Genomic DNA, 72,089 nt, shown 5'->3' with positions numbered 1-72,089 from the left:
TTACCTTCCGTTCCTGTGAGCGCGCACGCCTGTGTGCGCGCGTTCACAGGAAATCTTGGCCATCGCGAGATGACGCGTATATGCGTCGCTGAGCGCAGGGCTGCCACCTCCGGAACGCGAATCTGCGTTAGGCGGTCCGGAGGTGGTTAAGGGGGGTGGAACAGGATGATTAACACTGTTCCTGCCAACCATAACAGACCATGTTGGGTTTACATTACATAACATACATAACATTTGCAGATACCCCCTGTACTGGGGTACTGCGCCATCAACAGATGGTGTTGGCTTTAACAGTCTACTATGATCTTGATCAACCTCCCTCACCCCCTTTTATGCATATAAAACGACCTGTCCCATCTCATGATGTGTTATTTGTAAATTGTTCTTCAGAAAATAACAATTTTGGAGTAACTTTTTCTTAAAATCCTGCCATTCCTCAGTTATTTTTTCCAGAAATATAAAATATATTGCTAACTGGGGGTTACTATTCCCCTTGTTCAAGGGCATGCCAGCCAGTGCTTATTGGCAATGTCAGGTTGCTTAGGGACACACTCCCAACACCCAGATAACACCCAGTTGTCAATTTGTTCACAATTTTTCCAGAAGAATATAAGAGCAACGGCACAACATAGAGTCCTAAGGAAATACACCCTAGAATTGCTACTGTATGGTAGATGTAAGTTTTTACTAAAGCAGACATGTCAAGAGGTCCTTTCCATTGGATCTTTAAAGGGTTAAAGTCCAGACTCGAGTCAAAGTTTGATAACATTTATTTAATGGAACAGTTATACAAAAAATCTGTAATTTTTCCATCTTTTGCATAAAAAGCAATCAATATTATATTGCTTGAAAATTGACCTATCAATTCTCCCTGTCATATCTGTCAGAAACCAGATGGAGAAAGGTTGAGGTGGCAGACAGAGTTCTGGAGACCTGCAGCTGATGCATCTTAAAGAAGTCCAGTATCAAGAATTATCGATATTTCACCTGCGTTGCCATTACCTGTGAAAGGCTTAAGACATCTGTAAAAGGTCAACACCTTCGACAAATACCAAATGTGTTTGATTAAAGGCTAGAATTTGTGAAAACACTAAGAAGCCCATAACATGTCAATTTTCTAAAGTCTGCTACATGATGGCCAATCATAGAAACCTACATAGGACAACATGAAATGTTGGTATAACCTGGGCATCTCCTGTACATAATTATATATGTACAGCTGGTAAAAGTTATACATCTTCTTGTATACAGGGATATGGATCATGCTGGTATAACCTGGGTATCCTGTATATAATTATATATGTACAGCTGGTATAAGTTATATATCTTCTGTATATAGTGATATAAAGCATGCTGGTATAACCTGGACACCTCCTGTATATAATTATATATGTACAGCTGGTATAAGTTATACATCTTCTTGTATATAGTGATATGTAGAGATGGCCTTGCGGTTCTCCCGGCGGTCGTTTCGCGGCAAACTTTGCTCATTCGTGATTCGCCGAACATGCAAACATATGGCGATGTTCGCATGCGCCATATTCTTTTGCATTGCGCCGAACTTTGACCCATGACATATCCATCAGGTGGGACAGGACAGCCAATTGAGACGTTTCAGCACATGGACACACCCCCACACTATAAAAGAACCTGATCTGGCAGCCATTTTACATTCTGTGTTTTGCCAGTGTAGGGAGAGGTTGCTTTGTGGAGCAGGGACAGGCTGTTAGGGACACCAAACTCTAGCTAATAGGGCTACAAAAGTCCTTTTAAGGACTGCTATAGGTGTGCTATCGATAGGTGTGATATACTGAGGGGTGTGATATACTTATAATATACTTTCTAACATAGAAAGTATATTATAGTGCATTTGTATTGTGCAGCAGTTGTGTGTGGTTCTGCTGAGATACCGCAGCTATATAGAGGGACAAACGCTATTGGAATAACTAATTGCAACTGGTGTGATATACCTGTTGCCCCCCAAAAAACTGATTGAGGGGTGCGATATACCTGCTTCCACAATATACTGATTAAGGGGTTTGATATACCTGATTCCACAAAATACTGATTGAGGGGTGCAATATACCTGCTTCCACCAAATATGGATTCAGGGGTTCTATATACCTGCTTCCACAAAATACTGATTGAGGGGTGCGATATACCTGCTTCCACAATATACTGATTAAGGGGTTTGATATACCTGATTCCACAAAATACTGATTGAGGGGTGCAATATACCTGCTTCCACCAAATATGGATTCAGGGGTTCTATATACCTGCTTCCACAAAATACTGATTGAGGGGTGCGATATGCCTGCTTCCACAAAATACTGATTAAGGGGTTTGATATACCTGCTTCCCCAAAATACAGATTGAGGAGTGCGATATACCTGCTTCCACCAAATATTGATTCAGGTGTTCTATATACCTGCTTCCACAAAATACTGATTGAGGGGTTTGATATACCTGCTTCCACAAAATACTGATTGAGGGGTGCGATATACCTGCTTCCACCAAATATTGATTGAGGCCTGCAATACACCTGCTTCCACAAAATACTGAGTAAGGGGTTTGATATACCAGCTTCCACCGAATACTGATTGAGGCCTGCGATATACCTGCTTCCACAAATACTGCTCTTCTCTAGGGACTTTGGCACAGGGTCATTTTGAAAATGACAGGCAGAGGAAGAGGCATGCCGTTCCGCAGGGGTGGTAGGGGTCGGGCAGGTGCACCAGGCCGGAGCCTAAGTGGTAAGTTGGAGAAGGTGCGTGCGATTACCTCAAAGGGCGCATCAGAGTTGGTTGAGTGGGTTATTCAGCCTTCCGATTCTGCACCCTCCTCACCCTCTGCATCTGCACCAACCTCACTCTCTGCTGTGTGCACCCCCCAAAGACACCACCACCACCATATCCCCTCCACTCGAGTCAAAGGAATTATTTTCCCATCCATTCCCAGACCTTACCGATGCGAAGACATTCTTGGCATCGGATGAGGAAAAGGAGGTAGCAAAGGCCACCACCCAGCGGTCTGACGACAGTACCCAGATCAGCCCAAGGAGGGTGGTCCCCGCTATTGCTGCCTACTCCTGAGATCTCTAATGTCAGTGGTGGTGAAGGTGGCGATGATGAGGTGTCGTTGGACGTCACGTGGGTGCCAGCAAGAGAAGAAGAGGAGGGGAGTTCAGAGGGGGACATGGAGCAGCACATAGGGGGCAGAAGGAGGAGAAGCAGGCAGAACTTGCAGTGCACAGGAGGCAAAAAGCAAACTGCAAATGTATCTGGAGCAAGTCATCCACCATGCACTGTCACATCTTGCGCTATCAGGACGCCTGCACATAGCTCCGCATTGTGTTTTTTTTTTAACGTGTCAGTTTCTGACAATAGTGTTGCCATCTGCAGCCTGTGCTGTCAACGCATAAGTCGCGATAAGCCCAAAACTCACCTAGAGGCCTTAAGAAGGCACCTGGCCTCCCATCACAGAGCCCAGTGGGAGCAACGCCGCCAGAACCCACAAGGCCACAGTCCCGGCGCTCCACGTCCTGCCCATTTGTCCTCCACTTTACCTTTTACCATGCCGTCGTCGCATTCATCTGGCAAAAGGCAGACTTCCATGGCCCAAATGTTCCAGCGTAAAAACGGCTAGCCCGTCGGAACGGCTAGCCCGTCGGAACTGCTAGCCCGCCAACTACTGCCATATAACACCACAATGGAAAGTCCCCGGAAGGAAACATTTCTCCCAGAAGGGCATCCCAGAGCTATATGGCCACGTTCAGTGGCAATTGAATATACTGTGTTTCTCCGAAAATAAGACTGGTCTTATATATTTTTTTTGTCTGAAAAAAGGGTTAGGGCTTATTATCGGGTAGGGCTTATTGTGGCTCCATAAACAACAATCGCACATTAATGCTTGAACAAAAAATCTAGATTATCTAGTCTACATAACGATTTTTTTACTGACAGAAACCCTGGGTTACCATAATAACCATAACCCTACAGTAACTTACAATGGGTGGTGTACCGTAGTGTCAGTGGGTGCACAGTAGTACGGTATGATACCGGTACAGTACTCTGGCAGTCAATGCCACACTTCTTTCTAGTACAGTACGTACACTGCCCCTGAGCCCCTAGGCAGCAATGTGTACGGTACCAGGGAGATCCGGCGTGAGAGATGACAGGGTGCTGATTGGCAGAGGCGGGGGAGGGAGCAGGACGCGCTCACCACCAATCAGCACCTCCAGCTTCAGGCAGCAGAGAGGAGAAGGACATCCTCCTGCTGCCTCATTCATCTACGGTAGGGGTAAGTTATAACCTGATCTGAGCGGTCTAAAACGCTCAGATTAGGTGAAAGACTCCCTTTAAAGGCCGATGTGGACTCTCTGTGGAGTGAGGAACCCCTGGACTACTGGGTGTGCAGGCTTGACTTGTGGCTAGAGCTGGCACAATTTGCCATTGAACTCTTGGCTTGCCCCTCATCGAGTGTCCTGTCTGAAAAGACGTTCAGCGCAGCAGGGGAAATTGTGACCGAAAAGCGCACTCGCCTAGCTCACGACAGTGTGGACTACCTCACATTTCTAAAAATGAATGAGGCATGGATCTCAAAGGAATTTAACACCTATGACGACCACATGTAATTGAATTTCTTCATGCCAGCCCACACATATCCGCCACCACCCAAAACAAAGAATGGTCCTTGTCTTATGTATATACAGCGGCATAAAAGGCTTTTTCTGTCAGGTGAATGCCTAATTTTTGGGTTTTTTACTCCAGTGGCCTACAGTAAAATTTTTATCCAGTGATCGCCTAATGTACCTCCAGAAACATAATCACTAGTTCTTTACTGTAAGGTGAATGCATAATTTTTGGGGCCTGTACTGGCCTACAGTAACATTTTTAGCCGGTCACTCCCTATTGTACCTCCAGCCACATCATCACAAGTTCTTTTCTGTCAGGTGAGTGCCTAATTTTTGGGGCCTGTACTGGCCTACAGTAAAATTGTTATCCAGTGACCGTCTAATATACCTCCAGCAACATAATCACTTGTTCTTTTCTGTCCAGTGAATGCATAATTTTTGGGGCCTGTACTCCATTGGCCTACAGTAAGGGTACTTTCACACTAGCGACACGGGACTCCGGCAGGCTGTTCCAGCGGGTAAACAGCCTGTTGGAACCGTCCTGCCGCTAGTTCACGTGTGCCCCCAGACTGCCGCTCCGTCACCATTGACTATTATGGGTGCGGAGGCGGAGTTCTGACGGCAGCACGGCAGGGCACGCCGAGAGGCAGCCGGACTAAAAGTACTAAATGCAGTACTTTTAGCCCGGCTGCCTCTCGGCGTGCGCTGTCGTGCTGCTGCCGGAACTCCGCCCCCGCCCCCATTATGGTCAATGGGGATGGAGCGGCAGTCTGGTGAACTAGCGGCAGGACAGATCCGACAGGCTGTTCACCCGCTGGAACAGCCCGCCGGAGTCCCCTTCCGCTAGTGTGAAACTAGCCTAAAATTGTTATCCACTGACCGTCTAATATACCTCCAGCCACATAATCACTTGTTCTTTTCTGTCAGGTGAATGCATAATTTTTGGGACCTGTACTCCACTGGCCTACAGTAAAATTGTTATCCACTGACCGCCTAATATACCTCCAGCCACATAATCACTTTTTTTTTTTCTGTCAGGTGAATGCCTAATTTTTTAATTTTTCTAGGCTTCAGCAGGGCACATTTTTGAGAGTTTTCCTCTCAAAACGCATAAAAAATGGCCCCTGATTAAAATACATCATTTTTGTGGGAATTTTTGCCATTGATCCCCCTCTGGTATGTCACGGTCCATGTTGTGGGACTATTTGTGCACTTCTAGTAAGTTTTTGGTGGCTGCAAATATGATATCACTGAAACTTTGAAATATCTAGGAGGGGATTATACATGTATGTCACTGAAATAGTAAATTGCCCCTTTAATAGTATTTATAAAATCCCACATAAAACGAACAAACAATAAATTCGGATATTCTATATACATGGACTTAGGACTAATCCAACAAAGGTAGGTATTGATACTTTTTCTCGTGTTTACTCACGATACAGTTGACCTCCATGAGTAGGGTCCAAAACGATCTGTTATTCTCTCCTAAAGACAAACAAAGGTAGATAGATGTAGTGCTGTTAGTTTATGCTTTCTTGTTTATCCAGGGGAGAAGGAGTAGAAAGCAGTAAAAATAACAGTTCAGCTTTTAGGCAGTTGGGGATCTGTCCCTGATGGTCCACGCTTTCCCTGCCTAAAAGCAGAGTAATCGCTCCAAAAGGGGCAGCCCCACTTATCGGTGGCTGTGCCCTGTTGTGCTGATCCCTTCCTGATATTACCCCAAATACAAAAAAACTGCCTCAGTGAAAAAATATATTGCGTATCGATGCCAGACAGTCCTGTGTAGGGAATCAGATCTCAGTCACAGCAGAGGTAAATGTTGAAAAGAGGTGTTGAAAAAAAGAAAAGAAAAATACCAGTCCCAAGTTAAATTTAAATTGTTAAATTATAGTCCCAATGTTGGAAAAGATACTAGTCCTAATTAAAACAATTATAAATGGTCCCAACGCCTTTCCCCCATCCTAAAGATAAGGGTTCATCAGGGGACTCTTTTTTTTCGGTAGCACAATGGCGATGTAATAATATGCACGGTATAACAGCAAGTGTTGGGTTCAAATATTCCCCCCTACCTCAATGCGCCTATCATGTCGGCATCATCTATGGGATATCGCGCATGCGCCGGCGTCATACGTTCAGGACGCCGCAGCATGACGTAACGGCGCCCAGCGTGCATTGTGCAGGCGCCGATGGCCTCACATTCATTTTAGTGCACATGCGCCTGGAGATCTTTACTCAGGTATATTGACCAAGATTGGTCTGAATTACATGAAGAAGATAACTCCAAGGCATATTGCATACATAACATATAGCTTGATTTTATTTTTACATTGATTAGGGAGGTAGGTATGGGAAAATCACTGTTTGTACTGGGCTGAATTAGAAATTAAAATAAATTAAAATAAATTCAGCCCACTTTTGAACCCAATTCAAGACGTGGGTATAAACATTGGGAATAGTAAAAAGGCTCAATGTCTTAAAGACTAGAGAGTCAAAATCCTGATGTACCCCAACTTGATGATATTTAAGTGAAAGACCTATCACGGTCAGATACACAGCTTATCCAAAAGTAGACCTTGTCTATAAGCTTGACCAATTTTTTGTAAACTTAGGCGTCCCTTCATATAGATGTATTATTCACAGAAATCTAGTGAAAGACAATATCTCATTCAGCCCCAGTGGATGTACTGTTTTTAACCTGAGCATCCATTCTGTTTCTTTTTGAAGTACTATTGTGTTAATGTCACCACCCCTAACAGAAGGGCATACCGTTTCAACAACGCAAAATTTCAGAGAGCTGGGGTTCGCTGCATGTTTCTCTTGGACGTGTCGGGCAATCGGGGTGTCCCTTTTGTGTCTTATATCACCTATAGTCAGGTCCATAAATATTGGGACATCAACACAATTCTACAATGTATTTGAAATGAAACGAACAAGATGTGCTTTACCTGCAGATGGTCAGCTTTAATTTGAGGGTATTTACATCCAAATCAGGTGAACGGTGTAGGAATTACAACAGTTTGCATATGTCTCTAAGGGATCTACCTCTTCTGAAGGTGATGGCCGGATGATCTGGTATAATGTCTCTGATATCTGGGTCCATTTTTAAAAGGTCCCAGTATTTTGATAAGACACCCGTATTTTTCTATGACGGTCATCAAATGTGCCTATAATGCGAGTAAATTGGTTTTTCTTTTATTCCCCGTATGTGGACACAACATCCTTCTGCATATGAACTTCACCCTCACCTACTGTGTCCTTCTCCCATACCATATAGATTGTAAGCCCTCACGGGCAGGGCCCTCTCTCCTTCGGTACCAGTCTGTAACTCGTCTTGTTTATGCTTAGTGCAATTGTCTGTATTATGTATGTATACCCCTTTTCATATGTACACCGCTATGGAATGAACGGCACTTTAACCCCTTCCCGACCCATGACGTACTACTACGTCATGGAAACCACTGAGTTCCCGCAATTTGACGTAATAGTACGTCATGGTGATCGGGCGGGCACCGGAGCTGCCCGCCTTATCCCTTATCCCGCAGTTCCCAAAATGTGGTCACTTTTTTGAGTTTCTACTGTAGGGGTGCATCACGGAGGCTTCAAATGGGACATGGCATCTAAAAACCAGTTCAGCTAAATCTGCCTTCCAAAAACCATATGGCGTTCCTTTCCTACTGCGCCCTGCCGTGTGCCCGTACAGCAGTTTAGGATCACATGTGGGGTGTTTCTGTAAACTGAATAATCAGGGTAATAAATATTGAGTTTTATTTGGCTGTTAACCCTTGCTTTGCTACTGGAAAAAATTTATTAAAATGTAAAATCGGCCAAAAAAGTGAAATTCAGAAATTTCATCTCCATTTTCCATTAATTCTTTTGGAACACCTAGAGGGTTTACAAAGTTTGTAAAATCTGTTTTGTATACCTTGAGGGGTGTAGTTTCTAAAATGGGGTCATTTTTGGGTGGTTTCTGTTATGTAAGCCTCACAAAGTGACTTCAGACCTGAACTGGTCGTTAAAAAGTGGGTTTTGGAAATTTTCCGAAATATTTCAAGATTTGCTTCCAAACTTCTAAGCCTTCTAACGTCCCCAAAAAAATAAAATGTCATTTTAAAAATGATCCAAACATGAAGTAGACATATGGGAAATGTAAAGTAATAACTATTATCACTATCTATTATAAAAGTAGAAAAATAGAAATTTGAAAATTTGGGAATTTTTTCAACATTTTTGGTAAATTTGGGATTTTTTTACAAATAAAGGTGAAATATATTGACTCAAGTTTCTGACTATCATGAAGTACAATGTGTCACGAGAAAACATTCTCAGAATGGCTTGGATAAGTAAAAGTGTTCCAAAGCTACTACCACATAAAGTGACACATGTCAGATTTGCAAAAAATGGCCTGGGCAGGAAGGTGAAAACAGGCCCGGGGTTGAAGGGGTTAATTATGAATAATAATAATAATAATATCTAGTTTTGGATCTAGGAGAGTGACCCTTAGGGCATTTTTGAAGGCATTATGAAGTACTTTAGGATAACCTCTTTGTGTAAATCTGCCCCGTAATTCTCTAGCCTGACGGTGGAAGTCATCTCCTCTTGTACAATTTCTACGTACTCGTAAGTATTGCCCCTTAGGTATACCACATCTAAGACTTAGGGAGTGATGACTATCCCATCTGAGGAGACTATTTGTCGCAGTAGGTTTTCTATATGCTTGAGTACATATCTGGCCATGTTCAAGGTGGATATCAAGATCAAGAAAGGCCATATGTTGTTCATTAATTTCTGAGGTAAAATGCATCCCAATATCATTTGTATTTATCTCCTCTATAAATTCCAGGAATTATTTCCTGGGACCGCTCCACAGGATAAAAACATCATCTATGAAGCGACCCCAGAAACGGATGAAAAATGTCCTCTTGCTGTCTTCCGTGAACACCAAGGTGTCCTCCCACCAGCCCAGGAACAGATTTGCATATGTAGGTGCATAGGCACTGCCCATAGCAGTGCCCCTGAGATGGTGGAGGTACCCGGAGTTGAAGAGGAAATAGTTATTTTTGAGAACATACTCAAGAAGTCGTAAAATATGAGATCGTTGTGAGGGATGCAATGTGTACCTCTAGTTTTTAGAAAATATTGTATCGCTTTGAGTCCTTTGTCCTGAGGGATATTGCTATAAAGGGCCTCCACGTCAATAGAGGCAAGTAAGGTGTTGTCCTCCACCGTCAGGCCATCCAATTTTTTTATTAAGTCAGAGGTATCCCTGATGTACGAAGGGAGAGCAGTAACAAAATCTCTCAGGACCTTATCAATAATAATAATGATGTCATCGGATTCAAGTGCAATCATGGCCTTGACTTCCGACTTGCTTAGGTTTGCTCCCTGATCAGGTTGTGTCCCAACTTCTCAATCTCCTTTGTGACAATTTCCAGGAACAAATCTATGGTGTTACTTTCTTGGGGTGAAGGGATTTTTTCCTTTTGGGTTTCAGTTTCGCAAAAGGTCCCAAACCCCTGTCCCTCTCACCCTCATCTAATAACTCTGCCAATATCCTCGTGCCTGGAAGATCCTCTAGCGGGATCCCTAATTTGATACTCTCAGTGATACTCTCATTATTTTTGTAGAATTTATACCATTTTAGTTTCCGGCAGAATAGGTGAATATCTTTAACCCATCAAAATGCATTATATTTAGTCGTCTGAAACGCCCGGCTGATGTTCGTCCATCACTAGCGATATGGACCATGCTGGTATAACCTGGGTATCTCTTGTATATAATTATATATGTGCAGCTGGTATACGTTATATATCTTCTGTATATAGTGATATGGACCATGCTGGTATAACCTGGGAATCTCCTGTATATAATTATATATGTACAGCTGGTATAAGTTATACATCTTCTTGTATATAGTGATATGGACCATGCTGGTATAACCTGGGTATCTCCTGTATATAATTATATATGTACAACTGGTATAAGTTATACATCTTCTTGTATATAGTGATATGGAGCATGCTGGTATAACCTGGGAATGTTATGGAATATAATTATATATGTACAACTGGTATAAGTTATACATCTTCTTGTATACAGGGATATGGAGCATGCTGGTATAACCTGGGTATCTCCTGTATATAATTATATATGTACAGCTGGTATAAGTTATATTTCTTGTATATAGTGATATGGACCATGCTGGTATAACCTGGGAATCCCCTGTATATAATTATACATGTACAGCTGGTATAAGTTATACATCTTCTTGTATATAGTGATATGGAGCATGCTGGTATAACCTGGGAATCCCCTGTATATAATTCTATATGTACAGCTGGTATAAGTTATATTTCTTGTATATAGTGATATGGACCATGCTGGTATAACCTGGGAATTCCCTGTATATAATTATACATGTACAGCTGGTATAAGTTATACATCTTCTTGTATACAGTGATATGGACCATGCTGGTATAACCTGGGTATCTCCTGTATATAATTATATATGTACAACTGGTATAAGTTATACATCTTCTTGTATACAGGGATATGGAGCATGCTGGTATAACCTGGGAATGTTATGGAATATAATTAAATGTGTAATTTTCAAAATTGTGAATTTAGATTTTTTTTTTTGCAGAAAGCTGAGCATTTAATCTCCGTTCAGAAGGATTGTTCTTGGTTTTAACGAATAGGCAGCTGAAGAAGATTTGAGATTCGAGGGTCGGTCGTCAGCATGCCTGCCCTGTACTTCAGATTATTAAGATTTATGTTAATAAAAGGTTTACTGTGCTATCATTATTAGCAGCTGGTGGAGATTAGACAGGAACAGCAGGTGAAAGAATTCCCATTGGTGGCTGAGTAAAGCAGCTGGCACAACTGTACCCACTGCGCAGACTGGCACACAGCGGAGGCACTATGCCAGGCAGCACAAGGCCAGGTGGCAGCTACTGTATCCATTGTGGTCTCAAGACATGCATCCTCTATATAATACACTTACTAACAGTAATACCTGCTTCTTACTTCGGCTCTGATTAAACACTTAGGGTACTTTCACACTTGCGGCAGAGGATTCCGGCAGGCAGTTTTCCGTCGCCGGAACTGCCTACCGGATCCGGCAATCCAGGCGCAAACTGATGGCATTTGTCAGACGGATCCGGATGCGGATCCGTCTGACAAATGCATTGCAATACCGGATCCGTCTCTCTGGAGTCATACGGAAGAACGGATCACGTATTAATTATTTTTTGCATTTTTAAAGATCTGCGCATACGTAGACCGAAAAGCCGGATCCGTTTTGCTGGAACAATGTAAATGAATGCCGGCATTCCTCCAAGTGTTCAGTATCTTTGGCCGAAGATAAAACTGCAGCATGCTGCGGTATTTTCTCCGTCCAAAAAACGTAAAAGGGACTGAACTGTTGCATCCTGAACGGATTGCTCTCCATTCAGAATCCATTAGGATAAAACTGATCATTTTTTCCGGTATTGAGCTCCTAGGACGGAACTCAATACCTGAAAACAAAAACGCTAGTGTGAAAGTAACCTTAGATGCATTGTCTTTGGGGAGTCTATGGTAGGCTAAAATTCCTTTTGTGTTCCTCGAGAGACTCGGTTACTTTTCTGTCATGTCTTATACCAGGGGTAGGCAACCTCCGGCTCCCAGCTGTTGTGAAACTACAACTCCCAGTATGCATACTTGCTCTGCTCTTCTAAGAACTTACATAGAAATGAATGGAGCATGCTGGGAATTGTAGTTTCACAACAGCTGGAGTGCCGGAGGTTGCTTATCCCTGTCTTATACTGTAGCTCTGTTTGTTCAGATTGGCTGCATAAACCCACCCGGAAGTCAGTACGGATTAGGAATTATGGGTAACCGGTAAGAAAAGGAAGATTACAAGACATGGGCCTACTGTACCACATGGAGAGCCTCAAGATGGCCATCTAACCACTGTACCCCCACCGGCATGCCGCAACCAACAACCACCTCTATGGACCCCAACCTTTCAAATATATATTGACGGCCAGTCCAGTTACCTTACAGTAGAGCATTTCATAAAAAAAATATGCAGGTCAACTAGTTAAAGCAGCATAATATAGTGAATCAAATAATTGCTACTCGCAGTTTCTTAGATATGACGTTTCAGAGAACACGCTACCTTCGTCATGCGTGACTGAAGGGGGTGTGCCCTCCAAAATGTCACGCCTGAGAAGGAGAGGGGAGAACAATCATAAATGTCTTTGGTGAGAATGCCTCTTTAAGCCAATGAATGCGATATACAATGTACACATGCCGAGTGGTTTCTTCATTCTCCTCCTTCTCCTGAAACGGAGAGGAGCCAAAGTTATTTCAGAGGCATATACAATACACTGGATAAGACCTGTAAACTGGAAAGGTACATGTGCTTGTTATTAGCAAACAGTACTTCTCTAAACCCCACTTCTTCAGGCACCTAATACATCTATAATGTCAGCCTGTTTAATAGCGAAAATTGGGATGACAGAAACCCTTTAAGCCACATTTATTAAGCCATTGTGGAGTGACATAAACTCTGTGTATAATATTAAATTGAACTAAAACTTGATTTAAGTTGTGAGACACTAGTTTTAGACTAGAGAATCTATTCTCCCAATGATCTGCTTGTATAGTTGAACATTCAGCTCCCCAGGGCCTCTGTCCAGGAGAGCATATATTATTAAATAGTGTTTTAACTAATAATTTATAAAGTTGAGCAATCTTGACCTTGTGGCCTACACTCCCCATTAGTTGATTTAAAGGTGTAGAAACATCTAACTTTAACAAAAATGTATCTTTAATACTGTGCAATGCCGAGCGTAACTGAAAATACCTAAACCAGGATAAATTACTTATATTCTCTCTTTGTGCTAAGTCAAAAAATGAAGTATTTCCCCATTCCTCACTACCTGTGCAACATAAAGAATATAATTTTTTTGCCAATAATAATCCCCTACCAATTGTAAATAATAATTGTGCCATGAGGGAGTACATCCCAAAGAGCCCTTTATCCCCATCCAGCCTCTAATAGTACACCAAGACTTACTAAACAATTTCCCAGCCTCTCTATAGTCCTGTTGTATAGTAGATAGCTGTCCGGATTCCAATAGAGTAAACATATTATTATGAGGAGATCTATTCACCAGGGTCCTACATAGTGGGCTATTCTTCCATTCACAATAAAGCTATAACTGTGCAGCTATAAAGTAACCCTTAAAATATGGACGGTTAAGCCATCCCGTTTCTATTGATTTATAAAGGAAATCCACTTTAAGTGTTACCCGCTTTCTTCCCCAAATTAGATCATTAATAATTCTCTCCGTTAGTTTAAAAAATGTATCCTCAATCCATATTGGGGAGTTCCTCAGGATGTATAGGAACTGAGGTAGAATCACCATCCTTAATTAGGGATATTCTATCAGCTCTAGATAGAGGCAGTCTCAGTCTCTCACGTTGCAATTTTGGATCTGGTTTTACTTATCAAGGGAATCAAATTAAGGTGCAAATAATCTTCAATCTTAGGGGATATCGTCAAACCCAAGTATTCAATGGAATCAGAAGTCTTCAAGATGTTCAGGGAGGCCTCATTGAAAGGCTGGAGTCTATCTATGGGCATGAGAGTCGTTTTTGACCAATTAATATCAAGACCTGAAACTTCACCAAAAGAATTAACTATCTGAATAATTATTGGGAGTGTAGTATTAGTATTATGTATAAAAAATAATACATCATCTGCATATAAGGAAATACGATCCTCCCTCCCCAATATCCCAAACCTTTAAATAACTGAATTTTGCCTTACCCTAGCTACAAGGGGTTTGATATATATATATATCAAATAATAATGGGGAAAGAGGGCATCCTTGATGAGTACCTCTATCTAATAAAAAACTATTTGTCAAACCTCCATTAATATTTAAACTAGCCTTGGGGGACTTATACAAAAGTTTAACCATATTTATGAACTTGAGTTTAAATCCCATCTTTCGCAAAAACCTCCAGAGTAATCTCTACTCCACCCTATCAAAGGCCTTAGAGGCATCAAGCGACAGGATGGAGCGAGAGACCCCCCCCAGAGGTTTGAATATTAGCATACAGGCGATGCAGATTATAATGCGCACCCTTATTAGGAAAAAAATCCCCTCTGATCAACATGTATAATTGATGTAATGACCTTGGCTAATCTCGTGGCCAGAGCCCTTGCAAAAATCTTCACATCGGTGTTCAATAAGGAGATTGGCCTATATGACTCTACATCTAAGGGATCCTTGCCTTTTTTTTAAAATGAATATTATAACAGCTTCTGTCATTGATTCCAGGAGGGTACCGTCCTCCAAAGATTCAGTGAATACTTCCAATAAACAGGGGAGAATATCCTCCTTATATTTACGATAAAATTCATATGGAAATCCATCTGAACCAGGGGAGGGGTTTCCCGAACAAGCCTTTATTGCAGCGTCTAGCTCCTGCAAGGAAAGTTCATGATCAAGGAGTTCTCTTTGAGTGTCCGTTAGGACTGGTAGAGAGATGGAATGAAAATATGCATCCATCATTTCATCTGAAATATTCTTAGCTGATTTATATAAATCCACAAAATAGGTAACAAAAATTCTTGATCTTCTATGATTAAACCTTCAGGCAAATTAATAGTTACTATCTCTTTTTTTTGGTCCCGATTCAAGATCACCCTAGCCAACAATTTCCCAGGGCGTCCTGATTTGGCAAAATATTTTTGTCCCTTGAAAAAAAGTCTATGCTGAGCCTTATCCAGAAGAAAGTCAGAATAGGCCTGGCTTGCGTTCTCCATAACTTCCCTATTTTCTTCTGTTTTATTCCTGGAAAATTCCTTGGTGACATCTACCACTAGTTCTTTTAATTCCCTTTCTTTCGTACCATAGCCCTTTCTTAGGAAAAGAGAAATGTAGCAGCTCTCACCTGCCCTTCCTTTGGTTGTGAGCACGGATGGCCCGTGTCAGGTGCGGGCAGCAAATACAAAAAGAAGTTGAGAGAAATCCAGCTCCACTTGGATAAAGGAATGTGCGTTTATTCAGCTTGCGGTTAAAAACTCATCCATGAAATACAAACATTAGCAGTCTTGTCTACGCGTTTCGGGCTACCAGAGACATTTCCAGCCCTTCTTCATGACACAGAAAGACATTAAAAGTGAGACCTTTTAAAGGGGAGGGTGCACCTGTGTTCACTGATTGTTTCCACAGGCCTGTAACCGCCCCCAGGAAAAGGTGCCACACCTTCAGTTAACTCTTCTCATGAAAATTAAATGAAAGAAAAAACAAAAATATAACCATATGTATGCATAGAGAAAATAAATGTATAATAACTATGCAAAAAACTATGCCATACAAGGGTATACATATAAAGAGGATACATGGGGTATGAGCCGGATATGTAGCAATGTTTTAGCAGACTATGGTGGAATGTAATGGAAGTCAGATCACCAGAAAATTAATTACTATAACATTCCACAGATGTATTTGCTGCACACATATGATAAAATCCAAAACCTTTTCCTCAACTGTAAACAACAGAATTTTTCCAATGAAAGCGTATCTCAACTGCAATACAACCCACGCTGTCTATTTGATCACTTGCACAAAATGCAAATTGCAATACGTGGGCTGCACTATTAATGCAATAAAATCTAGGATACGCAAACACATCTCTGATGTGCCCCACCATGGCAGTCGCAATGTGTCTGCAGCTAGTCTGCATTTTGCTGTCTGCCATGGTGGGGACACATCAGATATGGTAGTACATAGGTATAGAAAAAGTTTTTCTGCCTAAGCGTGGAGGAGACTATAGAAGAAAATTATTAAACAGAGAATCCTTTTGGATTTTTTCACTGAACACACGTCAACCTGAGGGGCTCAATAAACGTCTAGATCTGATTCTGCAGCAATAATCCACATACTAACAATTTTGGTATGTGAATTTCTCTCTCTCCTGAGAATGTTATAGTAATAAATTTTCTGGTGATCTGACTTCCATTACATTCCACCATAGTCTGCTAAAACATTGCTACATATCCGGCTCATACCCCATGTATCCTCTTTATATGTATACCCTTGTATGGCATAGTTTTTTGCATAGTTATTATACATTTATTTTCTCTATGCATACATATGGTTATATTTTTGTTTTTTCTTTCATTTAATTTTCATGAGAAGAGTTAACTGAAGGTGTGGCACCTTTTCCTGGGGGCGGTTACAGGCCTGTGGAAACAATCAGTGAACACAGGTGCACCCTCCCCTTTGAAAGGTCTCACTTTTAATGTCTTTCCTTGTCATGAAGAAGGGCTGGAAATGTCTCTGGTAGCCCGAAACGCGTAGACAAGACTGCTAATTTTTGTATTTCATGGATGAGTTTTTAACCGCAAGCTGAATAAACGCACATTCCTTTATCCAAGTGGAGCTGGATTTCTCTCAACTTCTTTTTGTATAGCCCTTTCTTAGGTTAGAGATTTTACTAACAAATAAAAGCCTTAAAGGCATCCCATACCCGTTGGATTTTTGCTGACTTATAGTTGATGCCTCAAAAACTAACAATCTCCTGTTCTATCATTTTATGATTCTCCATTATGGAGATCCAATGGGATTTAATCTAAATGGGGGTCTTACCCAATATTTATTAACCATCATGGATACTTCAAGAGTAACTGGTACATTGTCGGATAAGGCCCTGACCTCGTATTTCATCCGTTTTATACATCTAAGATAATTTTTATTTATCAAAGCCAGGTCTATCCTAGACATAGAATTTCCATCTTTACTGACACACGAATATGCTTTTTCAGCATATGTACCCCCATATGTCAACAAAGCCTGATTCCAGGCAAAATCGTGCCAACGAGGACCCTTGTACAGGAGTATAGATGTCTCCCCCATTGAAATTCTATTAATTCCTGGATTCATGACACAACTAAAGTCCCCATTAACTATTGATGGACATTCAGGCCATTGATTCATAAAGATTAACAAACAATTAAGTACTGTACATATAAATAAAAGGGTGGCAGAATATAAATAAAAGCCAAAATACATAGTGTTCCATCGAGCTTTCCATAAAGAAACACAAATCTACCTTGCTTATCGATAGAGGATGCCTGACAGACAAAATCAATCTGTTTATGAACTAGCACTGTCACTCCTCTGAAATAACTAGAGAAAGTGGAGTGATAAGTCTGCTTGGTCCATCCCCTACCGATCCGCCTGACTGTCTCCTCAGTGAGATTGGTCTCCACTAGGCAGACAAACGGCTGGTAGGTGTCTCTGTACCAGATCAAAAACCGCCTGTCTTTTTAATTTATCCCCCAGACCCCGAACATTCCAAGTTAAGATTTTAGTTGACATCAGCCCAGTCAATCAAATCCCAAAAAAGATTACTATTCAACTTCGCAACTACCCATCCCCTCCTCTAAAGAGACACACCGCAATCTATCCCATACACCCCCCCAACCCTCTTGATCCGCCACATTACTGCACCAGATCTTTTGACCAAGACCACTCCTCCCCCTCTCCCCCACCCACACCACTACCGCGCAAAAAAAAAGAGCCATTTGGAGGCGAGTGCCTATTTATTATTCCGGTCAAGCCATTCTGTCACAAGACCCGGGGAATAAAAAAAAAGTTTCCCCATTAAAAATTATCTGCAGTTTTGCTGGGTAGACAAATGAATACTTAATGTCCCATTCTTGAAGCCGTTTTGTCACTGTAGTAAACGTACGTCTCTTTCCTTGGATCTCTTTAGAAAAATCAGAAAAAAAGGACACTTTGCTTCCATTGTACAGTCGTGGCCAAAAGTTTTGAGAATGACACAAATATTAGTTTTCACAAAGTTTGCTGCTAAACTGCTTTTAGATCTTTGTTTCAGTTGTTTCTGTGATGTAGTGAAATATAATTACATGCACTTTATACGTTTCAAATGCTTTTATCGACAATTACATGACATTTATGCAAAGAGTCAGTATTTGCAGTGTTGGCCCTTCTTTTTCAGGACTTCTGCAATTCGACTGGGCATGCTCTCAATCAACTTCTGGGCCAATTCCTGACTGATAGCAACCCATTCTTTCATAATCACTTCTTGGAGTTTGTCAGAATTAGTGGGTTTTTGTTTGTCCACCTGCCTCTTGAGGATTGACCACAAGTTCTCAATGGGATTAAGATCTGTGGAGTTTCCAGGCCATGGACCCAAAATGTCAACGTTTTGGTCCCTGAGCCATAGAAACATAGAAACATAGAATGTGTCGGCAGATAAGAACCATTTGGCCCATCTAGTCTGCCCAATATACTGAATACTATGGATAGCCCCCGGCCCTATCTTATATGAAGGATGGCCTTATGCCTATCCCATGCATGCTTAAACCCCTTCACTGTATTTGCAGCTACCACTTCTGCAGGAAGGCTATTCCATGCATCCACTACTCTCTCAGTAAAGTAATACTTCCGGATATTACTTTTAAACCTTTGCCCCTCTAATTTAAAACTGTGTCCTCTTGTGGTAGTTTTTCTTCTTTTAAATATGCTCTCTTCCTTTACCGAGTTGATTCCCTTTATGTATTTAAAAGTTTCTATCATATCCCCTCTTAGCCACTTAGTTATCACTTTTGCCTTATGGCACGGTGCTCCATTGTGCTGGAAAATACATTGTTATTCACCAAACTGTTGTTGGATTGTTGGAAGAAGTTGCCTTTGGAGGGTGTTTTGGTACCATTCTTTATTCATGGCTGTGTTTTTGGGCAAAATTGTGAGTTCGCCCACTCCCTTGGATGAGAAGCAACCCCACACATGAATGGTCTCAGGATGCTTTACTGTTGGCATGACACAGGACTGATGGTAGCGCTCACCTTTTCTTCTCCGGACAAGCCTTTTTCCAGATGCCCCAAACAATCGGAAAGAGGCTTCATCGGAGAATATGACTTTGCCCCAGTCCTCAGCAGTCCATTCACCATACTTTCTGCAGAAGATCAATCTGTCCCTGATGTTTTTTTTTAAAAGAAGTGGCTTCTTTGCTGCCCTTCTTGACACCAGGCCATCTTCCAAAAGTCTTCGCCTCACTGTGAGTGCAGATGCGCTCACACCTGCCTGCTGCCATTCCTGAGCAAGCTCTGCACTGGTGGCACTCCGATCCCGCAGCTGAATCCTCTTTAGGAGACGATCCTGGCGCTTGCTGGACTTTCTTGTACGCCCTGAAGCCTTCTTAACAAGAATTGAACCTCTTTCCTTGAAGTTCTTGATGATCCTATAAATTGTTGATTGAGGTGCAATATTAGTAGCCACAATATCCTTGCCTGTGAAGCCATTTTTATGCAACGCAATGATGGCTGCACGCGTTTCTTTGCAGGTCACCATGTTTAACAATGGAAGAACAATGATTTCAAGCATCACCCTCCTTTTAACATGTCAAGTCTGCCATTTTAACCCAATCAGCCTGACATAATAATCTCCAGCCTTGTGCTCGTCAACATTCTCACCTGAGTTAACAAGACGATTACTGAAATGATCTCAGCAGGTCCTTTAATGACAGCAATGAAATGCAGTAGAAAGTTTTTTTTGGGATTAAGTTAATTTTCATGGCAAAGAAGGACTATGCAATTCATCTGATCACTCTTCATAACATTCTGGAATATATGCAAATTGCTATTATAAAAACTTAAGCAGCAACTATTTCCAATATTTATGTAATTCTCAAAACTTTTGGCCACGACTGTATACAATAGGAGGGCACTCCCTGGCACTTCTCAAGATCATATCCCTATCCCATGAGACCAAAATTTTCACCAGAAATACCCGTGGCTTACTTCCCGGGATAGGTTTTCCCCCTGGAACCCGGTGCGCTCTTTCCACCAGGAATAAAGGTGAAAAATATTCCTTTCCAAATTTCTCAAGAATTAAGGACTGTATCATTTCGGCTGAACTTTTTCCTTCTATGCCTTCAGGTAAACCTATAATTCTCACATTGCATCGCCTGGCCCTTTCTTCCAGATCCACAATTTTTTTTTAAGGAAATTAGTGTTGGTACTCAGGGTGGAGATTTCATTTTTAAATATTTTAGCTTCCTTCTCCAAGACTCCCACAGATTTTTCTATGGTGGTAACTCTCCCGTATCTTGGAGATATAATCCCTTATCAACATCAAGTCTGTCTGGATTGCTCCAAGCTGCATGGAAATATCTTGAATTAACTCTCCATTTTTTTTTTACCGACACTAAAATTTCTTTCAGTGGGGTGGATTCAATAGTGGACAAGTCGTTTATAGCCTCTCCCGCCATCCCCTCCTCCTGAAACAAATCACCCAATTCTTCCATTCTGCTTCCAGCATCTTTTTTAACATTAGAGTCAGATATCCATTTTTGACCTGCCACTGCTCTTGTCATTACATTAGGGGACTTCAAAAACGGATCAATTTTAGCTGAATCTGGATGCTTCTGACCAGTTTTTGAGAGATCCACCGATCGCCTATTTTGCTTAGGGGTCATTTCTTTTTCTTTTTTTCCCCCTTTCCTTCCCCTTCTCTTCTCTTTTTTCTTTCTTCTTTTTTTCCCCTTTCTTCCCTTTTTCTTTTATGTCTCTCTCTCTCTTCCCTTTTTCCTCCTTTTCAGCAAAAGTCCAATACCAATGCGATTTTTATAATATTCAGCGGGGTTTCTATACTTGTTGGATTACACCATATTTATTCTTAGGAAAAACAACATGAAAAAAAGAAAAACAAAATGCACAAAAAAGTACAAAACAATGCCACTATGGGCAGGTCTCACCAGTCTTCTTATCTGGGATGGAGGAGAGTTAATTCAATACGGCAGCAGGGGGAGTCCAGCAACAGAAGAAGCAACGCCACAGGAGGAGAAGTTATAACATCAGGGGTAGGAGCAGAGGATAATTGTCAGCAGGCGAGCGACGGGAAAGAGGAGTACAACACACAAAAAGGTAATAAATTACAGTGAAAGATATGGAAAAGCCCAGGAGACTTTCAACCTCCTCCTTTTAAGACCAGTGGTAGGGAATGCAGGGAGGAAGCCAAACACCTTGTTCAAACAAGCGCACTGGCTGGGAGATCATGCTTCAAGACACTTCACCCCCACAGGAACTCGTCAAATCACGCAGGCATACAGCGTTCCATGCTTCAGACGGCAAGCGGGACTAAGCGCGGCTTGGAGGCCGAGGGGAGAGGAGGAGGGGCGCGACACAACCAACTACGTCATCATGTCCACCTGTGTTTCAGGGAGGTGCACACCTGTGAACACTTTGGCAACACGCTCCCGGCAGTTCTCAAAGAGATCAGGTGACCCTAAGGACCCATACTCCAGTTCAAGAACTAGGGAGGTGTACGTGCTGTACTGATACTGCCCTATCTCAGATTTCAGTCGGTCAATCTTTTGTTGTCCTCCCCCATCTGTTGAATATAGTGACTCCAATTCTTTCCGCAGCTTCTGCTCATACTTGACATCCTCCCACCAGTCCGCCATGTTTTCATAAAAATCCACTCTCTCTAGCTGATCTTCAAGAAGAGAGTGGATTTAGCTCTGGACATAAGGATCATCCAAGAGACTGGAGTTGAGTTTCCATAAGCCTCTCCCCACATCAGAGCACTTGGTGGCTCCCAAACAGAAAGACAAGGCCACGTGGTCAGAATAAGGGACAACTTTTTCCATCCTCTCACTAATATTTTCAGAAGGACTCACCATCTGACTGCTTCTGCCAGCACAAGAATAGGTAAACTTTGGCTTTCTGCCACCACACACAAACACATCGGACAGGCCAGCCTGAAGAATCATCCTGTTCAGGACCTTAGAGTCTCTAGTAAGGTGTCTGCCAGTAGGTCTGTCACTTGGTGTCATAACAGCATTAAAGTCCCCCACCATAACCACAGGAACATATGTGAACAGGTATGGCTTTATCTCATTAAAAAGGTCAATCCTCTCAGTCACTGTCTGTGGACCTTAGATATTGATGAGCCGGAGCCTTTTACCTTGGATAGTAACCTCCAGGACTAGACATCTTCCCATCAAAACCTCTGTTAATCTATGTATGGTCACATCACTGGTGTTAAACAATATGGGGACCCCAGCATATGGTTCCATAGCCAGTATCCAGAAGGAAGGACCAGACCCTCATTCTCTCTCTGCCTCTCGTACAAGTCTCAAAGTATTTAGATGGGTCTCCTGCAAGAAGAAGACATCGGCATCCAAATACTTCTGATGTTCATACACAGCATGCTTGTTCTCCTTACTTTCATGCTATTCACATTACTTGAGATGACTAAGGTAAAAATCAGCCATTAGAGTAAGACAAAGTATAAAAAACATAGAGACTGACCCCATCATCATAAATCAGAGTCTGAGCACTCCCGCTGACCACCACCAGTTTCCATGTCTGAATCATACTATTGCTCAACTTTAATGGGCCTCTTTTTTGAGGGAGGATCATCATTTGGGTCCCCATCATACTCAGCCATCAAATGCTTTAACTCACTCTCCATTTCTGCCTCTGTGTCTGACTCAGACAAGACATTGAATCTATTGGCGGTCATTGTCCCATCTGGTCTACTGTCCACTTTCACCTTGGCTTTTGGATAGTTGTCCACTTTCCCTCAGGCTTACGGCTGGACTTATCTTTCTTCTTTCTTTGAGAATGCTTATTCTCCCAAGTGGTGGACACTGGATCAGAAGAAGAGACAGCCTCTGAGTCTACACCCTGTGTGACCACTTCCATGTTCCCCTCATTGATTTTTGACTGGGGTTGGGTTTGTACTGGATCACTGTGTGGTACGTCCTGTTGAAACTGTGTCCCTGTCGGTACTGACCCTGATATCAACTAGTGTTGGGCGCGAATATTCGAATCGCAAATATTAATCGCGAATATCGGCACTTCGAGAATTTGCAAATATTTAGAATATAATAATATACGTCAGGTCCATAAATATTGGGACATCTACACAATTCTAACATTTTGGGCTCTATACACCACCACAATGGATTTGAAATGGAATGAACAAGATGTGCTTTAACTGCAGACTGTCAGCTTTAATTTAAGGGTATTTATATCCAAATCAAGTGAACGGTGTAGGAATTACAACAGTTTGCATATGTGCCTCCCACTTGTTAAGGGACCAAAAGTAATGGGACTATTGGGTTCTCAGCTGTTCCATGGCCAAGTGTGTGTTATTCCCTTATTATCCCAATTACAATGAGCAGATAAAAGGTCCAGAGTTCATTTCAAATGTGCTATTTGCATTTGGAATCTGTTGCTGTCAACTCTCAAGATGAGATCCAAAATGCTGTCACTGTCAGTGAAGCAAGCCATCATTAGGCTGAAAAAACAAAACAAACCCATCAGAGAGATAGCAAAAACATTAGGCATGGCCAAAACAACTGCTTGGAACATTCTTAAAAAGAAGGAATGCACTGGTGAGCTCAGCAACACCAAAAGACACTGAAGACCATGGAAAACAACTGTGGTGGATGACCAAAGAATTCTTTCCCTGGTGAAGAAAACACCCTTCACAACAGTTGGCCAGATCAAGAACAGTCTCCAGGAGGTAGGTTTATGTGTGTCAAAGTCAACAATCAGGAGAAAACTTCACCAGAGTGAATACAGAGGGTTCACCACAAGATGTAAACCATTGGTGAGCCTTAAAAACAGAAAGGCCAGATTAGAGTTTGCCAAACGACATCTAAAAAAGCCTTCACTGTTCTGGAACAACATCCTATGGACATATGAGACCAAGATCAACTTGTAGCAAAGTGATCGGAAGAGAAGAGTATGGAGAAGGAAAGGAACTGCTCATGATCCTAAGCATACCACCTCATCAGTGAAGCATGGTGGTGGTAAGTGTCATGGCGTGGGCATGTATGGCTGCCAAAAGAACTGGTTCTCTTGTATTTATTGAGGATGTGACTACTGACAAAAGCAGCAGGATGAATTCTGAAGTGTTTCGGGCAATATGATCTGCTCATATTCAGTCAAATGCTTCAGAACTCATTGGACAGCACTTCACAGTGCAGATGGACAATGACCCAAAGCATACTGCAAAAGCAACCAAAGAGTTTTTTAAGGGAAAAAAATTGGAATGTTATGCAATGGCCAAGTCAATCACCTGACCAGAATCTGATTGAGAATGCATTTCACTTGCTGAAGACAAAACTGAAGGGAAAATGCCCCAAGAACAAGCAGGGACTGAAGACAGTTGCAGTAGAGGCCTGGCAGAGCATCACCAGGGATGAAACCCAGCGTCTGGTAATGTCTATGCGTTCCAGACTTCAGGCTGTATTGACTGCAAAGGATTTGCAACCAAGTATTAAAAAGTGAAAGTTTGATTTATGATTATTATTATTCTGTCCCATTACTTTTGGTCCCTTAACAAGTGGGAGGCACATATGCAAACTGTTGTAATTCCTACACCGTTCACCTGATTTGGATGTAAATACCCTCAAACTAAAGCTGACAGTCTGCAGGTAAAGCACATCTTGTTCGTTTCATTTCAAATGCACTGTGGTGGTGTATAGAGCCAAAAATGTTAGAATTGTGTCGATGTCCCAATATTTATGGACCTGACTGTATATTCGTATTTTTGAATATTCTAGATTTTTTTTCATCTGAACCCAATGAGAAGGCTGCAATATCTTTGTCTGAGCTTAGCAACATCCCTAGCAACCAATAGCCTACCCCTTACTAAATAAGAACCTGCCCGGCAGCCATTTTCTACATTTTTTTTAAAGTTCTGAGAGAGAGACAGAAGTGTCATTGCTGTGCTCTGTGCTTTCCACTTATTACATTAGATAGATAGTTAGATAGCTTATATATATATAATACAGATAGTTAGTGGGAGATAGTCAGTGTAGGTTATATCCTGATATAGTGTAGCTGTTGCAGTGCAGGGTGTTAGGTAGTGCTATCCATACATACATGCTACAGACATAGTGCTGTGATGTCACAACAATACATAGTGCACCAATCAGTAATATGTAGTGAGACCTGCTAAAATGTGAAGTTTCACGTATTGAGCCAAAATATTTGCATCATTAGTGCCGATTAGCGCAATCATGAATATACTGGAGCACTCTCCTCTACATATAGAGCCATTTTTAACATTCTGCAGTGCCAACCATTTTCTCCAGTCTCAGGAAACTTTTAGCAGCTTGAAAAATGTAGCAAAAGTGACCCATGTCTGTATTGCGTGCGCATTACGCGAATATTACATTGCTGATTTTCGCAATCAAGAAAATAATCGTGAATTCTAGAATTCATAAATATATGACGAATATTCTACAAAATATTTGCGAAATATCGAGAATTCGAATATTGCCCCTGCCGCTCATCACTAATATCAAAGCGTCCTCTTCTAGGCCATCTGTCCCTGCTAGTAAGTCATCATCTGGAAAGTCTTTGCAGATGTTATGCCAGACGTCAGGACAGTCCGTGTGGGGATGACCAATCTTACCACACAAATTACATCGAATGACCTGGCAATTTGCACTTAAATGACCAACTTCTCCACACAGGTTGTACTTCACCATGGTGCACGCACTGGCCAAGTGACCAGTTTTCCCACACTTAAAGCACTTTCTAGGCTGACCTGCATAGAAACATACACCCTTCTCCTGGCCAATGAAGAAAGAATTGGGCAGATGTTGGGTTATATTTTAGTGCTGATGAAGCTTCACCGAGACCCTCCAACCCCCAGTCCAGATACCGTCTTCATCCTTGGTCTTAGTGAGTTCTGACATAAGGTCACGATTAGAGTTGAGCGAACACCTGGATGTTCGGGTTCGAGAAGTTCGGCCGAACTTCCCGGAAATGTTCGGGTTCGGGATCCGAACCCGACCCGAACTTCGTCCCCAACCCGAACCCCATTGAAGTCAATGGGGACCCGAACTTTTCGGCACTAAAAAGGCTGTAAAACAGCCCAGGAAAGAGCTAGAGGGCTGCAAAAGGCAGCAACATGTAGGTAAATCCCCTGCAAACAAATGTGGATAGGGAAATGAATTAAAATAAAAATTAAAAAAATAAAAATGAACCAATATCAATTGGACAGAGGTCCCATAGCAGAGAATCTGGCTTCACGTCAGCAGAGAATCAGTCTCTTCATGCCATAGCAAAGAATCTGGCTTCATGTCAGCAGAGAATCAGTCTCTTCATGCCATAGCAGAGAATCTGGCTTCATTTCAGCGCAGAATCAGTCTTCATGTCATAGCAGAGAATCAGGCTTCACGTCACCCACCACTGGAACAGGCCACTGTCACACATTTAGGCCCAGGCACCCAGACAGAGGAGAGAGGTCCCGTAACAGAGAATCGGGCCTTATGTCAGCACAGAATCTGTCTTCATGTCATAGCAGAGAATCAGGCATCACGTCACCCACCACTGGAACAGGCCACTGTCACACATTTAGGCCCAGGCACCCAGGCAGAGGAGAGAGGTCCCGTAACAGAGAATCAGGCCTTATGTCAGCGCAGAATCAGTCTTCATGTCATAGCAGAGAATCAGGCTTCACGTCACCCACCACTGGAACAGGCCACTGTCACATATTTAGGCCCAGGCACCCAGGCAGAGGAGAGACGTCCCGTAACAGAGAATCAGGCCTTATGTCAGCGCAGAATCAGTCTTCATGTCATAGCAGAGAATCAGGCTTCACGTCACCCACCACTGGAACAGGCCACTGTCACATATTTAGGCCCAGGCACCCAGGCAGAGGAGAGAGGTCCCGTAACAGAGAATCTGGCCTTATGTCAGCACAGAATCAGTCTTCATGTCATAGCAGAGAATCAGGCTTCACGTCACTCACCACTGGAACAGGCCACTGTCACATATTTAGGCCCAGGCACCCAGGCAGAGGAGAGAGGTCCCGTAACAGAGAATCAGGCCTTATGTCAGCACAGAATCTGTCTTCATGTCATAGCAGAGAATCAGGCTTCACGTCACCCACCACTGGAACAGGCCACTGTCACATATTTAGGCCCAGGCACCCATGCAGAGGAGAGAGGTCCCGTAACAGAGAATCAGGCCTTATGTCAGCGCAGAATCTGTCTTCATGTCATAGCAGAGAATCAGGCTTCACGTCACCCACCACTGGAACAGGCCACTGTCACATATTTAGGCCCAGGCACCCAGGCAGAGGAGAGAGGTCCCGTAACAGAGAATCAGGCCTTATGTCAGCGCAGAATCTGTCTTCATGTCATAGCAGAGAATCAGGCTTCACGTCACCCACCACTGGAACAGGCCACTGTCACATATTTAGGCCCAGGCACCCAGGCAGAGGAGAGAGGTCCCGTAACAGAGAATCTGGCCTTATGTCAGCACAGAATCAGTCTTCATGTCATAGCAGAGAATCAGGCTTCACGTCACCCACCACTGGAACAGGCCACTGTCACATATTTAGGCCCAGGCACCCAGGCAGAGGAGAGAGGTCCCGTAACAGAGAATCTGGCCTTATGTCAGCGCAGAATCAGTCTTCATGTCATAGCAGAGAATCAGGCTTCACGTCACCCACCACTGGAACAGGCCACTGTCACATATTTAGGCCCAGGCACCCAGGCAGAGGAGAGAGGTCCCGTAACAGAGAATCTGGCCTTATGTCAGCGCAGAATCAGTCTTCATGTCATAGCAGAGAATCAGGCTTCACGTCACCCACCACTGGAACAGGCCACTGTCACATATTTAGGCCCCGGCACCCAGACAGAGGAGAGAGGTCCCGTAACAGAGAATCTGGCCTTATGTCAGCACAGAATCAGTCTTCATGTCATAGCAGAGAATCAGGCTTCACGTCACCCACCACTGGAACAGGCCACTGTCACACATTTAGGCCCCGGCACCCAGACAGAGGAGAGGTTCATTCAACTTTGGCTTGCCCCGCAATATAATGGTAAAATGAAAATAAAAATAGGATTGAATGAGGAAGTGCCCTGGAGTAGAATAATATATTGTTAAGGGGAGGTAGTTAATATCTAATCTGCACAAGGGATGGACAGGTCCTGTGGGATCCATGCCTGGTTCATTTTTATGAACGTCAGCTTGTCCACATTGGCTGTAGACAGGCGGCTGCGTTTGTCTGTAATGACGCCCCCTGCCGTGCTGAATACACGTTCAGACAAAACGCTGGCCGCCGGGCAGGCCAGCACCTCCAAGGCATAAAAGGCTAGCTCTGGCCACGTGGACAATTTGGAGACCCAGAAGTTGAATGGGGCCGTACCATCAGTCAGTACGTGGAGGGGTGTGCACAGGTACTGTTCCACCATGTTAGTGAAATGTTGCCTCCTGCTAACACGTTCCGTATCAGGTGGTGGTGCAGTTAGCTGTGGCGTGTTGACAAAACTTTTCCACATCTCTGCCATGCTAACCCTGCCCTCAGAGGAGCTGGCCGTGACACAGCTGCGTTGGCGACCTCTTGCTCCTCCTCTGCCTTCGCCTTGGGCTTCCACTGGTTCCCCTGTGACATTTGGGAATGCTCTCAGTAGCGCGTCTACCAACGTGCGCTTGTACTCGCGCATCTTCCTATCACGCTCCAGTGTAGGAAGTAAGGTGGGCACATTGTCTTTGTACCGGGGATCCAGCAGGGTGGCAACCCAGTAGTCCGCACAAGTTAAAATGTGGGCAACTCTGCTGTCGTTGCGCAGGCACTGCAGCATGTAGTCGCTCATGTGTGCCAGGCTGCCCAGAGGTAAGGACAAGCTGTCCTCTGTGGGAGGCGTATCGTCATCGTCCTGTGTTTCCCCCCAGCCACGCACCAGTGATGGGCCCGAGCTGCTTTGGGTGCCACCCCGCTGTGAACATGCTTCATCCTCATCCTCCTCCACCTCCTCCTCATCCTCGTCCTCCTCGTCCTCCAGTAGTGGGCCCTGTCTGGCCACATTTGTACCTGGCCTCTGGTGTTGCAAAAAACCTCCCTCTGAGTCACTTCGAAGAGACTGGCCTGAAAGTGCTAAAAATGACCCCTCTTCCTCCTGGGCCACCTCCTCTTCCATCATCGCCCTAAGTGTTTTCTCAAGGAGACATAGAAGTGGTATTGTAACGCTGATAATGGCGTCATCGCCACTGGCCATGTTGGTGGAGTACTCGAAACAGCGCAACAGGGCACACAGGTCTCGCATGGAGGCCCAGTCATTGGTGGTGAAGTGGGTCTGATCCGCAGTGCGACTAACCCGTGCGTGCTGCAGCTGAAACTCCACTATGGCCTGCTGCTGCTCGCACAGTCTGTCCAGCATATGCAAGGTGGAGTTCCACCTGGTGGGCACGTCGCATATGAGGTGGTGAGCGGGAAGGCCGAAGTTACGCTGTAGCGCAGACAGGCGAGCAGCGGCAGGGTGTGAACGCCGGAAGCACGAACAGACGGCCTGCACTTTATGCAGCAGCTCTGACATGTCGGGGTAGTTGCGAATGAACTTCTGCACCACAAAATTCAGCACATGCGCCAGGCAAGGGATGTGCGTCAAACCGGCTAGTCCCAGAGCTGCAACGAGATTTCGCCCATTATCGCACACCACCAGGCCGGGCTTGAGGCTCACCGGCAGCAACCACTCGTCGGTCTGTTGTTCTATACCCCCCCCACAACTCCTGTGCGGTGTGGGGCCTGTCCCCCAAACATATGAGTTTCAGAACGGCCTGCTGACGTTTACCCCGGGCTGTGCTGAAGTTGGTGGTGAAGGTGTGTGGCTGACTGGATGAGCAGGTGGAAGAAGAGGAGGAGGAAGCTGAGTAGGAGGAGGAGGAGACAGGAGGCAAAGAATGTTGCCATGCGATCCTTGGTGGCGGAAGGACATGCGCCAAACAGCTCTCCGCCTGGGGCCCAGCCGGCACTACATTTACCCAGTGTGCAGTTAGGGAGATATAGCGTCCCTGGCCGTGCTTACTGGTCCACGTATCTGTGGTTAGGTGGACCTTGCCACAGATGGCGTTGCGCAGTGCACACTTGATTTTATCGGACACTTGTTTGTGCAGGGAAGGCACGGCTCTCTTGGAGAAGTAGTGGCGGCTGGGAACAACATACTGTGGGACAGCAAGCGACATGAGCTGTTTGAAGCTGTGTGTGTCCACCAGCCTAAATGACAGCATTTCATAGGCCAGTAGTTTAGAAATGCTGCCATTCAGGGCCAGGGATCGAGGGTGGCTAGGTGGGAATTTACGCTTTCTCTCAAATGTTTGTGAGATGGAGAGCTGAATGCTGCCGTGTGACATGGTTGAGATGCTTGGTGACGCAGGTGGTGGTGTTGGTGGTACATCCCATGTTTGCTGGGCGGCAGGTGCCAATGTTCCTCCAGAGGCGGAGGAAGAGGCCGAGGCGGCAGCAGAAGAGGCTGAGGCGGCGGCAGCAGCAGAAGAGGCCGAGGCGGAAGCAGCAGAAGAGGTAGCAGGGGGAGCCTGAGTGACTTCCTTGTTTTTAAGGTGTTTACTCCACTGCAGTTCATGCTTTGCATGCAGGTGCCTGGTCATGCAGGTTGTGCTAAGGTTCAGAACGTTAATGCCTCGCTTCAGGCTCTGATGGCACAGCGTGCAAACCACTCGGGTCTTGTCATCAGCACATTGTTTAAAGAAGTGCCATGCCAGGGAACTCCTTGAAGCTGCCTTTGGGGTGCTCGGTCCCAGATGGCGGCGGTCAGTAGCAGGTGGAGTCTCTTGGCGGCGGGTGTTCTGATTTTGCCCACTGCTCCCTCTTTTGCTACGCTGTTGGCTCGGTCTCACCACTGCCTCTTCCTCTGAACTGTGAAAGTCAGTGGCACGACCTTCATTCCATGTGGGGTCTAGGACCTCATCGTCCCCTGCATCGTCTTCCACCCAGTCTTGATCCCTGACCTCCTGTTCAGTCTGCACACTGCAGAAAGACGCAGCAGTTGGCACCTGTGTTTCGTCATCATCAGAGACGTGCTGAGGTGGTATTCCCATGTCCTCATCATCAGGAAACATAAGTGGTTGTGCGTTAGTGCATTCTATCTCTTCCACCCCTGGGGAAGGGCTAGGTGGATGCCCTTGGGAAACCCTGGCAGCAGAGTCTTCAAACAGCATAAGAGACTGCTGCATAACTTGTGGCTCAGACAGTTTCCCTGATATGCATGGGGGTGATGTGACAGACCGATGGGCTTGGTTTTCATGCGCCATCTGTGCGCTTTCTGCAGAAGACTGGGTGGGAGATAATGTGAACGTGCTGGATCCACTGTCGGCCACCCAATTGACTAATGCCTGTACCTGCTCAGGCCTTACCATCCTTAGAACGGCATTGGGCCCCACCAAATATCGCTGTAAATTCTGCTGGCTACTAGGACCAGAGGTAGTTGGTTCACTAGGACGTGTGGCTGTGGCAGAACGACCACGTCCTCTCCCAGCACCAGAGGGTCCACTAACACCACCACGACCATGTCCACGTCCGCGTCCGCGTCCCTTATTGGATGTTTTCCTCATTGTTCCCGTTCACCACAATTTTGAGAATGGCAAATTTGGGAATAGTTTTTCAACCCAGAACAAAAACTGTGCTTTTACGGTCACTACAAATAACTTGACCAGCTAAAACAGTACAGATTTGGTTGAATAGAAATGTCAGGTCTATTTTTTAGGCGCTGGGTGACAGGCTCAACTTGCCCCTGATGTAGTATATGGCCAAAAAATAACCACACTATTGATGGTTAAATGCACTTGGGTGACACAGGCTCAGCCTGCACCAGATGTAGTATATGGCCAAAAAATAACCAGACTGTTGATGGTTAAATGCACTTCGGTGACACAGGCTCAGCCTGCAGCTGATGTAGTATATGGCCAAAAAATAACCAGACTGTTGATGGTTAAATGCACTTCGGTGACACAGGCTCAGCCTGCAGCTGATGTAGGATATAGCACAAAATAACCACACTATTGATGGTTAAATGCACTTGGTGATAGCTTGTGCTGGCGCACCACAAGCCACAAAATGGCCGCCGATCACCCCAGAAAAAGTGATATAAAAATGCTCTGGGCAGCCTAAAAAAAGTGAGCAATTCGATATTAGCACTTCAATGATCCACAGCTGGAGATCGATCACAGAATGAAGTCTTTTGGAGGAGTTAATCTGCCTAATCTCGCCCTAACGTCGCAGCTGCAACCTCTCCCTATGCTTGAATCAGCAGAGTGACGTGCAGCGCTACGTGACCCAAGCTTATATAGAGGCTGGGTCACATGCTGCACTGGCCAATCACAGCCATGCCAATAGTAGGCAAGGCTGTGATGGCCTCTTGGGGCAAGTAGTATGACGCTTGTTGATTGGCTGCTTTGCAGCCTTTAAAAAAGCGCCAAGAAAGCGCCGAACACCGAACCCGAACTTTTACGAAAATGTTCGGGTTCGGGTCCGTGTCACGGACACCCCAAAATTCGGTACGAACCCGAACTATACAGTTCGGGTTCGCTCATCCCTAGTCACGATGTCTCCTCAGCCAAATTACAATGTCCTGGTGGGGAACCGACTCATTCCAGAAAATGATGGTGACATTAATGGTATCTGGCTTAGAAATGGGGATAAAACAGAATTTATTCCAGCCCTCTTCTTCTCTGAACCTGGTGAAGCTAGCCCAGAAGCGGTCCAAGTCAGACATGAGCTTGAAACTGATGTCATAGCCCTGCCTGTCCAGGAGGTTTATCACGGCCAGGATGTTGGATGGCAGGAAACCCATTAGCTTACATAGCATCTCTCTGATGACATACCTCCTATCGGGCAGCTCTTCTTTGGCACCTCTATGCCTGAATCTGACCACGTTCCTCCTCTTAAAAGCCTGGCCGGAATAACCGGTGTTTGATATAAATTATGGTGAGCCACGGCTCCAGGCATTCCCAGAGGAGGTGTGACCAGGTCCACTATCTGCCGTCCTTGTGAGCCCTGTGTAGGCTGCTGACCACCTGTCCTAGGGGGTTCTTGTGCTGTCTGCGTAACTAATGGGGGGAACTCCTGTGCATTAGACTGGACTGCTCCCTCCCCACCATCAGTGTCATCAGCATTCACAGAGGGAACCACAGACTGGCCTGATTCCCCAGATGATCCCAGATCCCATACAGACTGTGGTGCACTCTCCCCTGACGCAGCATTATAGTAACGCTACCAAACCACAGGGAAACACGTGAGGCTCACGGTGGGCCAATGAGTGCAATAGTTCATGTACTCACGGTTAGCAGATGCCTCCCTTGTCCGGCGTACAGTGGATGGGAAGACATCACGAAATCCTCCGGGCACTCTCGGTTGCAGGGAACACCAGCCAGATGTTGGTTGAGGTGCCCTTGATAGTAATGGGTGTTAGGTGCTTTTGCAGCTGGGTCCCTGGTTCGTGACGCCAGCACCGTTAGGTACAAAGGTTGAGAGTAGTAGTAGTAAGAACGAGGAATCGGTTGTTGTAAACCAGTTGAACATTTGCTGAAGATCAATAGTCTCTGGATAGTTGGTACAGTTCATCAATGGAAAGCTTTTTGTAAAGCATAAGTAATAATAAGTTCACTTGTAATCCTATTATCAGGTAGTGGCAGTTGTCAATGAAGGAGTTGTCCCTTTTATTTAACGCCACAGCATATAGAGAGGGCGTTTTTGACTGCAGATACTGTGGGCAGCTCATAGGTAAAATCCCTCATGTCTTCTGCCGGCATTGTAGTTTCTCCTAAAGGGGGGAGGGGGGATTATTCCTTTAGCACTGTGTATGCCTGTTTGAGTATTTGTTTTCTCCTTTATCCCACCCCCCCCTTTTCCCCTGGTTCAGATTTATGGTCTCTCCTGTCCCTCCCCCTAGAATTAATAAATAGGAGGACTTATCACAGCTCTGTCTCTTTTCACCGGCACCTTCAACAGGAATTTTCCCACCCTCCCGCCCCTTTTATTGTTTTCTCTATGATGTTTTGTCTTACATATCTTTCTGTTACAGTTGTCATGGTTTAAGTCACAGCTGGAGGTCGGTGGAAATAAATTACTAAGACCGGAGGAGAAGGCGGACTTGCCCACTGTGGTTTCCGTGGGGCATATCGCTTCTCATACTCCTGGAAGTGGTTTCTGGTGATAAGAGTTTTGGTGTTTTGGGCAAAAAAAGAGATTAAAAAAAGATAAATAAAGCTGTGACCGATCCTCACTCCACAAAACATGTGCCTCTGTCGTTATTTGGTTTGGGTGGGGAAGACATGTGTTAGCGGTTGTTTTTTTTTAGTTATCTGAAGTCTAAAGTAGACACTTTACAGGCAAGGATCCTGGTGGTAATCCTAAGTTCACTCTATAGTACTCTGGTACTAAAGTATGCTGATATATATAGTTATTATGAGCTATCCATTAAGGGTGTTTCCCTCGAGGCAGCCAAACACACCTGCTTCATTATTTGTAGGATACTCTTCTAAATAGGTTTAGATTTTTCCACTATGACCCGGAAGGCTTGTGTAGTGGATAAGGACAATTCTGCGCACTAATTATCCATATGTGTCCTGGCATTTGGAAAGTTTCTCTCAGGCACTTGTGCTAATGAGGTCCATGAGCTAAGTTTAGCTGTTACCCTCGCTATGCTCTCTGCATCTTTGTTCATGGACTCACTGTCTGGTGCTTGGTTGCTCTGGTAGTCTTCTCCAGGCTTGCTCAGGGCCCAGAGGAAAGGAAAACAGCTACATGTTGATTTAGGCCTGTTTCTCTCCTTCATGAACTTGCTTCTCCTCTCACCAACTACTAACTCCAACATAACATTCTGCTCTCTCTCTCTGCTCTAAGCTAGACACACCCCACTATATATTATGTGGTGCCAGCACCACCTCGGGGCGAATGGACGTACATGACATTGCCAGCCAGATAATAGGAAATACCATACATTGCAAATAAGGATGTTTAACCACCTCAGCCCCCATAGCTTAAACACCCTGAAAGACCAGGCCACTTTTTACACTTCTGACCTACACTACTTTCACCGTTTATTGCTCGGTCATGCAACTTACCACCCAAATGAATTTTACCTCCTTTTCTTCTCACTAATAGAGCTTTCATTTGGTGGTATTTCATTGCTGCTGACATTTTTACTTTTTTTGTTATTAATCGAAATTTAACGATTTTTTTTGCAAAAAAATGACATTTTTCACTTTCAGTTGTAAAATTTTGCAAAAAAAAACGACATCCATATATAAATTTTGCTCTAAATTTATTGTTCTACATGTCTTTTATAAAAAAAAATGTTTGGGTAAAAAAAAAATGGTTTGGGTAAAAGTTATAGCGTTTACAAACTATGGTACAAAAATGTGAATTTCCGCTTTTTGAAGCAGCTCTGACTTTCTGAGCACCTGTCATGTTTCCTGAGGTTCTACAATGGCCAGACAGTACAAACACCCCACAAATGACCCCATTTCGGAAAGTAGACACCCCAAGGTATTCGCTGATGGGCATAGTGAGTTCATAGAACTTTTTATTTTTTGTCACAAGTTAGCGGAAAATGATGATTTTTTTTTTCTTTTTTTTTTCTTACAAAGTCTCATATTCCACTAACTTGTGACAAAAAATAAAAACTTCCATGAACTCACTATGCCCATCACGAAATACCTTGGGGTGTCTTCTTTCCAAAATGGGGTCACTTGTGGGGTAGTTATACTGCCCTGGCATTCTAGGGGCCCAAATGTGTGGTAAGGAGTTTCAAATCAAATTCTGTAAAAAATGGCCGGTGAAATCCGAAAGGTGCTCTTTGGAATGTGGGCCCCTTTGCCCACCTAGGCTGCAAAAAAGTGTCACACATGTGGTATCTCCGTATTCAGGAGAAGTTGGGGAATGTGTTTTGGGGTGTCATTTTACATATACCCATGCTGGGTGAGAGAAATATCTTGGCAAAAGACAACTTTGTATAAAAAAATGGGAAAAGTTGTCTTTTGCCAAGATATATCTCTCACCCAGCATGGGTATATGTAAAATGACACCCCAAAACACATTCCCCAACTTCTCCTGAATACGGAGATACCAGATGTGTGACACTTTTTTGCAGCCTAGGTGGGCAAAGGGGCCCATATTCCAAAGAGCACCTTTCGGATTTCACAGGTCATTTTTTACAGAATTTGATTTCAAACTCCTTACTACACATTTGGGCCCCTAGAATGCCAGGGCAGTATAACTACCCCACAAGTGACCCCATTTAGGAAAGAAGACACCCCAAGGTATTCGCTGATGGGCATAGTGAGTTCATGGAAGTTTTTATTTTTTGTCACAAGTTAGTGGAATATGAGACTTTGTAAGAAAAAAAAAAAAAATCATCATTTTCCACTAACTTGTGACAAAAAATAAAAAATTCTAGGAACTCGCCATGCCCCTCACGGAATACCTTGGGGTGTATTCTTTCCAAAATGGGGTCACTTGTGGGGTAGTTATACTGCCCTGGCATTCTAGGGGCCCAAATGTGTGGTAAGGAGTTTGAAATCAAATTCTGTAAAAAATGGCCGGTGAAATCCGAAAGGTGCTCTTTGGAATGTGGGCCCCTTTGCCTACCTAGGCTGCAAAAAAGTGTCACACATCTGGTATCTCCGTATTCAGGAGAAGTTGGGGAATGTGTTTTGGGGTGTCATTTTACATATACCCATGCTGGGTAAGATAAATATCTTGGTCAAATGCCAACTTTGTATAAAAAAAATGGGAAAAGTTGTCTTTTGCCAAGATATTTCTCTCACCCAGCATGGGTATATGTAAAATGACACCCCAAAACACATTCCCCAACTTCTCCTGAGTACGGAGATACCACATGTGTGACACTTTTTTGCAGCCTAGGTGGGCAAAGGGGCCCATATTCCAAAGAGCACCTTTCGGATTTCACCGGTCATTTTTTACACATTTTGATTTCAAACTTCTTACCACACATTTGGGCCCCTAGAATGCCAGGGCAGTATAACTACCCCACAAGTGACCCCATTTTGGAAAGAAGACACCCCAAGGTATTTCGTGATGGGCATAGTGAGTTCATGGAAGTTTTTATTTTTTGTCACAAGTTAGTGGAATATGAGACTTTGTAAGGAAAAAAAAAAAAAAAAAAAATCATCATTTTCCGCTAACTTGTGACAAAAAATATAAAATTCTAGGAACTCGCCATGCCCCTCTCGGAATACCTTGGGGTGTCTTCTTTCCAAAATGGGGTCACTTGTGGGGTAGTTATACTGCCCTGGCATTTTCTAGGGGCCCTAATGTGTGGTAAGTAGGTAAATGACCTGTGAAATCCTAAAGGTGCTCTTTGGAATGTGGGCCCCTTTGCCCACCTAGGCTGCAAAAAAGTGTCACACATGTGGTATCTCCGTATTCAGGAGAAGTTGGGGAATGTGTTTTGGGGTGTCATTTTACATATACCCATGCTGGGTGAGAGAAATATCTTGGCAAAAGACAACTTTGTATAAAAAAATGGGAAAAGTTGTCTTTTGCCAAGATATATCTCTCACCCAGCATGGGTATATGTAAAATGACACCCCAAAACACATTCCCCAACTTCTCCTGAATACGGAGATACCAGATGTGTGACACTTTTTTGCAGCCTAGGTGGGCAAAGGGGCCCATATTCCAAAGAGCACCTTTCGGATTTCACAGGTCATTTTTTACAGAATTTGATTTCAAACTCCTTACCACACATTTGGGCCCCTAGAATGCCAGGGCAGTATAACTACCCCACAAGTGACCCCATTTAGGAAAGAAGACACCCCAAGGTATTCACTGATGGGCATAGTGAGTTCATGGAAGTTTTTATTTTTTGTCACAAGTTAGTGGAATATGAGACTTTGTAAGAAAAAAAAAAAAATCATCATTTTCCACTAACTTGTGACAAAAAATAAAAAATTCTAGGAACTCGCCATGCCCCTCACGGAATACCTTGGGGTGTATTCTTTCCAAAATGGGGTCACTTGTGGGGTAGTTATACTGCCCTGGCATTCTAGGGGCCCAAATGTGTGCTAAGGAGTTTGAAATCAAATTCTGTAAAAAATGGCCGGTGAAATCCGAAAGGTGCTCTTTGGAATGTGGGCCCCTTTGCCTACCTAGGCTGCAAAAAAGTGTCACACATCTGGTATCTCCGTATTCAGGAGAAGTTGGGGAATGTGTTTTGGGGTGTCATTTTACATATACCCATGCTGGGTAAGATAAATATCTTGGTCAAATGCCAACTTTGTATAAAAAAAATGGGAAAAGTTGTCTTTTGCCAAGATATTTCTCTCACCCAGCATGGGTATATGTAAAATGACACCCCAAAACACATTCCCCAACTTCTCCTGAGTACGGAGATACCACATGTGTGACACTTTTTTGCAGCCTAGGTGGGCAAAGGGGCCCATATTCCAAAGAGCACCTCTCGGATTTCACCGGTCATTTTTTACACATTTTGATTTCAAACTTCTTACCACACATTTGGGCCCCTAGAATGCCAGGGCAGTATAACTACCCCACAAGTGACCCCATTTTGGAAAGAAGACACCCCAAGGTATTTCGTGATGGGCATAGTGAGTTCATGGAAGTTTTTATTTTTTGTCACAAGTTAGTGGAATATGAGACTTTGTAAGGAAAAAAAAATAAATAAAAAATCATCATTTTCCGCTAACTTGTGACAAAAAATATAAACATCTAGGAACTCGCCATGCCCCTCTCGGAATACCTTGGGGTGTCTTCTTTCCAAAATGGGGTCACTTGTGGGGTAGTTATACTGCCCTGGCATTTTCTAGGGGCCCTAATATGGGGTAAGTAGGTAAATGACCTGTGAAATCCTAAAGGTGCTCTTTGGAATGTGGGCCCCTTTGCCCACCTAGGCTGCAAAAAAGTGTCACACATGTGGTATCGCCGTATTCAGGAGAAGTTGGGCAATGTGTTTTGGGGTGTCTTTTTACATATACTCATGCTGGGTGAGAGAAATATCTCGGCAAAAGACAACTTTTCCCATTTTTTTATACAAAGTTGGCATTTGACCAAGATATTTATCTCACCCAGCATGGGTATATGTAAAATGACACCCCAAAACACATTGCCCAACTTCTCCTGAGTACGGCGATACCACATGTGTGACACTTTTTTGCAGCCTAGATGCGCAAAGGGGCCCACATTCATTTTATGAGGGCATTTTTAGACATTTGGATCCCAGACTTCTTCTCACGCTTTAGGGCCCCTAGAATGCCAGGGCAGTATAAATACCCCACATGTGACCCCATTTTGGAAAGAAGACACCCCAAGGTATTCAATGAGGGGCATGGCGAGTTCATAGAAATTAATTTTTTTTGGCACAAGTTAGCAGAAATTGATATTTATTAATTTTTTCTCACAAAGTCTCCCTTTCCGCTAACTTGGGACAAAAATTTCAATCTTTCATGGACTCAATATGCCCCTCACGGAATACCTTGGGGTGTCTTCTTTCCGAAATGGGGTCACATGTGGGGTATTTATACTGCCCTGGCATTCTAGGGGCCCTAAAGCGTGAGAAGAAGTCTGGAATATAAATGTCTAAAAAAATTTACGCATTTGGATTCCGTGAGGGGTATGGTGAGTTCATGTGAGATTTTATTTTTTGACACAAGTTAGTGGAATATGAGACTTTGTAAGAAAAAAAATAATAATTTCCGCTAACTTGGGCCAAAAAAATGTCTGAATGAAGCCTTATAGGGGGGTGATCAATGACAGGGGGGTGATCAATGACAGGGGGGTGATCAGAGAGTCTATATGGGGTGATCACCCCCCTGTCATTGATCACCCCCCTATAAGGCTCCATTCAGACGTCCGTATGCGTTTTGCGGATCCAATCCATCTATCATTGGATCCGTAAAAATCATGCGGACGTCTAAATGGAGCTTTACAGGGGGGTGATCAATGACAGGGGGGTAATCAATGACAGGGGGGTGATCAGGGAGTCTATATGGGGTGATCACCACAGTCATTGATCACGCCCCTGTAAGGCTCCATTCAGACGTCCGTATGCGTTTTGCGGATCCGATCCATCTATCAGTGGATCCGTAAAAATCATGCGGCCGTCTGAATGGAGCTTTACAGGGGTGTGATCAATGACAGGGGGGTAATCAATGACAGGGGGCTGATCAGGGAGTCTATATCGGGTGATCACCACAGTCATTGATCACGCCCCTGTAAGGCTCCATTCAGACGTCCGTATGCGTTTTGCGGATCCGATCCATCTATCAGTGGATCCGTAAAAATCATGCGGACGTCTAAATGGAGCTTTACAGGGGGGTGATCAATGACAGGAGGGTAATCAATGACAGGGGGGTGATCAGGGAGTCTATATGGGGTGATCACCACAGTCATTGATCACGCCCCTGTAAGGCTCCATTCAGACGTCCGTATGCGTTTTGCGGATCCGATCCATCTATCAGTGGATCCGTAAAATCATGCGGACGTCTGAATGGAGCTTTACAGGGGGGTGATCAATGACAGGGGGGTAATCAATGACAGGGGGGTGATCAGGGAGTCTATATGGGGTGATCACCACCGTCATTGATCATGCCCCTGTAAGGCTCCATTCAGAGGTCCGTATGCGTTTTGCGGATTCGATCCATCTATCAGTGGATCCGTAAAAATCATGCGGACGTCTGAATGGAGCTTTACAGGGGGGTGATCAATGACAGGGGGGTAATCAATGACAGGGGGGTGATCAGGGAGTCTATATGGGGTGATCAGGGGTGATCAGGGGCTAATAAGGGGTTAATAAGTGACAGGGGGGGTGTAGTGTAGTGGTGCTTGGTGCTACATATTGCTGAGCTATCTGTGTCCTCTGGTGGTCGATCCAAACAAAGGGGACCACCAGAGGACCAGGTAGCAGGTATATTAGACGCTGTTATCAAAACAGCGTCTAATATACCTGTTAGGGGTTAAAAAAATCACATCTCCAGCCTGCCAGCGAACGATCGCCGCTGGCAGGCTGGAGATCCACTCGCTTACCTTCTGATCCTGTGAACGCGCGCGCCTGTGTGCGCGCGTTCACAGGAAATCTCGCTTCTCGCGAGAGGACGCGCCGGCGCGTCCAGGCGGAATCAATCAACCACCTCCAGGACGCGTCGCTGCGTACGGCGGTCCGGAGGTGGTTAAAGTGTCCCATTTACACACTGATGTGGGACGCTGCATTATCACACACACAGAGTCAGCAGTATTATCACAGACTGAATCAGCAATATCAGACACATGAATGTCTTCACAGTCCTCAGCAGTACCACCCTGTATAGCAGAGCCCTGAGGGTCCGGCTCATTAATGGCAGTCTCATGTGCTGCTGCACCGCTACCTTCTGGTAGGAGTCGACAGTCCATCTGCACAGTGCTACCCCCTGACGCTTGTGGTGACTGCACTGCTACTATAGGGTTACCTTCAGGTAGGAGTCTACTGTCCTCCTGTAGAGTACTGGATGATGGGATTTGTAGTGCCGTGGTAGGGACTTCTGCAGGTGCTTGCTGTGCTGGACACTTGTTTCCCCTCTATACAAAGTTCCTTCTTTAAAGGAGAAACTTTCTGGCTGCAGTAATGGTCTTAAATGGGACTGCCAGACGCCATTTTGGAAAAAGTCTAAACGCTGTTGGTTCCTGAATGTTTCTCCAACTGGTCCAAACAAACTGAAAAAAATTGCATGGTGTTAAACAGGCAGGCTGTACTCAAACCTATATGCAGTTGTGCATATATATACAGGGGAGCAAATCCTGCACTTGTGGCCCGTTGCTAATGGCAATCTCCAGCAAAAATTCATACAGTGTAGGATGCCCACAGCGGACCACAAGTACCAAAATAAACATCCTACACAAGATAGCAATTATGTGGACGTGATAACCAATATAACAATGTAATAATAGCAAAGACAGGTGCACTCTGCGGTCTTACTAAACCCTCAAACTGATGTTAAAATTGAGAGATTAGCCAACACATCCTACTGTGGAGGACATGTCTGAGCCCAAGCACCGCGCCAAGGTTTCTCAAGTAGCTCGGGACCTAACACTCACCTACCTGTGCCGTATGGGCAATACCAGGGGCCAGTGGGCGAATTACAGGAGCGTGAGGTCCGACTCACAGACAACTCACCAGTTACCTCCAGCATGTAACCATGCTAGCAATGGGAAGACGGAGAAGTCTGCGCGTCCCACTCAAGACTGGATGATATGGGCCAGGCCTCACAGGTGCACCTACTGTAAATGTAGCCTGTGGATGGAAAACAGGCTCATTTAAATTGGAGTTTATACACCTCCAGGTATCTCTATATACAAACTAAAAAAAATGGCGTGGTGTTAAACAGGCAGGCTGTACTCAAACCTATATGCAGTTGTACATATATATACAGGGGAGCAAATCCTGCACTTGTGGCCCGTTGCTAATGGCGATCCCCAGCAAAAATGCATACAGTGGAGGATGCCCGCAGCGGACCACAAGTACCACAATAAACATCCTACACAAGATAGCAATTATGTGGACGTGATAACCAATATAACAATGTAATAATAGCAAAGACAGGTGCACTCTGCGGTCTTACTAAACCCTCAAACTGATGTTAAAATTTAGAGATTAGCCAACACATCCTACTATGGAGGACATGTCTGAGCCCGAGCACCGCGCCAAGGTTTCTCAAGTAGCTCGGGTCCTAACACTCACCTACCTGTGCCGTATGGGCAATACCAGGGGCCAGTGGGCGAATTACAAGAGGTGTATAAACTCCAATTTAAATGAGCCTGTTTTCCATCCACAGGCTACATTTAGGTGCACCTGTGAAGCCTGGGCCATATCAGCCAGTCTTGAGTGGGACTCGCAGAGTCCTCCCATTTCTAGCATGGTTACATGCTGGAGGTAATCTGGTGAGTTGTGCAGCCAGCCAGTAGCGCAGGGGCAACACGTGAGGTGCTTGGTGGACCGATGAGGGGCCAAATAATAACACACAGTTTACTCACGGTTAGCAGAAAGCCTCCCTGGGCTGGCAGCACAGTGTTGAGGTGGACAGCACGAGATCCTCTGGGGCACGTTCTGTAGTAGGAAAGCATCAGCCAAGATAGTGCTTGAGGTGCCGCTCTTTTTTTTTATGGGTGCTTAGGGTGCTTGTTGCGGCTGAGTCCCTTGATGGTATTTGTCGTGACGCCAGTACCGTTAATGGTGGTACAACCAATAGTAGTAATAATGAGGTAGACAGTGGTAAGATACAACTCACAACTTTTACTGATGTTGGTTCCAGTTGCAGTAGGTACATCAAACAAAGTGCAGTCTTTGGTTAGTACTAGAGTTAATCTGTGAATCCACTGTTTATGCTCAGTCCTATACCTTGTCCTTTCCCTCAAAGCTAAATATTGGGACAGGTAGCTAATCTGTTTCCCAGAGTTATGGTGTGGCGGCCAGAAGCCCTAAAGTCCTCCACCATGCGCAAAGGTGTCTGTGGCCCTAAATAACGGCTATTATCACCGATGAATCTTTCTGGTGCTTGGGTCTGTTCCAGGGAGGCAAACTCTCTCCTACTGGTCAGGGATGCAAGTCTATAGTCCGGTCACAGAAGGAAAACACTCTTCTGCGCCTCACACCTTGGTACTACCACATAGCGAAGTTGGCTCCACTCACTAATCTGTGGTGTGAAGTCCCACTAATCTTATCTGTCTCACTAGGCCTGACCTAAGTATTTATAGAACCTAAGTGTTATCCCCATCTAGTTGTGGGATGTATAAATTACACCTAATCTGCCCAGTAACAGGGATTTTGCAGATAAGTTAGTACAAAATTACATAGCAGAGCATAATACAATTCTTAGGGAAAAAAGTGCTTTTAAGCAGTGCCCACACACATGTAGTGGGACGCTGCAGTTGTCTGTAAGTCGGACCTCACGCTCCTGTAGTTCGCCCACTGGCCCCTGGTATTGCCCATTATTATATTCTCCAACTGGTCCCAGTTGTTCCAACACAGAGTCCATTTCTCGTATGATGTCAGCAAGCTGTATGGCCAGGGAGCTCCTGGCGGTCAGGGTTTGCTGCCTTCAGCTTGTACATACAGTCTTTCTGCTTCTGAAGCTGCAGTTTTTCTTTATTCAGAGTCTTCATTCTCTGTACCAGTGCTGGGATCTCATCAGCCAGGCAGAGCTCAGGTGCGCGCTCTCCCCCTCTAGCAGACTGTCCATTGCGGGGTATTGCAGGCTTTGGACTTGCTGCGGCTGCAGTTGCAGTGTCCCACTCGTGTACATGGGTACTGCAAAGTTGTTATATTATATGTTATATCATGCTATATTCCACCCTTATGTAAAATCCCTGTTAACAGGCTGATAGGTGTAATTCACACATTCCACCACTAGATGGGGATAGCACCACAGTATATACAGTCAGGTCCATAAATATTGGGACATCCACACAATTCTAACATTTTTGGCTCTATACACCACCACAATGGATTTGAAATAAAACTAACAAGATGTGCTTTAACTGCAGACTGTCAGTTTTAATTTGAGGGTATTTACATCCAAATCAGATGAACAGTGTAGGAATTACAACAGGTTGCATATGTGCCTCCCACTTGTTGAGGGATCAAAAGTAATGGGACAGAATAATAATCATAAATCAAACTTTCACTTTTTAATACTTTGTTGCAAATCCTTTGCAGTCAATTACAGCCTGAAGTCTGGAACGCATAGACATCACCAGACGCTGGGTTTCATCCCTGGTGATGCTCTGACAGGCCTCTACTGCAACTGTCTTCAGTTCCTGCTTGTTCTTGGGGCATTTTCCCTTCAGCTTTGTCTTCAGCAAGTGAAATGCATGCTCAGTCGGATTCAGGTCAGATGATTGACTTGGCAATTGCATAACATTCCACTTCTTTCCCTTAAAAAAACTCTTCTATTGCTTTTGCAGTATGCTTTGGGTCATTGTCTATCTGCACTGTGAAGTGCCGTCCAATGAGTTCTGAAGCATTTGGCTGAATATGAGCAGATAATATTGCCCGAACACAGTTCCATTGGCTGCCATACATGCCCACGCCATGACACTACCACCACCATGCTTCACTGATGAGGTGATATGCTTAGGATCATGAGCAGTTCCTTTCCTTTTCGATACTCTTCTCTTCCCATCACTCTGGTACAAGTTGGTCTTGGTCTCATCTGTCCATAGGATGTTGTTCCAGAACTGTGAAGGCTTTTTTAGATGTCGTTTGGCAAACTCTAATCTGGCCTTCCTGTTTTTGAGGCTCACCAATGGTTTACATCTTGTGGTGAACCCTCTGTATTCACTCTGGTGAAGTCTTCTCTTGATTGTTGACTTTGACACACATACACCTACCTCCTGGAGAGTGTTCTTGATCTGGCCAACTGTTGTGAAGGTTGTTTTCTTCACCAGGGAAAGAGTTCTTCAGTCATCCACCACAGTTGTTTTCCGTGGTCTTCCAGGTCTTTTGGTGTTGCTTCTTTTTAAGAATGTTCCAAACAGTTGTTTTGACAACGCCTAATGTTTTTGCTATCTCTCTGATGGGTTTGTTTAGTTTTTTGAGCCTAATAATGGCTTGCTTCACTGATAGTGACAGCTCTTTGGATCTCATCTTGAGAGTTGACAGCAACAGATTCCAAATGCAAAAAGCACACTTGAAATGAACTCTGGACCTTTTATCTGCTCATTGTAATTGGGATAATGAGGGAATAACACACACCTGGCCATGGAAGAGCTGAGAAGCCAATTGTTCCATTACTTTTGGTCCCTTAACAAGTGGGAGGCACATATGCAAACTGTTCTAATTACTACACCGTTCACCTGATTTGGATGTAAATACCCTCAAATTAAAGCGGACAGTCTGCAGTTAAAGCACATCTTGTTTGTTAAATCCATTGTGGTGATGTATAGAGCCACAAATGTTAGAATTCTGTTGATGTCCCAATATTTATAGACCTGACTGTATAGTTCAGGTCAGGCCTAGTTAGGGTAGTTAGAGAGTGGGGAGGTTAAGGAGTAGTAGGAGTGAGCAAAGTCACAAAGGAGGACATAAGGATTTTCTTAGGCTTTCAGGCACCTTTGTATACAGGTGAAGGATGTATAGCTTCTGGCAACTTCACCATTATTTACTACAAGTACAGAGAGTTCATCTGTTTGTTACACTGAAGTAGAACAGTAATGGTCAGAAGCCACTGTTTACTGAGGTCGGAATCAGGCAAGGAGCTGCAAATCGGAAAAGCACATATCTCTCTACACAGCCTGAAGTTCTAGCCACCCATACAGCCTGTTACCTGGATTTACAGCATACCACCCTCAACCTGCATATAAGACTGTTTATTGTCGGATGTTAATTGCTGTTAAAAGCCCTGCGTACAGTAAAGTTCCTGGTTGGAGTTCACTATTGTCTTCTTCCTCATTTCCACACCAACTACCCACATCATTTTGCACCACCAAGGTGCTGGTGTCACGATTTTACTCACTTCAGGGGTCCAGCTGCACAAGCACGCTGAAATCCAGATACCATCAAGGGCACCTCAATCACCACCTGGCCGGTGTCCCTTGTAATAGAGTGTGCCCCGGAGAATCTGGTGATGTTCTCCCCTTTACTGCAACCCGGCCCAGGGAGCATCAAAACTGTGAGTAAAGAACTAGCTGCCACTATTCCTCAGTCCACCGTCACCTCACAAGTTGTACCCCTGTGGCCTGTGTGTTGCAAGTAAAAATTGGCGTCACGAACAGGATTAGGACATTGTATAACTGTGTGCCATATCGCTATTACCTTGTAAGAATGGGCCCCATTTGTTTTGTTGTTTTTGTTGGGCCAAAGAACTGTTCAAAATACTTAAAAAGTGCCTGAATGTGCTGTGCCAATAGTCTACTCTAAAATCGCAGAGTTAAAACTGGAGAAATCGCTGACTTATGTGTCACATGCCCTGCTTGCTGTGAGGCCTTCTTGTTTAAGTTACTGCGCCATTATTGTGAAGTTGGTGGGAGAAGTTGAGTGCCACCCCTATAGGCAAAATAACTTGGACGACCCCTTATGCCTCCATTGTAGTGATCCGGGAAGGCCGACCCTGTATGCAAAACACCACGCCGCCTCTCCTGTCTGTCAGACGCACTGGAGGGCGAGGAGGGACGCGCAAGAGGGGAGCGTGACGTGCTCAAAAAAGCGCAAGACTTGGCGTGTAACCGAGCAGGAGAAAAAAAGAAAAAGGGGAAAATACCATCCATTCTCCACGGAATCTTTATATAACTGTGCTCCAAACTACCCGCAAACCTGAGCACCTTTCAAGTACTCAAAGTAGCTTTATTGGAAGAAAATTAACCCTTGCCGGGACTGTTTTATACACAAGTTGCCCTACTAAGCACCTTATTTGGCCGGCACCACTATTCTTAAAGGGCCATGCACCCACCAAAATAATGGTTGGCCCATAGCAAAGTAACATCACAAGTGTGTAAAGTCGTACTTAATTTATCCTTGATTGAACAATTGCCATTACTATGTCGGTACAGGAAGGTAATGTGCAGCCTGACCTCAACAGGTCCCCCGCAGTAGCCGCAGCCGGTCCTAACGCATCGCCAGCCTCTGCAGCACCAAATAAGAAGCCTTTAACAATGCCTTACTACTTTGGGGCACCATGGTTCTTACGATACTCTGGGGAAGCTCACACTTTAAGAGACTGTAAAGAAAAAATTATTGGGGGGCGGAGCTAGCGCCAGTGCTAAATGGCTGCATCCTGGTTTCAACCTGCTGCGGGGACGGCATTCTTAAGCTAACAGATCACAAAATGGTCAAATATGGTGGACCTAAACACGGGGATCCCACCCCACAAGCTAAAGTGTCCCCCGTTGTGTCAGAGATGACCAAATTCTTAAAGAAACAACATGCAGCCGGACCGAACAAGGATCCTAAGATGGCCGCGACTGTCAGCAGCACCGCGTGCTCCCGCGCTTCAGGCCAATCTGACTGTGAAGATGACTCCGGAGAGGCTGGTGAGTCACAGAACCTCCCGATCTCCCGTCACTTTATTAAGCAAGCCCTGGAAGAGGCTTTACACCCTATTTACTCCAAGCTGCAGGAGGTGGCACATGAAGTCCAACAGATAGGCCACAGGGTGGACTTACTAGAAACCACGCAAACTGCTACCTTAGACCACAGCGCAGCGGTCTCACAATCCCTCTCAATATGTCAAACACATATAAATCAGCTTTATACATCCCTGGAAGACCAGGAGAATCGTGGCAGGCGAAACAACCTCTGTTTCAGGGGGATCCCTGAATCGGTCTCAGCAGCTGACATTCCATCCGCTATCATGAAGATAGTTGCCTCCTTACTTGGGGACTTTGATCCTTCTATGCTAATTATTGAAAGGGCACATCGAGCACTACGCCCGGGTCCTAAAGAAAATGATCCACTAATGGACATTATTAGCCTTTTCCTGAATTTTCAGGATAAGGAAGCAATTCTAAAAAGCAATTCTAAAAGCGGCCAGAACTGCGCCATCCATCCTCTTGGACGAGGTCCCTATCCAGGTCTATTAGGACCTATCTCCATCCACCCTACAAAAGAGAAGAACCTTACGACCTCTCACATCTCTCCTTAAAGAGAAACAGATTCCCTACAGATGGTCCTTCCCATTTGGACTTTCATTTATTGTCTCCGATAAAAGGATTAACATCTCCTCTTTTTCGGATCTCCCAGAGGCTTTCAACGCGCTGGAAACTGCTCCGTTGGATATACTAGACTGGGATAAAGTCCAGGACATCTCATCCTTACCATCTCTTCCAGTCCTTCAACCCTGGGAACTTTCTACCACTCCAAAGAAACAAAGGTCTAAGAAGAACAAGGACTCTGCAACTCCTAAGAAGCCGCATACTACTTATGACGGTTCCTGAATTATCCTTATCTAAATCAGTATTCAACCTCCTCAGGATTCTCTAACCTGATCTGACTTTGCCTCTGTCCACCTCCTCTATGTATCAATGCTGGGTAAACAGTGGGCAATATTTTTCTATCCTTCTCTCTTTTCCCTGCTATCCCCAGCATCTCTTTTTTTCCTAACTGCTCCTTTCCACCTATGTCCACTTACTATTATTTTGCTTTTCCTATTGTCTCCTTTTCCAATCCCCATTATGTGATATGTTATCTTCTGTGATTACATTTCCCCACTCTATTGCAGGTTTCATGTGAATTATCATTCACTTTCCCCCTTATAGTCTCTTGTTAACAATTGTGCAACCATTCATTATGGTACTAACCTCTTCAATAAGGTTATCAGTTTTAGTTATTTTCCTCTTTAGTTATAATGTTGGGCTCTCCATAATTGCCACAATACCTGTACTCAGCTTTATCTTCCGCCATTATCCAGACAAGTTATGGCAGATTTAAAAGTAGTATCCTACAATGTAAAGGGTCTAAGGTCTCCCTCTAAACGCTGCCAAATATTCTCCCTTCTATGGAAGGAAAAATGCTCAGTAGTATTCCTTCAAGAAACCCACTATAAACATAACAACTACCCTAACCTTTCCTTTTCTAAATTCCCGACATGGTATCACTGTGGTGCTAATGGTGCAGCTTCTAGGGGAGTCAGCATTGGGTTTCGCAGAGGCATCCCCTTCACATATCTAAATCATATCCAAGACCCAGAGGGTCGTTACATTATCCTGAAAGGCCACGTAGGCCAGACGCTCTACACTTTTGTTAATGCCTATGCACCCAATGCTGACCAACCTCGTTGGATTGCTGAACTTCTCTCCTTGGTAGAGATACACAGGGAGGGCATCCTTATCTTAGCAGGTGATCTAAATTTAGCCCTTAACCCTCTGATTGATACCTCCTCAAAGAAGTCTGCCCTATCATCTAGGGCAATCCGTGCTACTCTGGCTAGATTGTTTAATCTAGGGCTTGTTGATATATGGAGATGCTTGAATCCTAATGTCATTGATTATTCTTTTTATTCTTCAGCTAACAATTCTTATAGCAGAATTGACTATATACTTTTGTCGAAGGAGCATCTACAACTCTGATCCTTAGCCCGAATAGGGGCTATGACGCTTTCCGACCACTCACCCATCTTCTGCGCCCTCCGCCATCCCTCGGGATCGGGTAAGACGTCCTGCTGGAGGTTCAATGAGTCCATTTTGGGTAATGATCTGCACAAAAACCGTGTATCTTCTCTCCTGAAAGAATACTTCACCATCAATCAAACCCCCTCCACCTCCCTCCTCTCACGGATTAACTCTTTGGAAAAAAAAACACAAAATATCTCTACTTCAGCTCCATTAAATTAAAGAATCTGCTCAATGAACGTTCTGCTAAGTTTTACTTATCTTCCCATCAAAAATTTTTCGCCCATGGAGACAAAGCCACAAAATATCAAATGCAAATGTAGAAAACTTGCAAATTATGTACAGAGCATTACTGCCCCTTCTGGTTCTACATTATTTAGATCAGAAGATATCGCAGAACAATTTAAACTCTACTACGAATCCCTCTACAATCTCCCCTCTCCCTCTCTTCCAGACCCTCGTTATGACAAAGAGCACAATATCTCCTCCTTCCTCAAATCATTAAATCTCCCAGCTCTTTCACCCTCACAACAAGATTCGCTTGCCGCTACTTTTACCTTGTCAGACTTACTGGAGGCGCTCAAATCTTCCCCTACAGGGAAATGCCCAGGTCCTGACGGCCTACCATTGTCTTACTACCGATCCTTTTCAGACACACTCCTACCTCATTTTCTCCCGGTATGTAACAGAGCCCTTCTTAACACTCCGGTCTCAGCTGACATGACTAGAGCCACTATAACAATCATCCCCAAACCTGGTAAAGACCCATCATTCTGCTCTAACTATCATCCTATCTCTTTACTAAACACTGATCTTAAACTATTGGACAAAATGTTAGCTAATAGGTTACAGCAGTTCCTCCCCTCCTTAATTCACCCGGATCAGGTAGGATTTGTGAAGGGGAGAGAGGGGAAAGATAACGTAATGAAAATTTTAAATGCTTTATACTTTTCATCCCACAAGGCGGTCCCACTAGTTATGCTTGGCACAGATGCCGAAAAAGCTTTTGACAGAATTGACTGGTCATATATTAACCTTACTCTTACTAGGTTTAATATCCCGGAGCAATTCTCTAACGCAGTTACGGCTATGTATCACTCTTCTTCGGCATCTGTGTCAGTTTATGACATTTTATCTCCCTGCTTCCGCATTAAAAATGGCACTAGACAGGGCTTCCCCCTCTCTCCCCTCATCTTTGTACTGGTCATGGAAACGTTATTGCAAGCCTTAAGACAACAAAAAAATATTACAGGTCTCTGTGTTGGGGACCGAGAAATTAAACTGGCAGCTTTTGCCGATGCCCTTCTGATCCTCACAACAAACCCAAAAAAATCCCTCCCAGCTATCCTATCTTTACTAGACCTTTTTGGTTCCCTCTCCAATTTTAAAGTCAATCCTGCTAAATCCCAACTCCTCCACAGGGGGTTCTCCCTGACAGCTCTTAAGTCTCTACAATCTCTATCTCCATTTAACTGGTCCACACAACAGCTAACTTATTTAGGCGTGAAACTCTCCCCTAACACCGCAGACTTATACAAACTCAACTACCTACCACTCCTACACTCTATGATCTCCCAGATGGACTCTTTGGACCTCTCATACCTCTCCTGGTTTGGCAGGAAAAACATGGTATCTGCGTTGATTCTACCCAGATTGACTTACTTAATGCAATTCCTCCCAATCAAAATTCCAAAATCCTTCTTTATTACTTTCAATAAAGCAATCCGTAGGTTCATCTGGAAAGGACGGCGTCCTAGAATCTCCTTCGACACTCTTACCAAGCCTAAACAGCTGGGTGGAATTGGCCTTCCTGACCCAGAAATGTACATGAGAGCCATACATCTAGCCAGAGTAGTGGACTGGATCAGATCTCCTCCACATAAAGCTTGGGTCCACATGGAAAAAACCTTCCTTCCCTCTTCTCCCCGAGCTTTCTTATTATCTGGTAAACCCCTCCCATTACCTCAGCAAGTCCCGAATCCCATGATACGGAGTACATTATCAGTCTGGGACTGGTTCTCCTCACATAATAAACTATTAACAACTCCCTCACCTCTCCTCACTTTAAGAGACATAATAGAGCTAGCCCCTACGGCTTTGAAAGAGATATGTCCTCCCTCAATTAGGCTCTCAACTATACCTTTATCAGAATTACTAAACAATGAAGGCTGTGTTAGACCCCTGTCAAACCTCATTGAAGGCTTGGGGAACTCCACTATTCTTACCTTCCTACAGGGTTTCCTCAACTCCGAAGTCACATCTCTTTTTAAGACGTCTCCCTTACAGCCCCTGTCCTCCTGGTTTGACACAACACTTGGTGCAAAACAACCCCCCAAAAGAGTCATCTCAATTCTATATGGCCACCTGAAAACACCCATATCTCTCATTAAGCCAGCAATAATTGGAATCTGGGAGAAAGATTTGGGCCGTTCTTTGTCTCCTACGGAGATTTCAATGGTTTTTTCGACCCCTCACAATTTTTTTTAGGTGTATTCGTATTCAAGAAAATGGCTATAAAAGTCTGATGAGATGGTATAAGACCCCAGAGTCAATCTCCCTTTACTTTCCAAGTAGCTCTGACTTATGTTGGAGATGCAAAACTTCTAAAGGCTCTTTCTTTCACATCTGGTGGAAGTGTCAAATCATTAATGACAGGTGGCGTAATATAGTAAGAAACTGCAACCAAATTTGCCAAACTACACTCTCCTGCACCCCTGACCTAACCCTCCTCAGCTTGGGCCTTAGAGTTCTAAACAAATGGCGTAGATCTCTATATCTTATGCTGGTAGCTGCCGCCAGACTTCTGGTAGCATCCTCCTGGCTTTCCCCAGAAGTCCCAGACGTAGCTAAATGGATCCAAAAAGTAGACCAGATCTACAGATTAGAAGAGCTCTCTCATTGGGAGCTCCATTCTCGGTCTTCTTTCCTGGCTATTTGGTCCCCTTGGAAAAAATACAGAGGATTCCTCTGACCCTCCCTCAGCACCCTTATGTACTACCATGTCTTTAGCGTTTTACCCACTTTAACAGGACGTATCTGTGGCTAAATGGCTTACATCGCATTAACCCCTTAAGGACACAGCCTTTTTACACCTTAGGACCAGGCCATTTTTTGAAAATCTGACCAGAGTCCCTTTAAGTGCTGATAACTTTAAAACGCTTTGACTTATCCAGGCCGTTCTGAGAATGTTTTTTCGTCACATATTGTACTTCATGACACTGGTAAAATGGAGTCAAAAAAAAAAATTTTTTTTGCGCCAAAAAATACCTAATTTAACAAAAATTTGGAAAAATTTGCAAATTTCAAAGTTTCAGTTTCTCTACTTCTGTAATACATAGTAATACCCCCAAAAATTGTGATGACTTTACATTCCCCATATGTCTACTTCATGTTTGAATTGTTTTGGGAATGATATTTTATTTTTTGGGGATGTTATAAGGCTTAGAAGTTTAGAAGCAAATCTTGAAATTTTTCAGAAATTTACAAAAACTCAATTTTTAGGACCAGTTCAGATCTCAAGTCACTTTGTGAGGCTTACATTATAGAAACCACCCAAAAATGACCCCATCTAAGAAACTACACCCCTCAAGGTATTCAAAACTGATTTTGCATACGTTGTTAACCCTTTAGGTGTTGCACAAGAGTTATTGGCAAATGGGGAGGAAATTTGAGAATTTCATTTTTTTGTCTAATTTTTCATTTTAACCCATTTTTTCCACTAACAAACCAAGGGTTAACAGCCAAACAAGACTGTATCTTTATTGCCCTGACTCTGCCGTTTACAGAAACACCCAATATGTGGCCGTAAACTACTGTACGGCCACACAGCGGGGCGTAGAGGGAAAGGTGCGCCGTATGGTTTTTGGAGGGCTGATTTTTATGGACTGGTTTATTTACACCATGTCCCATTTGAAGCCCCCTGATGCACCCCTAGAGGAGAAACTCCCTAAAAGTGACCCCATCTAAGAAACTACACCCCTCAAGGTATTCAAAACTGATTTTACATACGTCGTTAACCCTTTAGGTGTTGCACAAGAGTTATTGGCAAATGGCGATGAAATTTGAGAATTTCATTTTTTTGCCTAATTTTCCATTTTAACCCATTTTTTCCACTAACAAAGCAAGGGTTAACAGCCAAACAAGACTGTATCTTTATTGCCCTGACTCTGCTGTTTACAGAAACACCCCATATGTGGCCGTAAACTACTGTACGGGCACACAGCGGGGCGTAGAGTGAAAGGTGCGCCGTTTGGTTTTTGGAGGGCTGATTTTGCTGGACAGTTTTTTTGGCACCATGTCCCATTTGAAGCCCCCCTGATGCACCCCTAGATTATAAACTCCATAAAAGTGACCCCATCTAAGAAACTACACCCCTCAAGGTATTCAAAACTGATTTTACAAACTTTGTTAACCCTTTAGGTGTTGCACAAGATTTAATGGAAAATAGAGATACAATTTCAAAATTTCACTTTTTTGGCAGATTTTCCATTTTAATATTTTTTTTCCAGTTACAAAGCAAGGGTTAACAGCCAAACAAAACTCATTATTTATGGCCCTAATTCTGTAGTTTACAGAAACACCCCATATGTGTTTGTAAACCGCTGTACGGGCCCACGGCAGGGCGCAGAAGGAAAGGAACACCATATGGTTTTTGGAAGGCAGGTTTTGCTGGACTGTTTTTTTTTACACCATGTCCCATTTGAAGCCCCCCTGATGCACCCCTAGAGTAGAAACTCCAAAAAAGTGACCCCATTTTAGAAACTACGGGATAGGGTGGCAGTTTTGTTGGTACTAGTTTAGGGTACATATGATTTTTGGTTGCTCTATATTACACTTTTTGTGCGGCAAGGTAACAAGAAATAGCTTTTTTGGCACCGTTTTTTTTTTTGCTATTTACAACATTCATCTGACAGGTTAGATCATGTGGTAATTTTATAGAGCAGGTTGTCACGGACGCGGCGATACCTAATATGTATACAATTTTTTTTATTTATGTAAGTTTTACACAATGATTTCATTTTTAAAACCAAAAAAATGTTTTAGTGTCTCCATAGTCTAAGAGCCATAGTTTTTTCAGTTTTTGGGCGATTATCTTAAGTAGGGTCTCATTTTTTGCGGGATGAGATGACGGTTTGATTGGCATCTATTTTGGGGTGCATATGACTTTTTGATTGCTTGCTATTACACTTTTTGTGACGTAAGATGACAAAAAATGGCTTTTTTTACACCGTTTTTATTTTTATTTTTTTACGGTGGTCATCTGAGGGGTTAGATCATGTGATATTTTTATAGAGCCGGGCGATACGGACGCGGCGATACCTAATATGTATACTTTTTTTTTATTTATGTAAGTTTTACACAATGATTTCATTTTTGAAACAAAAAAAATGATGTTTTAGTGTCTCCATAGTCTAAGAGCCATAGTTTTTTCAGTTTTTGGGCGATTATCTTGGGTAGGGTATGATTTTTGCGGGATGAGATGACGGTTTGATTGTTACAATTTTGGCGTACATGCGACTTTTTTGATCACTTTTATTACCTTTTTTGGGAAGTAAGGTGGGCAAAATTTCAATTTCATCATAGTTTTTTATTTTTTATTTTTATGGTGTTCACCGTTCGGGTAAAGTAACATGACCGTTTTATAGATCAGGTCGTTACGGACGCGGCGATACCAAACATGTGTAGGGAATTTTATTTTTTTCATTTTTTATCAGTGATAAATGTGTTTTTTGATTTTTACTTTTTTTTCACTTTTATTCACTTTTTTTTGACCCAGACCCACTTGGTTCTTGAAGATCCAGTGGGTCTGATGTCTTTATAATACAGTACAGTACAATATATATTGTACTGCACTGTATTTTACTTACACTGAACAGATCTATGCCTTTCAGCACAGATCTGTTCAGCACCATGGACAGCAGGACGCCTGAGAGGCGTCCTGTTGCCATGGGAACCTTCCCCGTCTGCTCAGAACTTCGCAGACGGGGAAGGGTAAGGAGGGGATCTCTCGGGGGGCTGTCTGGGGGCTCTCTCCCTCTCCATCGGGGGGCTGCAAAGGCACAGCAGCCCCCCGATGGGAGAGGGAGGGAGCTCCCTGCGCTGTTAACCTTTTCCATACAGCGGTCCGTACGGACCGCTGTATGGAAAGGGTTAAACGGCTGACATCGCATCGCAGATGTCAGCCGTTTATACCAGGGTGCCAGCAATGTGCTGGCACCCTGGTATACCCACTGAACACCAATGAATTTTCAAGGGGAGGCGGGCGGGGGATCGCGATCCCGCCTGCCGCACCACCCGCCTCCCGCACCGCCCACACCGCCCGCAACCCTCCCCCTGCACCTCCCGCCACCATAAAAATCATTCGGGGGTGCAGGGGGGGGTGAATAAAACTTTTTTTAGGCATATAAAGTTTCTGATCCCCGCGGTCAGGGACCGCGGGGACCAGAAACTGCAGAAATCGCAGGTCTGAATTGACCTGCGGTTTGCCGCGATCGCCGACATGGGGGGGTCACGGGACCCCCCCGCGCATTTAGCCTAGGTGCCTGCTCAATGATTTGAGCAGGCACCGGGTTCCGATCACTGCCGGCCGGGCGGCAGTGATCGGAACAACACATGACGTACCGGTACGTCATGTGTCCTTAAGTACCAGGACATCATGACGTACCGGTACGTCATGTGTCCTTAAGAGGTTAATCATGCCCTTTTGTTCTCTCTCCATTTTTTGTATACTGTTGTACTGTTTTGTAATATTACATTATGACATGTTTATTTCATCTCTGGGACTCACCTTAGGCTCAAATCACCAAAGCTACCTTTTTTGTAATTCAATGTGTCGCCATAACTGATTTATCACTGTCTCCACATTGACCAACCGCATTGTTTTCATATTTGATATAATGTGACTTTTACATAATTGTGAATATTCTCAAAACAATAAAAATTGTTAATAATAATAATAATAAAATAAAAAAATCTTGCTGTATTCAGATTGTACCCTGTGTCAGTAGAGCAACAAATGTAAATTCTTATTGCGCAATTGGAAGGAGCTGTCCTTAGAGAAGTGAAATCCTGGCCAAGCTCAGAGTGGAAAACGCTGGAACAGACATTTGAGCGACTCTACCCCACCTTTGAACCCAAGACTGTGTCAGAGGTCAAGATGAGATTCTTTAGCAAGAAACAGCAATCTGGTGAGTCACTCAGAGACTTTGCATTATCATTACAAGAAGCCCTCAGAGCTGTTGTATAAGTAGATCCCCGTGAGGCAGAAAACCAAGATAAGACACTTACTTACTTGCCGCACACGTAACGCCGATAGGTGCCCGGGCGGCGGCTCTCTCAGGCTCAGCGACGCCTATTGGCGTCATCTAGTGTGATCGCGAAGTAAACAAGTTGAACTACAGCCTGCCAGCGCTGATCATTTGCTGACAGGCTGTAGATGCAATTTTTTTAACATCAGAAAGGTATATTAGACGCTGTTTTGTTAACAGCGTCTGATATACCTGCTACCTGGTCCTCTGGTGGTCCCTTTTGCTTGGATCGACCACCAGAGGACACAGGCAGCTCTGTAAGTAGCACCAAGCACCACACTACACTACATGCACACCCCCCGTCACTTATTAACCCCTTATTAACCCCTGATCACCCCATATAGACTCCCTGATCACCCCCCTGTCATTGATCACCCCCCTGTAAGGCTCCATTCAGACGTCCGTATGTGTTTTGCGGATCCGCGGATCCACGGATCCACAAAACACGGACACCGGCAATGTGCTTTCCGCATTTTGCGGATCCGCACATTGCCAGAACTATATAGAAAATGACTTTTCTTGTCCGCAATTGCGGACAAGAATAGGACATGTTCTATATTTTTGCGGAACGGAAGTGCGGACCCGAAAGTGCAGATCCGCAATTCCGGATACGAGTGGGACAAAGTCTGTCCCCATAGAAATTAATGGGTCCGCAATTCCGCTCCGCAAAATGCGGAACAGAATTGCGGACGTGTGAATGGGGCCTAAGGGTCCCTTATCACCGCCAGTTAGTTAGCTACTTGTTAGGTAGTTAGCGCCCAGCCCATCGCACCGCAGTCACTGATTAGTCGCTGATTAGCGTCATCGCTGTCGCTAATCAGCACTAGTACTATATAGTATCTGTAAGTGATCAAGACTGATCGCAATCAGATCTATATCAGTACATTAGGGTCACCTTAGGCTCTACAAAAAACGCAGTGTTCGCCCGATCAGGCCTGATCTTGTGCGCACACTTGCGTTCAGTCCGCCCCACCGCAGTAAAAGAATTTTTTTTTCTTCTGATCACTGCAAAAACACCGTAAAATCGCTGCGGTGCTATAAAGATCACTTCCCTTACGTCCTACCAGCAGCACAGATGGGGTTAACTGCCCCTGTGGACTGGTAGGACCGGCGGAATTTTAATGAGCCCAAGAACCAATAAACAATCTTCAGCTCCCTGAAAGGGAGGAGATCACCCCCCAGCCCACCATGTTTTTTTCTGTCCTCTGGACAGGTGGACTGGCGTGTCGCTCCCCCTCAGGGAGCTGAAGAGTGCTTAGGGGCTCTTTTCCTCCTTAAGCTTAGCTCACCTTTTCTATGGATCTCAGTGCCTTTATTTTAGGCCTGATTACGGCGATTTCTGTCTGGGGTACCGTCGGGGAGGGAGGTGTCCCCTCCCCTCTTCTTTCATCTCTGTATACGGTGCTCCGTCCCTCCGTTACCGCATGTGTGCGGCGCTATGGGCGCCGCCATTTTCCGGAAGTGACGCACTCTAGGTGCGCTATGTCACTTCCGGTTTTCCGGAGCGATGCGGTGAGGTTTAAAAACTCACCATTTCTTTAAGCTAGCCCCCTATAAAGACATCCTGGACTCAGGACTAATCTGGGGAGACATTTTAAAATAAGTAGAGCCAGTATAGGCTCTGATTTTTCTTTGGGCTAATTACGTTTCAGGACCCGCCCAGTGGGCGGGGCTTCCTCCTTTTAAGCGCCCAGAGCCCATCAGTCTGTGCTCTGGTTGCGTCGCTTTCACAAGTTAGCTCCAGAGCTCCCTGTGCTTTGTGATATTCTTGCAGTATTGCTTTGCTTGGGTTTTGTTGTTCCTCTTCTTTCAGCTCTATTTCTTCTAGTGCTGGTGGGCCCCCTTAAGGTCTGGTTTTCTCCACCTCCTGGTATTGTAGGTGTTATGACCTGTTTTATTTCTTTCCATTTCAGACTATGGCTTCTCCTAATGAACTGGATCAGCGGAAGGCTGGGGCCAAGAGGAAGCATTTGGCATGTTACGAATGTAACACACCCTTAGATGACAGCTGTCCTTACTCCAGATGTGAGAGTTGTCGCACAGCATCCACGGAACCCACGATGCAGGAAATGTTCCAGTGGACAAAGACATACGTGGATGATTCCATTAAGGGAGTAGTTCGGCTGCTTAATGAGAGGCTACCAGGTCCCTCTCAGACTCCCATGGAGGTGGTCGCACCGGTCAAAAGACCTACCCCCTGTTCTGTGGAGTCTTCTTCTTCTGAGGAAGAAGAATCTACTTCTTGCTTTTTCCCTCCAGAAAAGACGCAGAAGTTACTCAAGTCCATCAGGTCGGGGGACCAGGATGTTGACATGGGGGAGTCCTCCGATCCCGCCGGTCGGACACAGCGTGTCTTTAGAGCGGATGAGACCCTCCTCTCTGTGATGCGCACAGAGTGGAAAAAGCCTGAGAAGGGTCCAGTGCTCACCAGAAAATTCTGACTCATGTACCCGATGGCTAAACCCTTGGTGGAATCGTGGGGTTCCGTTCCCAAGGTGGACATGGCTATAGCCAAGTTGTCCCGGCGCACTCTAGTCCCTGCAGACGATGGGTCTATTCTGCAGGACCCTCTAGACCGGAGGGCAGAGTGCACCCTTAGGAGGAGTTACGCGGCGGCCGCTGCCTCCGCATCAACTTCAATTGCGGCCACAGAGGTAGCCGCCTATCTACGCTCCAAGCTTAATCAAATCCAGACGGACGTGGATCAGAGCGTATCAAGAGACGACATCCTGGCAGCCTTCAAGTCAGCCAATCTGGCTATGGACTTTCTAGTCGACTCCTCCCAGATGCAGCTGAAGCTGGCCGCCAAGACTATGGCCCTAGTTTTAGCTGCCCGCAGACCACTTTGGCTGAAACCGTGGATCGCGGCTAACGCATCCAAGTTTAACCTTTGTGGGCTCCCCTTCGAACCGGATAGGCTATTCGGGTCCGAATTTGACAAGATAATGGAGGGGCTCTCCGATAAAAAGGGGAAGAGCCTCCCCCAGCAGCCCTTTCGGGGACGCCCCAGGCAGGAGAAGAAAGGCGGAGGTCGTCCAGGGCAGCAGTCTAGGCGCAGAGATTGGGGGGGACCGTCTCGTAAATATTCGAGACGCTCCCGCAAACCCACCAGGGAGGCAAAACCCTCCTGACTATGGGCCTCTTCGAGGCTCTTGGATAAGCCCTGCTGCCCCTGCAGTATCTCCTCTAGATTTTCCCGTACCCCTCCCCCAGATTCCCGTGGGGGGTCGTCTTACCCATTTCAAAGACTCTTGGAGCCGGTTGATTGCAGATCCCTGGGTCCAGGACATAGTTTCCGTCGGGTACCGGGTAGATCTTATCTCTCTCCCCCCAGAGAGATTCATCGCCACACGAAACTTCGGGTCTGCCAAACAAGTGGTCCTAGAATCTTACATTCAGGACTATATTTCCAAGGGAGCCCTAGAGGAGGTGCCGGCAGGGGAGAGGGGCCTAGGGATTTATTCACCAGTGTTCCTGGTTCCCAAAAAGACGGGAGATCTCCGGATGATCATCGACTTGAGATTTCTCAATCGATTTATAAGGAAAACAAGGTTTCGCATGGAAACCATAAGGTCAGTCAGCCATATCCTCAACCCTGGGGACGTCATGGCTACTCTGGACCTCAAGGATGCGTATCTTCACATTCCGATCCATTCCGCGTCCCGGAAACTCCTCAGGATCGCGGTCCAGATTTCAGGGGTTCGCAGGCACTTTCAGTTCGCCGCGCTTCCCTTCGGAATCTCTTCTGCCCCCCTTATCTTCACCAAGGTGGTGGTGTCGGTGGTGGCAGCTTTGAGACTCCAAGGACTGACTATTATTCCTTATCTGGACGATTGGCTTTTCATAGCCTCTTCAGTCCCGATCCTTACCCACCATCTTCAGGTCGCAATCTCTTTTCTCTTCCGCCTAGGCTGGATTATCAACTGGCAGAAGTCGAATGTGAGCCCATCGACTTCAATCCATTACTTAGGATTCATGGTCGACTCTGTGGAGATGTCCCTCCGGTTGACTCTAGAAAGGAGAGCGCGGATTCAGGACCTGGCAAAGGTCCTTTATGTCCCTCGTCGAGTCTCTATCCGGACTCTCATGAAGATGCTGGGGCTCATGTCTGCGGCTGCGGATGCAGTCCCTTGGGCGCTATGGCACCTCTGTCCTCTTCAGTCGGAGGTCTTACACCTATGGAACGGCAGCCCTGCGGGGCTAGATTCCCTGTGCTCCCTGTCCGGTCAAACCCGGAATTCCCTCAGATGGTGGTTTCAGCTACCACCAGGGAAGTCTATGACCCAACCAGCTTGGCTCATATTGACTACAGACGCGTCCCTTGTAGGCTGGGGCGCTCACCTGGACGGATCCCCAACTCAGGGATCTTGGTCTCCTCTGGAGCGGCGTCTTTCCTCCAATCTTCGCGAGATGCGAGCTATCCGGCTAGCCCTCCTTCACTTTGCCCCTCTGATCCGGGGCAAAGCAGTGAAAGTCCAGTCAGACAATATGACTGCAGTTCTCTATATAAACAAACAGGGAGGCACAAGATCATTGCCCCTTCTGTCAGAGATCGGGGTGATTCTTCGGTGGGCAGAGACGAACCTTTCCCATCTATCTGCCGTTCATATTCGAGGCTCCCTCAATATGATAGCGGACCGCTTAAGTCGAGGATTACCGACCATGGAGTGGTCTCTGCATCCGGAGATCTTCAGGCAGCTAATTCACAGATGGGGTATGCCAGAAGTGGATCTCATGGCAACCAGGTTCAACGCCAAGGTGCTGAGGTTCTGTTCCCTCTACAGGGAAGACAACCCCCTGGCGATAGATGCTCTGTCAATACCGTGGAGGTTCAGGCTGGCTTACATCTTCCCTCCGTTTTCCATGATACCGAGGGTATTGATGAAAATCCGTCAGGATCAGGCCTCGGTAATAGCCATCATACCGTTTTGGCCAAGAAGATCCTGGTTTACCCAGCTCATTCAGATGAGTCGGGGACAATACTGGAGACTCCCCCCGGAGCAGACCCTGGTGTCGTGGGACACTCACCTCTGCCCAGATCTGCACAGGTTCAACCTGACAGCCTGGAGGTTGATCAGTCCCTTCCCAACATAGAAGGGCTTTCCGAGTCGGTCCTGAGAACTTTGTCGCATTCCCGAGCAGAGTCTACAAAGAAGGCCTACTCCAGGATCATGAGAATCTTCGTGGCATGGTGTGATTCCAGACAGGTGGCGTCCGCAGATCCGCCCCTTCCTGCGATACTTCAATTTCTTCAAGATGGATTAGATAGAGGCCTATCTCCAGCTACCTTGAAGGTACAGGTTTATGCCATCTCGGCCTGTCTCAACAGGCCACATTCTCGGGACCCACTCATTAAACGCTTCCTGAAGGGAGCTGAAAGACTAAAGCCTACTATACTGAAACCTATCCCCCAGTGGGACCTTTCAGTAGTGCTCAGGGGGCTAGCATCTCCCCCCTTCGAGCCCTTGGAGGAGGTAAATTTCAAATTTTTGACTCTAAAGATGGTCTTTTTTCTGGCTATAGCTTCAGCCAAAAGAATTTCTGAATTGCAGGCTTTCTCTGCAATTCACCCGTACATTATTTTCCTACAGGATAGAGTACTCCTGAAGTTTTTACCCTACTTCAGGCCTAAGGTGCCTACTTTCCAGAATATCAATCAGGTAATCTCTTTACCAGTTTTGTTTACAGCCTCCTCCTCTGATACTCCAGCTAGAGACCCGCTGGATATTTCAAGATGCCTCCAGATCTATGTGGATAGATCTAGAGAGTTCAGGATAGATGAGAATCTCCTTATCCTGTTTGCCGGTAAGTCTAAAGGCCGTAAAGCGTCTAAAGCCACCATTAGTCGCTGGATCAAGGAGGCCATTATGGAAGCTTTCGTCTCCCAATCCTTAGATCCTCCTGAGTTTGTGAGAGCCCATTCTACTAGGGCGGTCTCCACCTCGGTTGCGGAGAGAAGACTCCTCCCCTTAGAGTTGATCTGTAAGGCGGCCTCCTGGAGCTCTGAGTCAACCTTCATCTCCCATTATAGGATAGATGCTAGGATGGCAGAGTTTTCGGCTTTTGGGCAGACTGTTCTTAGTTCTGCCAGGCATGAGGACCCTCCCTAGGGGATTCTTCTTGCTATCTCCCCATCTGTGCTGCTGGTAGGACATAAGGGAATCGTTCATTTCTAACGATAATTTGTTTTCCCTTAGTCCTAACAGCAGCACACAAATATCCCACCCTAGATACATTATGCTTGTTAAAAACACGGTGGGCTGGGGGGTGATCTCCTCCCTTTCAGGGAGCTGAAGATCATTTATTGGTTCTTGGGCTCATTAAAATTCCGCCGGTCCTACCAGTCCACAGGGGCAGTTAACCCCATCTGTGCTGCTGTTAGGACTAAGGGAAAACAAATTATCGTTAGAAATTAACGATTTTGAGCTTTTTGGATCTTTATTAGCGATTGAATTATTATTTTTTTTGCACATTTTTTGGCAGAGATTTTTCCATCCACATTGATCGATGCGAATGAAGAAATCTGTGCCGTTCATTTTTTCATTCAGCCCAGAGGCTGAACGAAAAAAAAATATCTTATTACCCGTATGCTCAATTTAAGGCCTCATGCACACGACCGTGCCGTTTTTTTGCGGTCCGCAAACCGCGGATCCGCAAAAAACGGAAGGCGCCCGTGTTGACTTCCGCAATTTGCAGAACGGAGCGGGCGCCGGCAATATAAATGCCTATTCTTGTCCGCAAAGCGCGGACAAGAATAGGACATGTTATATTTTTTTAGCGGGGCCGCGGAACGGAGCCACGGATGCGGACAGCACACGGAGTGCTGTCCACATCTTTTGCAGCCCCATTGAAATGAATGGGTTTGCATCCGAGCCGCCAAAACGGCGGCTCGGATGCGGACCCAAACAACGGTCGTGTGCATGAGGCCTAAGGAGAATAGCAGAAACTCCTAATGCTGGCCATACATGTAATGATTGCGGAGACCCTCAAATGCCAGGGCAGTACAAACACCCCACAAATGACCCCATTTTGGAAAGAAGACACCCCAAGGTATTCGCTGAGGGGCATATTGAGTCCATGAAAGATTGAACTTTTTGTCACAAGTTAGCGGAAAGGGAGACTTTGTGCGAAAAAACAAAAAAAAATCAATTTCCGCTTACTTGTGCCAAAAAAAAAATCTTCTATTAACTCGCCATGCCCCTCCCAGAATAACTTGGGGTGTCTTCTTTCCAAAATGGGGTCACATGTGGGGTATTTATACTGCCCTGGCATTTTAGGGGCCCTAAAGCGTGAGAAGAAGTCTGGAATCCAAATGCCTAAAAATGCCCTCCTAAAAGGTACTCGTTGGACTTTTGGCCCCTTTGCGCATCTTGTCTGCAAAAAAGTGTCACTCATGTGGTATCGCCGTACTCAGGAGAAGTAAGGCAATGTGTTTTGGGGTGTATTTTTACATATACCCATGCTGGGTGAGAGAAATATCTCTGTAAATTGACAAATTGTATAAAAAAATGGAAAAAGTTGTCATGATATTTCTCACACACAGGGTATATGTAAAAATACACCCCAAAACACATTGCCCTACTTCTTCTGAGTACGGCGATACCACATGTGTGACACTTTTTTGCAGCCTAGGTGTGCAAAGGGGCCCAAATTCCAATGAGTACCTTTAGGATTTCACAGGGCATTGTTACGCATTTGGATTCCAAACTACTTCTCACGCTTTAGGGCCCCTAAAATGCCAGGGCAGTATAAATACCCCACAAGTGACCCCATTTTAGAAAGAAGACACCCCAAGGTATTCCGTGAGGGGTATGGTGAGTTCATGTAAAATTTTATTTTTTGTCACAAGTTAGTGGAATATGAGACTTTGTAAGAAAAAAATATATATATCAACTTGTGCCAAAAAAATAAATCTTCTATGAACTCGCCATGCCCCTCACAGAATACCTTGGGGTGTCTTATTTCCAAAATGGGGTCACTTGTGGGGTATTTATACTGCCCTGGCATTTTAGGGGCCCTAAAGCGTGAGAAGTAGTTTGGAATCCAAATGCGTAAAAATGCCCTGTGAAATCCTAAAGGTACTCATTGGAATTTGGGCCCCTTTGCGCACCTAGGCTGCAAAAAAGTGTCACACATGTGGTATCGCCGTATTCAGAAGAAGTAGGGCAATGTGTTTTGGGGTGTATTTTTACATATACCCATACTGTGTGTGAGAAATATCTCTGTAAATGACAACTTTTAAATTTTTTTTATACAAAGTTGTCAATTTACAGAGATATTTTTCTCACCCAGCATGGGTATATGTAAAAATACACCCCAAAACACATTGCCCTACTTCTTCTGAGTACGGCGATATCACATGTGTGACACTTTTTTGCAGCCTAGGTGCGTAAAGGGGCCGAAAGTCCAACGAGTACCTTTAGGCTTTACAGGGTTGCTCACAATTTAGCCTCACCCAAAATGCCAGAACAGTAAACACACCCCACAAATGACCCCATTTCGGAAATTAGACACCCCAAGGTATTCACTGAGGGGCATAGTGAGTCCGTGGGAGATTATTATTTTTTTTGCCCGAAGTTAGCAGAAATGGAAACTTTATTTTATTTTTTTTCCTCAGAAAGTGTCATTTTCCGCTAACTTGAAAAAAAAATTAAATCATACATGAACTCACCATGCCCCTCCGCGAATACTTTGGGGTGTCTTCGTTCTAAAATGGGGTCATTTGGGGGGTATTTATACTATCCTGGCATTCTAGCACCTCAAGAAACATTACAGGTGCTCAGAAAGTCAGAGCTGCTTCAAAATGCGGAAATTCCCATTTTTGTACCATAGTTTGTAAACGCTATAACTTTTGCGCAAACCAATAAATATACACTTATTGGATTTTTTTTTATCAAAGACATGTAACACAATAAATTCTGACACAAACTTGTATAGAAATGTAATTATATTTGAACAATTTTACCAGAAAAAGTAAAAAATACACTTTTTTGGAGAAAATTGCGGTCTATTTTGATTAATATCAGAAAAACGAAAAATGTCAGCAGCAATCAAATACCACCTAAAGAAAGCTGTATTTGTGAGAATAAAAGGAAGTAAAATTCATCTGGGTGGCAAGTTGCATGACCGAGCAATAAACCGTTAAAGTTGTGAAGTGCCAATTTGTAAAAAAGGGCCTGGTCACTAGGGGGGTATAAACCTGTGGTCCTTAAGTGGTTAAAGAACAATTCATTGAAGGTGTTAGTACAGAAGCCTTAAAAAGTCAGGTAAGGATGTTAGCTGCTCAGCCCCCAAGTTCTACTTTCCTAGACTTCAAAGAGTTAGCCATCAGTATTCTGGGGGAAAGAATACAATCAGAGCCTACTAGGCCTGCTGAAATATCTACGGATAAGCCAGCTGCATCTCCAAAATGTTATCCTATAGTCAGTCAGGCAACCCAAGCTCAGGTTCCTGATGCAATTGCCGCCTTGACAGAGCAAGTCAACTTCCTGACCAAAAGTCTGGAGAAAGTATGTCAAAAACTAGAACAGTGGGAAAAACCCTTAGTGCTGGAGGATGAGACACCCTTACCAAGGAAGCTTTTCCCTCCTGATTATAAATTCTGGTGGACGCCCTCCTGACCGCTTCAATGCTCAGAGGCGAGTCACTTGTACATATTGTCACAAGCCAGTCCATACAGAAATGATGTGCTGGCAGTTAAAAGGGTGACCCTCAAGGCCAAGGACCGCCCCTCGGGAGGTAAACCAGTAGGTCCCCAAGATCCCAGCTGGATGCCCAGATATGTAGGATCCCATCCAGAAGTGGTTCTCCGAATAAATGGGGTTTCCTTTGTTGCCTTATTGGACACCGGGTCTCAAGTCACAACTATTCATGTCTTATAGCCAGCAACGGCAAACCCGTGCCAGTGCATGGTTACTGGGAGCCAACTCTCCTAGTGGGAGGAACTACACTACCCCAACAAGGTATCATTGTTGTGCAGGTCAGGGAAGACAACAACCCTCCGGTAGTCCTAGGAATGAACGTCCTTAGGAACTGTTATACCGAAATGCTTGAAGCTTTGTACAAATCTATGCCTACCGCCACAACTGCTTCCAAAAGGGTGATACAACAGACTATCCATGTGTTAAGTGCACAACAGAAATTTGCCAATGAAAAAGGAGAGATTTGCTGTGCCCGCATCTGAGGTAACCAACCAGTAATCCTTAAACCAAATACTGAAACACTCCTGTGGTGCTGAGCTGCTCTTGGGATCCAAGGTCAAGACTACCAGGCCCTGGTAGAACCCATCACCCTAGAAGACAATCCTTTAGTCCGAGCTGCAAGAAGCCTAGTGACTGTATCTCAAGGTAAAGTGCCTATTCATCTTCTGAATTTAAGTGATAACAGTATAACTTTGACCAAGCACTGCCCTGTGGCCCAGTTGCTACAAGTCACTTTCCAACATGTTATCAGTGTACCTGCAGCCACCACTTAACAGTTTCCTCAGAAGCTAAATCCACAAAACCATACTTCAGATACATTATGGTGGAAAGAACTCAACTTGGGAGATACTCTTACACCTGGGGAACAAATTAAAAGTTGTGAAAGAGCATAATCATGCCCTCAGTAAACATCCTACAGATTATGGTGAAGTCAGTGTAATCAAGCACACCATCTCACCGATTCACACCCCCCAATCAAGGAAAGGTATCGGCCTATACCACTGACAATGTATTAATCTGTGAAACAGATGATTCAAGAGATGAAAGATTCAAACATTATCAAAGACAGCCATAGTCCATGAACTGCCCTTCTAGTCCTTGTCCGAAAGAAAGATGGTAACATTTGATTCTGCGTGGACTACAGGAAGATTAACCAAATCACCCACAAGGATGCCTATCCTTTACCAAGAATCGAGGAGTCCTTGACAGCATTAGGATCCTCGGCTTACTTTTCTACCCTGGATTTAACCAGTGGGTACTGGCAGGTACCTATGGCTCCTGAAGATCGTGAAAAAACATCATTTACTACCCCTATGGGCCTATTTGAATTTAACTACATGCCCTTTGGACTTTGCAATGCCCCTGGAACTTTCCAAAGACTAATGGAATGATGCTTAGGCCACAAAAACTTTAAAACTGTCCTGCTATACCTGGATGATGTAATCATCTATTCAAAATCCTATGAAGACCACTTAAAACATCTTGCAGAAGTTTTCAAAGTCCTCATCAAGCATGGACTAAAAATCAAACCGTCTAAGTGCTACCTACTAAAATCAGGAGTCAAGTATCTGGGACATGTTGTCGGTTCTGAAGGTGTCAAGCCAGACTCAGAAAAGATAGCCGCAGTCCGGAATTGGCCTACTCCTACCACAGTAAAAGAGGTGACAAGTTTTCTTAGTTTTGCAGGATACTACAGACGTTTCATCCCTCACTTCGCCCAGATTGCAGAACCGAAACTCCTGAGAGGACATCCTAAGAAGTACCAGAAATCCCAGATATCAATTGAATGGAATGAAGAAAGAGATATCGCTTTCCAACTCCTGAAGAAGAAGATGACAGAACCACCTATCTTAGGCTATCCAGATTATCAACAGCCCTTCCATTTCTACACTGATGCCAGTAAGAAAGGCCTGGGAGCTGTCCTGTCTCAAGTGCAAGAAGGTAAAGAGAGAGTAATTGCTTATGCTAGCAGATCTCTTAGAGGTGCTGACAGAAATGACCAGAACTACAGTTACTTCAAGTTGAAATTCTTCGCACTTGTGTGGGCCGTCACTGAAAAATTTTAAGACTACCTCGCAGTAACACCATTTGTGGCCTATACTGATAACAACCCACTGGCGCATCTCAACACGGCTAGGAGCCTTAGAACAAAGATTGGCCTCAAGTCTTGCCAACTACAATTTCACAGTGAAGTACAGGACAGGCAAGTCCAATGAAAATGCGGATGCTTTATCCTGCCTGCCTACCAGAGAAGATCCTTCTACCGACATTTTGCCCAACAAGATGTCATCACCATCAAAGGTAAAGAAGTCCTCCACTTCCAGCAACAGACAGATCCAAAATCCCAAGTTGAGAAAGAAAGTTGGATTAAGTTGCAAGCAGAGAGCAGAGTATTAGATGAACAACAAGATTTCTTCACTAGTGGAACAACACCAGAAAGAATCCGCAGGAAGAATGCAGACCCAGAGTTGCTCAAGCTATGGAGACACCAAAAGCAACTCTTTATGCAAAAAGGACTAATGTTAAGAAGAACCCTAGATCCAATAACCAATGATCGGCTGTATCAAATCCTAATACCACGCCAAGATGCCGGAATCATCCTTGAAATGTACCATGATAGATCAGGACACTTTGGTGTACAAAAAACTGAAGCTACTATCCGCAGAAGATTTTATTGGATTGGAATGAGAGGAGATATTGAAAATTGGTGTCGAGAAGCGAAAGAAATGACCAAAGAGCACCATTGTATCCCATTGTAGGCAAAACCCCTCTAGAAATAGTGGCCATTGATCATGTAAAACTAGAACCAACTACACCAAATTTGTAGTAGCTGTACCTGTTAAAGACTTGACAGCCAAAACCACCGCAAATGTTTTCTGGAAGAATTTCCTGTTGCCTTATGGATGCCCTGAAAAGATTCTTACAGATCAAGGATCTGCCTTTGAATCCCAACTATTCCATGAACTATGTTCACTTCACAATTGTCAAAAGATAAGAATAGCTTACCCCCCTCAAGGTAACAGACTTTGTGAAAAAAATGAATCAAACCTTGATTGAAATGTTGAGGGCTGTACCGCCTACTAAAAGAACCGAGTGGCCAACTCTACTACCTCAATTGATGTATACTTACAATACCATCCATTGTTCTACTAGATATACCCCATATTACCTTATGTTTGGCCGTCAAGGAAAATTACCTGCAGATCACACCCTGGTTGTGCAAGTTTCATATTCAATTAATCCCCTACCACAAACTGTTTGGGTGAGTGAACATCAAAAACGCCTAGCTGATGCCCAAGAGATTGTCCTAGTCCGTATGGCAAATGCACGCCACAAACAACAGAACGACTATAATCAGTCTGCTAAAGCAGAACCTTTAGAAGTTGGTAACCATGTGTGGCTAAAAAATAATCATCGCATTAGCAAGCTGGATAGTAAATGGGAAGGAGAACCCTACCTCATCACAGCTATTCCTAATTGTGAGACTGATGTCTATGAAATCACTAAAGAAAACAGAGCACCACAAATTGTGCATCGCAACCGTCTTAAGTTGTGTTTAAAAAGAGCTGTTCAAGAAGAAATTCCATCCACAGCGCAAGTGCCTGAAAAATCAGCTGATCTAGAAGAACCAATGCGGACAATTGGGAAAAACTGTTACTGGAATCAGATCCTCTACAGTGGTTCCATATGCCATGGCTTAAAGGGAGTCTTTCACCCATACTGGCCGCTTGAACGCCGCCACTGGGCACCTTCAAACCTAATTTGAATATTGGATTAAAGTGTTTTTTGAAGGAAATAAGCGACGGACAGCTAAACAGTAAGTAGCATAAACATATGGGTACTATAATGCTGAGAATGGTGTTAGTGTTCAAAAACGGTCAGTATGGGTGAAAGACTCCCTTTAACATTCCTGTACCCGCAAAGACCAATACAGTTCGACTTCAGCCAGAAGAACTACCTCATGGAGGATCCTCAGAAACCCCAGATATATCCAGTTCTCTTGAACAAACGTCTATGGAGTCACTACAACTTCGGAGATCCGACAGGACTACTAAGGGACAGCCGCCTGCCCGTTATAGATGAATTTTTGCAGCCGTAGCCGAGAAGAAGACTTCCAGCCCTGCATGTTTAACAGTAATTCCATTTAACTACAATTTAAAGCTACAGAGCCCGGGTGAGAGACTTGTTACTTTGATTGTTCCTCCTTACTCTAAGGACTCTCTAAAAACCTGCTTCTACCTGTTTTTGCAACGTTTAAGCTCTGTGCCCGGAGATAGACTTTAACGTATCTGAGCCTCCGTGATGTTCCACTATTGACATTTTGTTCAGGGAATGGACTCATGCCCTGTGAGCCTCCAGTAGGAATTATTGTTTGATTTCACTATAGACTATCCTGGTTCTTACTGTTCGCTGTGCCAGGTCAGCGCCCCAGGTCACCAGTCTTGAAAGAAAACTACGGCCCCTTGTCACCCATACTATACTTTAATGTATTTCAATATTCCTGAATACATACACTCACCTAAAGAATTAT

The sequence above is a fragment of the Bufo bufo genome, chromosome 4 (assembly GCF_905171765.1).
Source record: "Bufo bufo chromosome 4, aBufBuf1.1, whole genome shotgun sequence".
NCBI lineage: Eukaryota > Metazoa > Chordata > Amphibia > Anura > Bufonidae > Bufo > Bufo bufo.
This window is presented reverse-complemented; position numbering follows the sequence as displayed.